The 69,298-nt window shown below is 44.2% G+C and overlaps 2 protein-coding genes across 9 annotated transcripts in view; both read right to left on the bottom strand.

The window, feature by feature from the left end:
• Positions 1-12,214: 12,214 nt before the first annotated feature.
• Positions 12,215-50,216, bottom strand: scn8aa (sodium channel, voltage gated, type VIII, alpha subunit a; the record flags this gene model as incomplete). 8 transcript variants are annotated; one of them, XM_080015700.1, is made up of 26 exons in its annotated part: positions 12,215-13,374; positions 14,032-14,302; positions 14,466-14,570; positions 14,674-14,811; positions 15,400-15,453; positions 15,892-16,176; positions 20,717-20,839; positions 25,523-25,696; positions 26,298-26,452; positions 26,810-26,927; positions 27,731-28,192; positions 28,322-28,678; positions 28,777-28,950; positions 30,337-30,575; positions 30,819-30,954; positions 32,608-32,922; positions 35,375-35,656; positions 35,886-36,092; positions 37,882-38,023; positions 38,174-38,237; positions 38,701-38,922; positions 41,800-41,891; positions 42,505-42,633; positions 42,905-42,985; positions 44,937-45,070; positions 49,938-50,216. In XM_080015700.1, the coding sequence occupies 26 exons, from the start codon at positions 50,214-50,216 to the stop codon at positions 12,215-12,217; spliced, it is 5,898 nt and encodes a 1,965-aa protein (XP_079871826.1). The 8 variants fall into 8 exon arrangements, with proteins under 8 accessions (XP_079871826.1, XP_079871830.1, XP_079871824.1 ...); XM_080015704.1 differs by having other exon boundaries at positions 32,641-32,922; XM_080015698.1 differs by lacking the exon at positions 41,800-41,891 and adding an exon at positions 41,499-41,590 and having other exon boundaries at positions 35,868-36,092.
• A 12,841-nt stretch (positions 50,217-63,057) lies between these two features.
• Positions 63,058-69,298, bottom strand: part of dip2ba (disco-interacting protein 2 homolog Ba) — a gene marked incomplete at its 5' end in the record, with an annotated part of 58,744 nt that continues 52,503 nt past the window's right edge. The window contains 9 exons of the mRNA XM_080015547.1: positions 63,058-63,498; positions 64,098-64,221; positions 65,764-65,938; positions 66,275-66,349; positions 66,462-66,519; positions 66,723-66,784; positions 67,153-67,323; positions 67,758-67,926; positions 68,192-68,322. Of these exons, the coding sequence (XP_079871673.1) occupies positions 63,246-63,498; positions 64,098-64,221; positions 65,764-65,938; positions 66,275-66,349; positions 66,462-66,519; positions 66,723-66,784; positions 67,153-67,323; positions 67,758-67,926; positions 68,192-68,322 (1,218 nt within the window). The 3' untranslated portion in view covers positions 63,058-63,245. The remainder of the gene's footprint in view (positions 63,499-64,097; positions 64,222-65,763; positions 65,939-66,274; positions 66,350-66,461; positions 66,520-66,722; positions 66,785-67,152; positions 67,324-67,757; positions 67,927-68,191; positions 68,323-69,298) is intronic.

The raw sequence follows: 69,298 nt of genomic DNA, 5'->3' as shown, positions 1-69,298 counted from the left end.
AGCCTATCATTAACAGCCTAAATAAATTGAAGGAAAAATGGCCAGCTGAACCATTGACCTCACTGGGGATGCTTATACCTGATATACATGATTGTTTTGATATTGTTTTGTCTTGCTGGTGTTTTCAAAGCACTGCTGGGCCTTGTTAGGGAAGGCAATTTTTTTTTTTAGCTGAGATAAATCCTGTGGGGCAGAACTTCAGCTGCAGACCTTCATGATATCCACTCGTATTTGACGTCCAACTGGATTACTGTCCAGTTTTGTTAAATGAAACCAGAGTGCAACGGAACATCCCTCCGGACATGCAGAATATGTATTTTCCGCCTGACCAGAGGGACGTTCTCCGATTCCTCTGAGCTGTGACTGTTTCCTAAAACATGATTTGATTTCGCCAGCCGAGGAGCGCAAATGGCTCGGTAAAGAAAAATCCACGGCACCTGTTTATAACCAAATACTGTCGGCGGTAAAGGAAGGAAAGTGATTGATGAAATATGAATGAATCAATCAGTCCCAAGTTATCATCCAGATGCAGAGATAACAGCATCCCCAGCCCTAGAAGAGAAGGCCAGGGCAGTGTGGTTCCTGGACAAACCGTCTCTTTTTCTAGTGAGAATATAAATCAAATAGACTTTCATCTGTGCCTCCACTTCATGGAGATACACCTGAGGGGAAATGCAAATATAATGTGTGTAATATGTCAGGTGGATGTGTTAGAGACACAGGGAGCAATCAGAATGTGTGGAGGCAGGAAATAAAGGAGTTGTCTGCATTGTGTGTTTGATAAAAAAAAAATACTAGGACGGTTTCCTTTCAATGACATTATACAGATGCTCAATGTCTTGGTCTAATTGATAACCCAACACTGAAATTATATATCATATATGTACAGTGTATAATAAATAAATAAACAAGTAAATGATTGAATGAATGAATTTATTTATTTATTGATTGATTATTCTTTAATTAAATAAATGAATAAATACAAATATTTATTTATTTATTAATATATATTTATATAGATATTATTATACATTATATATATTATTATTATTATTATTATATTTATATATATGTATATGTATAATATTTATTAATTGCATTTTGCTTATTTATTTACTATTTGATATATATTCACAATTTATACAGAATGTACACATATATATAAATATATATATTAATGGCATTTTGCTTATTTGCTTTTATTTTTTATTATTTACAATTTGATTGCCATCTATACTTTTAGCACATCAACAAGCAGTTTGAGTTAAATGTTGGGTATGAAAGGTGCAATACAAATAAAGGTTATTATTATTAGTAGTAGTATGATTATAATTGTTATTATTATTATTATTATTATATATTTTTTTGGTTGTATTATTATTATTACACAAGTCAAGTGAAAATAGACTTACTTATGACGATATACACCTATGATATAGTATATACTATATACTATATACGTTATTTTAAAATGATGAGTTTAACTTATTGAAGGAGGAAATAATAATAATAATATTAATAATAATAATAATAATAAGGGTTTGAATTGAGCTGTCACTACCTCCATTGAAGCGCTCCAACCGCAGGGTTCCATTGAAGACTGGTTCCAATTAAATCGTGTTCTTACCTTTCGGGCCTGAGTGCAATGCTGCCATCTAGCGGCCACGGCTCACAACGGCACGGACCTGCGGGCGAAAGTTGAAGAGCGGACTCGTGTTTGCTTTGTTTGTTTATTTCGCTCGTTGGTTCGTTGTCACATAAATCGACAATGGAACAACGTCGATCCCAGACGTACACGCCATTTCAAGATATTCACGCCGACGCAATGGAACTACCTATGTATTGTCGTGTATAAATAACATCGCGACGGGAGACTGGGAGCAGTCGGGTGTGACTCGTACTGTATTGTTGTATTCAACCATAGTGGATTATTATTATTATTATTATTATTATTATTATTATTATTATTATTATTATTATTATTTATAATAATAATAATAATAATAATAATAATAATAATAATAATAATAATAATAATATTTATTTATTCATTTATTTATTTGTTTGTTTGTTTGTTTGTTTGTTTGTTTGTTTGTTTATTTGAATCAAATCAATCGGCAGGCTTTTGACCTCTCGCCGTGTTTTTTTTTTTAATTTGTTATTTTGTTTTTTGTTGTTTTAAACACGGAGCATCATTAGCGGCGTACCTGCGTGGGCGCGCCGCGTCGTCGCGTCTCCGTGACGGACCCCAGGCGTGACCCCTGACGTCACAGGCGCACCGGGGAGGGTCACGCGCTCCGAGCCCACCGGAGCCTTTTAACGTCGTCACGCAGCACAGTCAAATAAAAGCACATCATCTTAAATATTCACTTTTTTTTTTTAATTATTATTACCCTTACCCGATGATTTTTTTTCTTTAAATATAATTGAACTAATTCAAACTAAGATTATAATTAAGATGATTTTTTTTATTTTTTATCATCATTTTAAAATAATAAAAGAAAAGAAAATATGTTTTATTTAATTGTAATATTTCAAAATTAAACTGCACAGTGCCACGCAGCGCTCCTTTGACTTCTGTTTACAGATGCCTGTTAATATCAAGGCAGAGGTCAAAGGAGCGCTGCGTAGGGTTCGATTGTTTGGTGTCGCATCCTCCACCTGTTTACATGGCGTCAAACACACGGATGTCACCCTTTCCGACTCGGAATAACAGCGTCTGAATCGTTCTGACGGGCTGCTGACTTACAATGCTGTAAATAAAAGTACTAACAAATGGTGAATATTGTTCTGGACTCGTTGGCCGCACACGCCTGCAGGGAGGACGGCTGTAGACGTATTAGATGTATTCCAATTGAAAGCCGTTGGCGCGTGGACAGATAGAGGCGCAGCATTAAACAGTCGTACGCGGGGTTCCTCCAACCTGGGTTTACAGATGTGCGCGCGTCTTTTATTTCATCTCTGTTCTCTTTTTTTAATTTCTCCTTTGTTTCACTCGCGGTATTCTTTCACGTGTCCTTCATTCTCGAGCGCTCACTCAGCTCACCTCACCCGTCTGACGTCGACGCCGGGTCGGCCTCAGCGTCTCCCGGGCACACCTGCGACTTTGCGGAAGTCGCTGCCATCGGGGGCCCTGACCTCTGACCTCCGACCCTACATCCACGTCATTCCGGCGCCGGGTAACGCCGTAGCAGTGTCCACACGGCGGTAATGAGCGACGGGATGGTGAGCCGTGGGAGGTGACCTGCCTGTCACTCGGTGGCACCTGACGGCTCCATAAAGTCGCCGCGGCGCCGGTCCAGAGCGTCTCCTTTCCCAGGCCGCGCTGCTTCCCCGCCGGACCGGACCCGCGCCGCCCGTCTTTCCACCGAGACGAGTGAGGGACGCCCGATTGGACCGGTGTGAAAACCTCTCCCCAGGTAAGTCGGGGTCAGGTGTATGCTTTTTTTTTTTTTTTTTTAATTTCAATCCAGATATGTTCTCCTCTCGTCCTCCTCTAATGGACTCGGCGGCTCAGCTGTTGTGTTGTCTGCAGCTTTCCCTGAGATGTGCGTCCCCGTGTGGTGTTTGCTCTTCCTGCTGATCTGTCCCGCCGCCATCGAGATGGTTGCGGGAAAAAGCGCACGCTGGAGGTACCTGATGTCCCACACCCCTTCTACTCATTTCGGTTTTGGTGCAATTCCAATTAGAACAACGACGAAAAACCTGTTGCTTTGTCTTTTGGCCTCAATGCTCCCATATTGGGTTTCAATTCTATTTACAATTTAGCAATTTATTGGTTAAAAAAAAAAAGAAATCTATAAATGCTTTACTCTTCATTTTTTACATTTATGATAAATAGAGATTGAAATAAGTCATTCATCTCAATTTGAGTAAAGGTTGGAATGGAAATAATTGCATTAGACCCATATTGACAGGATTTGTTTTTGGTTAAAAAATTATTTAAAACTGTAATTTTGTCAAGTGTCTATGACGCAATACATTATTGTGTGTTTATTTATCAAAAAAAAAAAAAAAATGTATTGCATGAAACAGTCAAATATGAAAGGCCCAAAATAATTTCCCCATTATTAACAATAATCCCATATTATTTCAGTCCAGTCATGGGTATTTAATGATCATAGATTTAAGAGAATGTTGAGGGTTGAAAGGTGTTTCTAGAGAATGTGTTTTACGTTCGTTTAATTTAGTTTGAAAAGCTCAGTTTCAACCAGAAGGCCTTTCAATGACTTCACTGCAGTCCCGGTCGCTCACCAGCCCTCCTCCCCTCAGGTGGCACACGCATGGAATTGAAAAAGGACAGAACATCCTCAAAAACTTCAAGCGGCACTCAGACGGGACATTTACCAGTGACTTCACCCACTACCTGGACAAGATCAAGGCGAAGGACTTTGTGGAGTGGCTGGCCAGAAACAAGCATGTTGGGTGAGTTTGAAGATGAGACCGAGAGCAAGAACAGAGGAATTCTAACCCCCAAGCCGCAGACCTGATGCTCTGCACATTTCGGAGGAAAAGCTCTGCCTTACATCAAATAATCTATAATCAATCACCCAACAGCGAGTTCAAGCTTCACATGAAATATACGGCAGGACAGATGTGGGTTATGTGTTCTGAGTAAATGAGGTAATAGATGCTTATCTCTGTTTTTTCTTACTTCTCCTAAATTGAGTTGCAGATGTGATTGAGCGAAGGCCGAATTGGGGAGGTCTAACGCCTGTTTCCAAACCTTCACATCATCCATTATAATTAAAGAAGACCCCTCCGCAGCAATGTCCCTTTAGTTTATTATTGGCACTTAATTCTCACAACCACTTCACTTTGTTCACAATAAATATATCAAGCAGCGTAAATAAAACGCCTTAAAACTCTTATTTTGACTGCTTTTCTGGAATGCCAAAAAACTTGATGAATCTTCAAATGGTGATGAAAGGTGATCGTGAATAGCCTCGTTGTGTTCATTTCATTTTGAATATATAAATGTATTTTAAGGCAAAAGAGAATGCACTTCGTAATGTGCATACTGCAGAATATTTATGTGTGTGTACCTTTTTTTTTTTTGCCTTCTCTGAACTTGACTTTTTTTTTTTCAAATGATTCCTTCGATTATTGAATTGGCAATTGGTGATTTTGTATTGTCACTTGTTTCACATTAGAGAATAAAGTACATCTATTGGGGAACATGAACATTGTGTGCAAATTTAAAATTATAAATAAATATAAAAAAATACACCAGTAGGGGGCAGTGTTGACGTGTAAATGACAATACCGGCAGTCTGCAGAAGCAGGCTGATCTAGTTAAAAAAAAAAAAAGATCATGTGTGGGTGTATATTTACATTTTGCCTCCTTCTGGAACCAAAATAGGCTGCATTCTAGCAGCATGCACTTTGTTGACACATTTCAATTATTGCACAACAAAGTTATGCAACAGACCACCCCCCCCCCCCCCCCCCCAAAAAAAACACCTAATATAAATGTGTATAATAAATATATCCTCTCAAAGGGAGGGAGGTGGTGCAGAGTGAGTGGGTGGAGAGCAGACGTGCATGTATGTGTGCTCACGACCACGCGCACGTGTGCATGTGTTGTTTTTTTTTTGTTTTTGTTTTTTTTTTGCAGCCCAATCTGTGTCTCGTTTCCCATTGAGAAATGTGAGCGGCGTGAAGGTGCAGCTGGGACCGAGGTGGTGCTGCGGGTGGGTGGGGGCTGTTGGCTACTGGCCACCGCCGTAATGGAGAGCTCCCTGTCCTCCAGTCAGGTCCTCCCTGCACAGTCTGCTCCTCTGGGGACAAATGGCCAGAGGAGAAGGGGGGGGGGCAGTGTTTAAACGATCCCTCCTGATCTATTAAACTGCACCAGACAGGAGGAAATAAAAAGCTTTCACCACTGGAAAAGCCACCAAGCCCCACTTCCAGCTGACCGACCAGCAGGACATGACAGGGAGATGCGTGGTGTAAAAGCAGGGTCTAATACAGGGATGGAGGGCGGTGTCTAACAATGGCTTTACTAACCTATTGTTGGAAACTAAAATGCTCTTTTCCCAGCACGGGCCGACGATTAAAGATTGTAAACAGTCCATTATGAAAATAAAACACACGTGAAAACAGCTCGATCAGTTGAATTACATATGTTGGGGTGTTACCTACTGGGGAAGCACATGCTCAGTGGCAACATGCATCAGGGAGGAGGAGAGAGGAGCTGGAGGGTGGGGGTGGTGGTGGTGGTGGTGGTGGTAGTCGGGGAGCAGGGGGGGGGGGGCTGGGTGGGTGGGGGGGGCTGGGTGGGTGGGTGGGTGGGTGTGGCTGTCTGCGAATTAGGTCGAGCTGTGTATCGCTCCCTCCTGCTCTCTGAATGAACATGGCTCCACGGCGTCGGGCAGCACTCAGGGACACAGTGGCCGGGTACGCGGGTTTCAGCACCACGGACAGCTCCCCGACCCCCGCTCCCCGCCCCCTGCTGCCGGCCGCCGGCTGCTGCAGCACCCTCCGCGGCAGGCAGGGTGAGGCACGTTAGGTCCACCCCCCCCATGTATTTATGTATCCATCCATGCATCCATCCATCCATCCATGCATCCATCCATGCATCCATCTTTCCATCCCTCCACGCATCTTTCCATCCATTCATCAATCCGTCCATCCATCCGTGGATCCATCTTCCTATCCATTCCTCCATCCATCATCCATCCGTCCATGCATTCATCAATCCATCCATGCATGTACCCATCCATCCATCCACACATGCATCCATCCATCCATGCATCCGTCCAACCACCACTCATTCGTGGCGTGCACGGTGGCCGCTCCTCCACCAGTGCCGTGCACGGACGCAGGCTGTCCAAGGCACTGGGCCAAACTGGGAGTGTGCTGCTGACTCAGCCTCGACTGCTGCATTAATTTATCTGCACTGCAGTGCTCCACCGCTCCCTCCCTCCCTCCTTCTCTCACTCCCCCTCCTACCCCCTCCCATTTTGTCATTCCCTCTTCCTCCCTCCACCTTCCTGCACTCTTACACAGACATCACAAGCGGGGGGGGGGGATATGGTATTATATATGGTGCAATATGTGGTAAAGACCAGGCCTCGCACATTCGATTATATGGATGAATAGGCAAGGGGGGGGGGGGGGGGGGGCAGAGAAGAGACACTATGCTAGAATCTGGAAGGGAGGGTGTGAGGTGTGCTGGGAAATGAGAGCATGTCCATGTGACTAACAGAGAGGGAAAAAAGGAAAGGGAAGAAGACAAGGGATCGGAAAAGGGAGGGGATGTATGGGAAGTGAACTATCTAACCACAGAGCAGACTTGCACTGGGTGCAGACGGTAGGAGAGGACAGCTCCACACATCAGATTCATGCTGTTTGCGTCGTTTAGTCTTGCGAAAAGGTTTTACTTCCTCCCTTCCGGCCTTTCCTTCTGGAAGCCAATGGGAAGAAGCAAACAAATCAATATGTCCCACAAGGCCAGCCACAGCTCTATTCACACGAGGTTGTGGGGTTGAAAATTGTGACATCATAACCTGGGGCTTCCTCCCCTTTTCAGCCACAGAAAAAGACATCACAGCACAGTTGGAGTGCGCAATACAATCAGGCTATGGTCAGCAGTCTGCCTGAGAGGGGGATGTTAACATGGAGCTTTTAACAAATTCAATACGTCCATTACATCTAAAAGGCTTCCTTTCAGCAGAACCATGTAACCACAGCACCACTCAGATCCATTTCATAGCACTGTCTGTAATCCACTAGTATTGCACAGACTGGATCATAAAAGTAAGATAATGCACTACAAATGGTGAAGGACCAGTATTTAATGTGGTATCAATGTTCAGTTCATTCAGGCCAGTGAAGGAAAGCATAATCCAGAGGCACTCAGATGACAATCTACATCAACTCAACTTGTAAAAAAAACATGTGATGTCAAATGTCAAAGAAACCAACACAGACAATGTAACTGGAAGGCTGCTTTATTGGTAATAAAAGGTTCGTGCTCAAATGAAGACAATCTTTCATAAGTTCTTACTAAGAGTCCAAGTGGTTGTGCAACACACCATCATATTGTACTGTATATCCTCTTTTATCACGGTGTCAAATTATAACAACAGATTGAAAAGCACTTTTTTGAAATTTTCAGCAAAAAAGAAAAAAAGAACGCCCATAATAAACCATGCTAAAAAAAACAAAAAAACATCCTATAATCAAATATTAATACAAAAATAAATTTCAGATGGTAAGAACAGAAATATAGAAGGCAAGCTGCTTTTTCACAAGCCAAGTGGGTGACACACATAGCACAAAGAACAGGACATTTTTGATTTAGCTGTTTTTCTGTTAACAACGAACACTGTTGAATATCAAGATGGAGTGGGGTGTCTGGATGAACCTCCGGCAGTATTTCCAACCCCTTGTGTCATTTAGATGTCCCTGATTAATGCTGTACTTCGAAATCTCACTGTTGAGCCCCCATTGCCCCGTCCTCCACCATATTGTAACACTTTTTTTCTTTAAGCGTGGCATTGTCGTCCAAATTTGCAGAAAAAGCAGAAAAAGGCACATGCCATTGAGTGAAAAAAACACACACACACAAAAACAAAGAAAACCCAATGAGAATGAGAAGCAAGAACATTGTCATATTTATTTTGAACGGTAACGGCACTGATGTGTGTGAGCGTGTGTGTGTGTGTGTGTGTGTACATGGTAGGCCCCGTTTTAGGGGCCCGGTTTCGGTTTGTCGAGTCAGCCACACCAACTGACTTCCTCCCAGAAGAGGACACTGGTTAGGTTGTTGGGGAGTGAGGAGAGCCGTCTGTGGGTGTGTATACTCAGTGCAGGTGAGAGATATGACAGTAAGTGAGAAATGTGCTGGTAACATAATCCTTTCAATCATGATCAGGCTACAATCCATGGCAAGCAGCTCCAGTAACATTGCACATGAGCCATTCCCCAACATAGAAGGGTGCTGGACCAACCAGTATTAGACATCCACTGAACGTGTTGCACATAAATCAAATGTGACAAACAGTGTTCTTCTGTTTAACGTATATACATATAGACATATATGTATACATGTATATATCTTTTGTATTATATAGTATCTATATTTCATTCAATTTCCGTCAACAAAGTGAAAAGTGTCTCAAAAAATCCAAAAGGTAACAAATGTGACAAAGGGCATAGCTGGAAGCCATTCTATATTATTGTTGTTATTCATTTTTTTGATTATTAGTAGTAACTTTTTAAAATTCCGTATTTACAAAAAAACACAACAAAGCATGCCGATAAAATAAAATAATATAGTACAGTATTTATAGTTTACTCTCAAAAAGTTCATTCTTTTAGCGATTGTGCCATTTACACCATAGCCTGCACTGTACATGTATTTGTTATTTTGTATTTTCTTCTGTGTGTGTGTGAATGCATTACCCTAAAATAGAACATCCAAGATGAACATGGATAAATTGGATGCTGATATCCGCGCCTCCTGTTGTCGGGAATGTATTTGGTTTCAGTGTGCAGCAGCCAAACTGATTCAGAGACCTCATATTGTAAACAGACCTCGGATATTATTACAGACAGGGGGTTCTGGTACAGGCAGTGTTAAACACACCAAATGGCATTAGTGGTGCAACTTTGGATTCTGGATCTGTGTCCAGCCATCCGTTTTGTAATAGGACCATCACTCCTGTGTAGAAAACAAAAATAACGTCAGATATACTGATGGAGGCAGTTGTGTCTCATCTACCGCTGGACAGGGCCTTGTGTTTTCATGAAAAAGAATCACAAGGCTTATTATACAATGTAGCTGCGTCAATGTGAGACTTGCTGATGCTCTATCTCCTACACCCGGAGTGTTTCCAATCTCCAACTCGGGCAGATTAGTCGGAAGCGAGTAACTGCATTTTGAAAGTCTGCGAGTATGTGAAAAAAGATGGTGCGAGCCTGGGTCCAACACCACACAGTGTTAAAGAGGTCCCACAAAAGCACAATGATACACTGACAAACATGGGACTTTCAGCGCTCCAACTCAGACCAGAGCACGACTCTCTCTCCCCCTGTCCCTCTATCGCCTTTCGGTTTGCATGGCAGTCAGTCTAAAACCCTGAAGGGAGGGGCTCTGCACTCCTATTGTTCCGGGTGTTCTTAAATATTTATCATCCGTCCACCTCCCTGAAATATAACACAAGAACCATTTTTGTTCAACTTCCGAACCAGGAGCCCTTCGTAGCCGCCGTTCTACCAAACATACTGCACGCGCTGGGCGTAACAGAGCATTTTTCCCTGCCATTTGAAAAGGTCAACACCAAATTTGTACAGACCAAAGGACACCACAGAAGACCATCATGGATTTTCCAACAGCTGGCAACTAAAAAGTGTTTCGAAAAGGCTATCCAACTTACGACCCTGACAGAGGACAAAAGAGGAACTGTTGTGAAGGAAATCCCTAAAAAAATGAATACCTATATACTGAATCTACCTAGAGGTTCATTAAACATAGCTGTTCTGATCGCAACTCCCCCACAAACGCACCCATACACACAGACGGACACATACGTACACACTGAGACCTCGCATAGACACACACACATACATGCATACACAAAAAGTACTTTCACACACACACATACGACCACAAAACCCTTCACCACCAAGCCCTCTCATCGCCACTGCAATCCGTTCCCCGTCAGCCCACCACAAGACTGGAGGGTTTATTAGCACACACGTAATGTAACGCAAACGTAAACACACCACACCCTCACTGGCGCCAAATGTGGACTGGCGTGAGACATCACCCGCTCATTGCTATAACGACAAGGTCCACAAGCAAACCACTATTGGATGCATAAAAGTCGACGAGGAGATGTGAGCCCAGGTTTCGTCCAGAGCTACTCAATGGGCCTCCCACATCTGTGCATCCTCAATGTGAAGATATTTAAGTCCCACTCACAACGTTCCCTAACATTAGTCTACGCCTAGAATTCAGAGCGGCAAAAAAAATGCCTTCTTTCTTTCTGCCTCCGGATGCTTATATCCCTCGGTCAGACGATGGGGTGGATCAAATGCTCTGCGGGTTGAAAAGCTCAACTAACGAGGGGCGGGATCACGCCTCAGTCATTGCCCAATATTCTATCTTTATATATTGATATATACTGTACTGTACGTCATACCATTTTCCATTATCGTCAGTTCCCAGTTATACTTCTCATAATATTCCCCAGTGGACAGCCTCAAACTTATCATCAAGCCACTGCAGTGGTCTGAGAATAAGTGTCATGTGGACTATGATTATTCATGCATGATTCCTGATCAAAACATGCCTTCATGCAAGTCATTTCTATGCATTGGACGAGCACAATAATTAGTATTTATCTGAAACTCGGTCTGGACAAATCCCTTTCAGCCCAAGTCAAAAAATGACTAATGACCCATACCCGGTCAGTGTGAAAGCCCATGTAGAAAATGTCTTTTTCCGATGTCAGTATAACAAAGAGGAGATGAAAAGACTGGTGACATGGGCTGAATGTAATCTTTTTTTTTGCTGCTCAAATAATGTAAAGATGCCAGTATACTTAGCACAAACAAAAAAAATCTTTTGTTAACTGCTCGGGCTCCGCCACCCCCTTCTCTAGTGGTTCATTCCCAGCTAAACTTGCTCGGTTGATTATTGTTTTTCCCTTGATAAGGATGGTAAACTCAGTGAAACAGAGCCTCCCTCAGTCTGTCAACACAGTTCTCGTGGGATCTTGGACGGTCGCGATCCCATAAATGCAGCTCTTTGCTGCTGGGGTCCACGCTCGGTGGTGGCAGGGATCTCGCAGTCATCCAATCTTCTAGCAGAGATTTCTGTCCCTTTATAGTTGGTCCCCAAAAAAATGTGTGTGTGTGTGTGTGTGTGTGTGTATGTATGTATGTATGTGTGTGTGTGTGTCTGTGTGTTATTGGCCAGCACACTTTTATTTAAGTCATTATCTCTTGTGTTTGTTCCTCGTTTCTCAGAACTTGGTCACTATGCAGCAAAGTTGCATGGTAAACTGATTGTGTTTGGTTGTCTTGACGACATAAGAAAACCACGTTGTCTCAGATGAATGTGAGTCTGTAAACTTTTTTTTTTTTTGTGTGTGTTTTTGTTGATTTTTCATTGCAAATTATCACTTTTCTGTACATTTGTTGGGGATTGGGCTCAGAGTCTCTTCTCGCAACGTGTTATCGGATGAGGACAATCGAACCCCTAACACTTGGATTCCTTTTCGTCTTTTTGGTTTCTGTTCTTCTCTTTCCTTCCGGCCTTCTCCTCGTTCTCCTCCTGCTTGTCCTTGTCGGGTTTGGTCACACTGTCGTAAGAAGGCAGAGAGGCGGTGGAGGGCGTGCTCTCCTTCTTCTCCTGGTTGGTGCTGCCGTTCTCCAGCTTGTTGTTGGTGAAAGTGTGCCTCTTGAAGATGATGCCGCGCCGGATGAGGTGGGTGCGGTAGGCGTTCTGGATGATCCTCGCAGACACGTCCTCCTGCCGGCGGCGGAGCGTGGTGGTGATGGGCTCGTAGGACACCTTGCTGGGGTTGGCCGCCACGAAGCGCTCCTCCATCTGCTGCCGCAGCATGTCCAGCTCGCCGCTGTCGCCGAGCACGCGCTTGGTGAAGGCAAATAGGATGTCGAGGCAGTGGATGCGGTCGCCGCTCACCATGGGCATGTCCATGGCGATCAGCTCGATGGTGTTGGGCTTGGGCACGCGCAGCGGGTGCTCCAGCGTGTCGGCAAAGTCAGACAGCTTGGCGAAGGTGATGAACTGAGAGGCGGTGGGGTCGAACTTCTCCCAGATCTCGTAGAAGGTCTCAAAGTCGTCCTCGCTGAGCGGGTCGGCGCTCTCCTCCGTGGCCACGCTGAAGTTCTCCAGGATGATGGCAATGTACATGTTCACCACAATGAGGAAAGATATGATGATGTACATGACGAAGAAGAAGATGCCCACAGAGGGGTTGCCGCAGTCCCCTTTCACTGACGTGCCCGGGTTCTCGTGATTGGGGTTGCAGTCGGGAGGGTAGTTGAGGATGGGCAGCAGCAGGCCGTCCCAGCCCGCTGACGTGGTGATCATGAACAGGCAGATCATGCTGTTACCAAACGTCTCAAAGTTGTACAAGTCATCTATGCCTGCTCCGTGTTTCACATAGCCAAAGTTGGACATGCCAAAGATGGAGAAGATGAACATGACCAAGAAGAGCAGCAGGCCGATATTGAACAGGGCCGGCAATGACATCATCAGGGCAAAGAGTAAAGTCCGGATCCCCTTTGCTCCTTTGATCAGACGGAGGATGCGGCCGATACGGGCCAACCTGATCACCCTGAACAGCGTCGGCGATACAAAGTATTTCTCAATGATATCGGCCAGGAACATACCTGAGGAAAATTGGGAAGACATTTAAGAAAATAGTGAAAAGGGAAAGAAGGAAGGATAAACTCAGGTGTAATGCAGTCAGAATATCTAAACTCATAATCCCCATAACCATGAATCTAAAAAGCCAGAAAATGCAAGTAATTTATGGGATAACAGCACGGAGAATTTTAAACCAATATTTTATCCTACAAACCACTCCCTTACCCCACCCACAGCCATTGCGACCATCATTTGCGCATTTTTCGGCACAGGAACCATTTCAGGAACCAGTAGCATAGTTCCCGCGACATAATCAATTAGGCCTTTTCCCACAGGAGGAACTTAGTTATGAAATGGGTTCCACTTAGTCCCAATTAACTCCCTGCGAGCGAGCACGGTAAAGTCCTCGCCACGGGAACCACTGGGTTTGGGTTTGTAGAGCTGACTGAACACTCACTGCTTGCTCGCAGCACTCCATTCCCATCGATACTCTCGTTTTCAAAACTAACACGGAAAAACCATAACCCAAAACACAGTGAGCATTGCGACCAGTGCCTATCGAATAGATGCAGGTTTCCCATCACCTCCTCCTAACCTCCATAGCCCCTGCGCGCAGAGGGAAAGCACCCAAGGTTGTGGGCCTAAATGGCGCCTCATTCAGCTGCTGTGCTATTACTCACCGACAATAGAGAGAATGACCACCACCACGTCAAAGATGTTCCAGCCATTTGTGAAGTAGTAGTGGCGCAGGGCAAACAGTTTGAGAACAAACTCAGTGGTGAAAACCACGATGAAAATGAAGTTGACCCAGTACAGGACGATTTCTGTTTCGTCCGACTGGTCGTCCGTCTCCACCATCATGGTGACCATGTTGAGGCAGATGAGGATCATGATGGAGATGTCAAACACCTGCTGTGTCACAAAGTCAAAGACCATGCCCTGGATTTTATTCTAAGGGGGGGAGAGAGAACACAATGGAGACAGTGTGAAGATAAGATCAACTATGGGCTGCAGACGCAGAGTTTGACGCATTTGGTTGTAACTAAAAATGTTGTTGCCGCTAAAAGCCAACAGTGGTTGATATCAATTACTCAAGAGACATAACGCACTGTACCTGTGGCCTAGGGATAGGTTTTTGTGGCTTTTTGGAACCTAGTTTTTTCATAGCGTTGTAATACTTCTTCTGTTCCTCCGTCATGAAGATATCCTGACCTCCAAAGTAAAGGGACACAAAACCACTTGGTTACAATGATTTTCCCGACTTTTTTAAATGGCAAAAAGTGGGAAAATTAGGAGGGAAGTGAAGGCAGAAAGTGTCTTATCTTTTTCTTCTGCTGATTGAAGTTGTCAATAATCACACCAATGAAGAGGTTGAGCGTGAAGAAGGAGCCGAAGATGATGAAGATCACAAAGTAGATGTACATGTAGAGGTTGACTTCGTAGATGGGTTGGTCTTCAACCTGCGAGAGAATCCCAGCATTAAAGGTGCTTTACATTTTGGCATGATAATTAAGTAAATGAAATTAAATAAACCTACATGGATTACAACAGTGGATCTCAATGTGTCGAGCCTCAGCATCCACATTTTGTCACGACCCAAAATCATTTGAGATTTGAACCGTTCCATTTTATTTCACAAACTGAATAGTGCAGTAATCCACAATGCTTTTGTTCAAACAGTGCACAGTTTGCTTTGATGTGGAAAGCTTGAGAGTTAGCTTGTGTAAGAGTGTTGTTTTGATTAAATCTGAGCCGATTATATCTTTTAATTAATTATTCTCTTTATTGATTCACTTGGTATTTTTTTATTAACTGTATGACGGAGTGACGCGTGGGAGGATGGCGGCTGTCACACACTGCAGTTGGATATGGTGTTTCAAAGGACAGCATCGGAAACTCGGTAAACCACTAAAAGACAGTGGAGGCTTACACCATTGTCCACTCGGAATGGACCCGTGACCCAGTTTTGGATCGGGACCCGTCCTTGAGAACCACTGAATCCCGACGTCGCAACGTTTAAATAAAACTGGACATCACAATAAATGTACCTGTCTTGAATCCACTGCGGCGTACATAATGTCCATCCAGCCTTTGAATGTGGCCTTTCAAAACAGAGAGGTTGTTAAGTACGCGGCGGAGAGCAACGGCAGTATTGCCATAATACTAAAAATACAAAACAAATACTTTAAAGAATAATCAGACTCAAACCGAAACTGGTGTGTTTCCAGTGGTGAAGCTTGTGCATGGAGAGGAACGAGGAGATGAGAAAAAAAACAAAAAAAAAAAAAGAAGTCCAGAAAAACAGAAATATAATGATAATACACAGAAGACACAAACAGCGTTTCTAAAAGCAACTGGAGGAATATGTTACAAATTTAGTGGAGCACAAAACAAACTGCACAGGAAAATGGGAAGAAAATCTGAGTTAACAAGTGAGGTGTAAAAAAAACCCAAAAACGTGTCGATTAAGAGAAAACTAAGACAAACAGAGTAAAGACAGTAGAGACGGAAAGGCGGAGGACAGAAACAAACACCCTCACCACTTGGAGCAGAGCCAGGTAGCCGGCGCCCACATTGTCAAAGTTGATCTTGACGTTTTTCCACCTGACCTCAGTGAAGTTTTGGCTCATGAGGGCCAAGCACTGTGTCTTGTTGTTGACCACGTCCACTTCGAAGTACGCCTCGGCCGTCTCGTTAAAACAGTAGTAGTACTTGCCCGCAAACATGTTGACCCCCATGATACTGAAAATCAGCCAAAAGATGAGGCAAACCAGCAACACATTCATAATGGAAGGGATGGCGCCCACCAAGGCGTTGACTACCACCTAGACGGGACCAGGGGAGAGAAGACAGGACAGTGTGAGAACCTGCGGACGGACGGCACGCTCCAGCCCCGTCCCAATAAGAGGCACACTGCATCCTGCTACGGGTCTACACTCGGCGTCGGAAGCTGGGCGTAGCGCGTTTTCACGGGCCGACAACTTAGGTAAAGCGCTGCCGTTTTCCTGCCGTCGTTCCTTGCGGCCATATTGAACGGACGAGCGGCATGCTGCGCGGCGTGGCGGCATGCGGAGGAGCGGGATCCGTCCCGTTCTAATTAGAGCAGCACTGATGTGACTCCGAGACGCTCTTTGATCGGGTGACGCATGCGGCGAGGGAGGCCTCGGGGATGCTCCGGCACACGCACGCAGACAGTCTCACTAGCACCGGCACACACGAGTCGCACAGGCATGTACACACAAACACTCGCACACACACAAACGCACACACAGGCACGCCTACACACCACACACACCAAGTAGGCACACACACACACACACACACACACACACATATCTAGTTATTTTTTGAGGCCTAATTCACGCGTAGTCCATAACAGTATGCAGTGTGCATTCTTTTAACCCAACCCCACTAAACGACAATATTAGTAGTTTTACTCGTTTTTTACTATCCCAAATCATACCACAGAGACCTATAATAGAAAAAAAAAATAAAGTTTGACTACAGCACAATCTTTAACAATACCCCAAACGAAATCAACCTTTTATCGCAACTAAATTACTATGACATAAAACTCCCAAGGGCTAATTTATGACAATAAGCTCAGCATTACGTGGACCGCTCACTATCGGTGTTAAGACAGGCCGACCAGCAGCTCTCAGGCAGACAGCTGAGCATGCATGTCCTTTGCAGACTTATTTGTGGAGCCATATTCCCTCCTCTTTATGGACAGTCAGACTGGCGGACAGGGGAGGAGCATTGGAGCAGGATTCTCTCAGCGTGCCAGTTACATATGCATGTAGTATATCTATGTTGGTACTGGACACAAAACTAACCCGCTGTGCGTGATATAATATTTAAAGACGGTGACTATTGCGTTTGTGATTGCCTTAACAATGAACGGAGATTATTGAAAAAAAAAAGAAAAAAAAACTAAGACACATCTTTTAAAGTATATTTGTGGTGGAGTATTTAAAATGCTTCAAACGTACATTATGCTGTTCCTCCGCTTTCCCCACAGTATGCCATGTGCACTTGCTGAGAGAATGCTGCTTGCTCTATTGAAGGTATAATTGGTAAATTTTCTTGGATTTAAAATAGAATTTGGCCATACCATATTATGGCAAGCATTCTGTGAGACAGGGAAAATGGCTTTTCCAAAAGTGCATAATGTGCATCGGCAATTAGATAATACATGCGTGTTACATGGCAAGAACTCAAGAACTTCTCAAAACAGTAAATAAATAGATAGAGAAATGTGTGGATAGAGAGATATTATAGATAAATGACTAAAGCACTATTTGCTTGAGGGTCCGGGAAGCCACTCCGACATTTGTGTGGGTTACATCAGTGCCATATCTGACAAATATCTACAGCAAAGTATATCTGGAGCTAAGATACATCGTATGCATCTGAGTATAGTCTGTACTATGGTGTTAGCTTGCTCCCATCCCACTGACAAGAGGCGATCAGAGGGACAAAAAGTGTCGGTTGTAAATAATATAATAAGGTATTGTTTGTTGAATCCTTTTTTTTTTTTTTAAGCTACTAAAACCTAGAGCAGAGACGAGCAATTCAGCAGGTAAAAAAGAAGTTGGAAGCGGAAGGATTGCTCCTGATTGGATCATTCCTGTGCAATGCATTTCCCCAAAAGTATCGAAGGAGATTTTGAAGCAGCGAAAGGAGAGAGAGAACAGCCCATGATCATTGCATGATAAGCAGTGCAACGGCTTGATTAAAGCACCACTGCTCGCTGGGTTCTGTTGAGTTCCATAAAACTCCAGCCAGCAGCGATTCCTCGGGGGGGAAGGCGGGTGGAATGGGGTTTCTCAACATTCTAACTCTCCAGAATCTCTTTCCTATGGTGTCATCTCTCCATTCATGTTATTTCCCTGTTTATTTATTTATTGGTTTGACCTCAAATTTACATTTTTAGTTCAAACAAAATGACAACTCAATTGATGAACATAAGACATTTAGAGTAAAACTTGGCACAGCAGGATCAAATTCCTCTTTTTGTTAAACTTGCGTGACTGGGCCACCCTCACGGCTCATACCACGTACATCCAATGAATGAGGTCATTCATAGGGATACTGGTATTTCAATAAAACGTTCTTGTAATACAAATGTTCAATGATATCCAACCTCAAAGATGACATAATCTCTTTGACCAGTCAAGTTTCTTTTCCTCAATAATCATGTATTTCTCACTGCAGAATTCTAGAATTTCTAACAAAGGAGCATCCATTTAGGCTATCCAGGGCTTCCAGCTGTTCATGTCTCCACCCCAGTGTGTGTGTGTGTGTGTGTGTGTGTGTGTGTGTGTGTGTGTGTGTTTCTATATATATATATATATATATATATATATATATATATATAGAGCGAGAGAGAATATGTTTAACATAGTATGTTCTTCACCTGCTGGTCTGTCACTTTTTGGACATAATGTAAAAGGGAGACACGTTATCTGTCTATGGTTTAGAGTGTTGTCCGAACACTGTGGTGATAGTCAAGACACAGGCCGGCGCCCACCCGGGTCCAGACCGCAAAGACAGAGCTCCACATGGCCCATTGTTGCCTCCCAGTCCTTCACTTCCTGCGGGAGTGGAAGGCAACAGGAAGCCAGGGCCTGCTGTATGCGCTGTGTGGTGCCATGACATGAGAGCAAAAATGCCTTGTGTGAAATGGCAGCCTAGTATATTTCCTAAGCTTCTTCCTCCCAGCCTTGGATCCAGGTTCTATAAAAAAAACATCAAAAACGATAGTGCTCGGACCACATGCCAAATGGCAGAATTGTAACCATGCCACATTTGTCCAAATCGTTAATACTGAATGACCTGACCTGGCTTGCCTCCAGAAAAATACTTTTCGTTCGCTAGCCAGTCGGGCGTTATGACCCATAGTGCTGAAACGGGGCAGAAGCTTAACAAATATTTTCCTCCCAAACACACAGCGATGTGAGTGTGTGGTATCTGTCTCAGTCCCTGATGCAGATAGATCCTGGACAAGCAAGAGAGAGAGAGTGTGGCGGCCCTCCAGCGCTCTGGCCCAGCAGAGTTGGGTCAAGATGGAGTGAGCGGTGAAGGGATCGGAAAGATGGGGGGGGGGGGGGGGGGGGGGGGTAAGAGCGGGGAGGAAGGGGAAGAGAGGAGGGTGGGTGGGTACTGCACAGTGCTGCAGATGTTTGGCTGGAGGCTGAAGGAGGGGGGTAAAGAGAAGCGCAAACTAGAAGACAAGGCAACCAGTCCAAGGAGATCAAGTGAGAGGGAGGAATGATCGAGAGAGAGGAGGGAGGAGGGAAAAAAGAGAAAGACAGTATGGGGGAGACAGGAGGAAAGAAAGAGACAGAGAGGGACTACAGGCGACAACAACCAGGCACAACCTATCACTGCCGCCAGTCACAGAAACAACCAATCAGATGCTCTATGTGCGTATTATTATAATTTTTTCTTTCTATGTGCGTATTAGGGAGGGGTGGCTGACGTTAACCCCAGACCCTGCCAGAGGCGATGCATGCAGGGTGAAAAAGCCAGCGAGCCGCTCCACCTCTGCTGTTCAAGACAACGACCGGCTCCTCTCAGCGGTGGTTTCTCAGCCGTCTTAGCTTAGTGTTGGCTGTGACTGGCGTGCGGACGTTTTTTGTTGCTGCGGTGTGCTGACGTTCCCTGGTACCCACTGGTTGTTCTCCGTGCCGGATGCATAGAGGGATGATGTGAGGAAATGGGGGGAATGGGGGAGCGAGGGACGTGTGGAGGGGAAGGGGAGAAGGGGGGAGGGGGGCTCTCGATAAAAAGCAGTGGTTGAGAATCAGGCCAAATGGACAGCCAATTCTTGTTTCGAATGCTCCATGAGATGACATGTAAAGTTCACTTGTTTGGCTTCACACAATTTTGCACTCACTTTACGTCTGCCAATCAAAGAAATACAGTGAAAGAATAAAAATGCAATTGGAGTAATTCGATTTTCTAGGTTTCTCTTTTATGTGATGAGGCAGCTTTCTCAAAATGTCCTTCTATTTTGCTCTTGGGTTATTTTTCTTCAGACACAAATCAATTGATTCTTCGTGTTCAATTGGAATAAACGTGATGCGTGGTAATAAAATTCAAAGCGTTACTCCCAGCTGCATCATGACTTTCTTTCAATCTGACAAAGGCATGGTACAGGATTGTGCATGGAAAGGTGACTTCTTGTCTCTAGTTTTTATTTTTTTATTTTGCTAAATCCCCCGTTACGATTTAGGTTTTTTTTGTTCTTTGTTCTTTTCTGTTGATTTCATTATCGTTTGTTGGTTTAATCAGTTCTAGCATGCTTTAGACTGTTGAATGGGCATGCGGAAGGATCAGCTGCTTAGCTTTGGATCTTACCCTCATCCCTTCAAAACGTGACAAGGCTCTGAGGGGTCTCAAGGCCCTTAGTGTCCTGAGTGATTTAATGGGCCCTAGATCGGAGTAGCCCAGCGCATTAGCTACAAGGCTGACTATAGACACCTACACAAAAACAGAGAAGCAAAAGAGGTTCCAAACTGTTAGAAGTGAGAATATTTCACTAGGGAAGAGAGACGGCCCTGGCATAGGCGGAGAATTGCTTCACATACACACATAAATCTATGCATGTATATACATGTATAATATTGCATTTATACATGTATATACATCGAGAGAGAAGGTCAGTGTTTAGTATAGGCTTAATGTGCGTAGGATTTTAGTAGCAGTAGGCCGTAGGGATTGTTTGTTATTTTGGGGCAGTTGACGAGACGTGAAAAGTCCTTTGTACCTGCAAAGAAACTTGTGGTTGAGAGAGAGAGAGAGAGAGAGAGAGAGAGAAAGAGAGAGATAGAGTGAGAGAAAGAGAGAGAGAGAAGAGAAGAGAAAAAGATAAGACACAAACAGAGGGTAAATTAGGCAGAAAAAGTTTGCTACTTGATTTAGTGAAGATACAAACGAAGGGGAACCGAGGGAGGAGGAGGAGAAGGAGGGAGAGTAGGGGAGGAAGGGGGGAGGAGAGAGGTCACCCTGTAGAAGTTGTTAAAAACCCAACAGACTTGAGAGCCTTACCCTTGCCCCTCTAATATTGTCTCTCCATGTCGCTCTCGGGCTGAGGCATTAAATCCCATATAATTTAAGACAGACAAACTAACGGAACCTAAGAGAAAGAATACAGGTAAACATGTACAAATGCGTCATTTAGACTTTTTTTTCTGAAACATACAGAATATTCACACAGCAATTATAATGAAAGAGGAGAGCCACGGTCACATAACCACTCACATTAAAAAGAAAAAAAAAATCGGACAGGGATGGAGGTTAAGGACAGATTGGCTAGTTATTAGCACTGGACGGCACTGAAAGGACAGAATTACACTCGAATACAGTCAAGTTACACACAGTACAGTAACAGTTAACGGCAACAGCACCCAACTCCAAAGAAACTGGTGCAGCTCCTATCATGTCCAGCAGCATCCACAGTGCATTACTACAGCCATGAACAGCACTTTACAGCTCAGTAAATTCATGGTCAGGGTCCATATAGCTGTTCTAGGCCACGGACTACAGTGCAGTGGTCTACGTTTAAGAAAGTCAGAAATGGACGATAGCCAAACTGGTCGATGGGCTGCACTTAAGTCCTACATGAGGGAAGTGAGTCATACGGGAACTGCTTCGCCGCGATGGAGTCGCTTAAAGTGAGCAGGGGTAGATTTTGTTGGGGCCGCCTGGAAGCGGATCAGTACACAATGGCGCTTCAGCTCAATGCAGGCAGATTTGACAGTGGGGACAGGAGGAGCACCAGGTCCTCAGTATTAAGGAACATATCAACAGTCAACACATGTAGAAGCACCTCCAACCAGCCACCGACACCAATCCCACTGGTCAAACTCACCGCAAGAAATACACAACATCCAAAGCTTACCATAGTCACAGGGGAGGATTCTAACAGGCAAAATCTTCATTTTGACTGACTACCATGATAGATAAAGACAACAAAGAAACCAACTTCCAATGGTTGAATAGCTGAATCATCGGTTTTAAGTGTAGATTTAGATTGCTGAAATTCTTTCTGCATGGATTTCTGCTTTATATTGTTCTCATCTGATTCTTGTGGCCTAAACTAGTGGCTAAGCTCGGCATTTGTTTTTTTTTAAGCCCTCATTTCACAGTGTACCTCTGTGAATCAAAGAGTCCTGACCAACTGGTCGAGCACCACGACACAGAGACAGTAAAATAAGGATTTTGCCTTGAGCTACAGTAAAGCATTTGGGGGGTAATTGTCACCTTTAGCCTGACCCTTTGGAGAGTTCCCCCCCCACATTTGGGGAGCCCGGAGCCTGGCCCCTGACCCCCTCGGGACCAACTGTGCGGTAGTGGTCTCAGAGCCTCAACGTCCCTCCCACAGAGCTCTGCAAGGCCAGTGACATCTGGGGCTGTGATCCCATGATGACGACGCCACAAAAACCCAAACAGAAACAGGACAAAACTGAAATCAAAAGATAAAAAAAACACAAAAAACAATCACAATAATCTGAGTGAAAAAGAAAGATGAATGGAGGATGGTAGTGCTCCTCACATCGCTAGTTATCGTTGATAGATAACTACAACCTAACCATTTGTGTAAAACAATGTTTATAATTCATTAATCTGCTAATTTAAGAGGCATACGCTTTCTAAGTACATAAATGATTCAAGATAAATGACATTACTGCATCGTGGCTTAACTTAAACAAGAAAACTATTTAATCTTCTTATGTAATAAAATTCTGTTTTGTTTATTTATGATGTATATGTAAACATATATGGTCAACAGTGCCATATATACTGTATATATATATATCTATCACTTAATTAAAAACACTCTTTTAAATGAGATTCAGGAATAGGCATAAAATGACAAAATAACAAGAGGTATGAGAGGGAAAACCATCACAGAAACAAACAGGGACAGATACCCACGCTCAGAATAATACAGGCCGGTCTAATGATGGTGCCCCCCTTCTGAGTCTACACATGGTTTCACCCGACAACAACACAAGGACAGTGGAGGCACGGTCAGGCCACAACACGACTGAGACTCATCCGACAAAACATTTTGGGGTGTTTTTCTTTTTCATTTTTTTTTATTTTAATTTTTTTATTTTTAGAGGGGGAGCGCTAGTGAAGACCAAACTTACCGCATGTTGCCTGTCACTCACCATCATTATATCTCAGCACAATATCACCACATTCCCGAGGTTAGACTTTCAGGAGGGAACAAGAAAGGGAACGGGCAAGGCAGGAGGGCGGTTGTCTTTCAACCACATTCACAGCTTGGGGAAACGTTGAGTGACGCAACGCGCCGTCCCAAGCGTATAGGGTCGACAACACACCTACGGCTCCCAGCGACCGGGGCGCCGGATGGAGGCTGGGGCTCGGTGTGAGACTGGGAGGGACCGGGGATTTCATTCCTGTCAGCCATTTTGGGAAATGAAGAGTGTGGTACAGTATAGTGTGGTACAATATCCCTATAATCTGCATCTACGTATATGTGGTAGTGTTTACCTTGTAAAGCCAGAAGCTACCGGCGGAATGTTGGAATGTAAACTTTGTAGTGCAAAGTGTACGTGTGCATTATTCATGAGTTGTGATGAGGTTAAAGTTGCTGTAGACTTTAACATATTGCAATGAGGGCTGATTCACAGGATCTCATCACGTATCAACATTACATCCTCAGGCAATAAGTGGGAGTCCATTAACAGGTATTGGCCCGAGGAATTGGATACTGCAGAGAGGTGGTTAGTTCAAGGACAAGGTCTGAACTCAGGGAAATTCTTCTTCTATCCCAACAGATATACTTTCTTAATTCAGGTCAATCACCCCTAAAATAGTCAAATTCAACTATCCCGAGCTTTAATCAATGGAATTCTCCTTTTTCCTTGATAGCTTTTTTGCAACTATGTACTGTGTATTCCAAACTCTTGTTAAAACCCTCCCAAATCCATATCAGTTAACTTAGATAATAATTACAATCATAAACTTAGATGATGATTTGGATGGTAAATATAAAAGAGTAGAACGTAGAATAGAATGAAAAATGTCCCTGGTTCTGTTTCTTTAACTTGTTTGACACGAGGAGCAGAGAAGTACAGACAAAGAGACAAAGGCACATCTGACAGATCTGACACAGAGGACATTGTCAGACAGGTACTCTGTGTGACACCATCTCAATGGGCCGAGCATGCCTTGAATATGTGCATAATCAATAAGCTTGGTTATTGATTGGCTGATTCTAATTTGTGTTGGCATCCATGCTTGAAAAGCAAGTGTCTTCAAATTTGAATCATTTGACTTACTTTGGTTGCAATACAACAGAATTGGTTTCTATTTGCACACAATAGGGGGACGGGCTACACAATTCCTTGCTTGTGACACACCAAAGGAAGAGCCTCCCGGTGCATGAGCAGAGAATTGTCTTTCATATTCAAGCATCTCAGGCTGGCAAGAAACAAGGGTATGGTTTAAGAGAGATTTAAGATTTAAGATTCAGTGGAAGTGTAAGAGGTGATACAGGCATGCCGACACCTGACAGGACAGGCTACCGAAGCCTTGTAAAATACTGTCCTTTTGTATTAAACATGGAAGAGATCTGTCGTTGTGAACGACATGTCTTTTCACCCATTGCATTCCAAAAGGCAGATGTATCATTTTCCTAAACTGATCTCAAAAACCTCTTTGAAAACTAAACAACAGCATATGGTACATACTATAAAGGATGCATAGGCTATACATAACATTTATACACCTATAGACTTGATACAAATAAAACAAAATATAGAATAATGATAGATAGTTAGATAGAACAATGATAGATAGATAGATAGAACAATGATAGATAGATAGAACAATGACAGACAGACAGAGAGAGACAGACAGACAGACAGACGGATAGATAGATAGATAGCTAGATAGATAGATAGATAGATAGATAGACAGACAGACAGACAGACAGACAGACAGACAGACAGACAGACAGACAGACAGACAGGCAGGCAAGCAGGCAGACAGACAGACAGACAGACAGACAGACAGATAGATAGATAGATAGATAGATAGATAGATAGATAGATAGATAGAAAGATGTGATTGACTGCCCTATCACTCTAGACTAACAGACAGACGGAAGGACAAAGGATCTGGACTTACATCCACAATGAAGAAGTCCAGCCAACACCAGGCGTTGGTGAAGTACTTTACGAAACCATAGGCCACCCACTTCAGCAACATCTCCAGGATGAAGATATAAGTAAAAACCCTATCTGCGTATTCCAGAATGATCCGGATAGTCTTCCTCTGTTCAATGTACACATCCTCAAAGGCCTGCAGAGAGAGGGAGTATGTTTGGCTGAGGTGGGTGGGTGGGGTCGTAAGAAAAATGTATACAGCAATTCGGCTCAATCAGACTGATTACTCACGGTGATTTACCACACATATATTTTAAAGTAAATTGGCCTGCTTGATATATTTCAAATAACGCCACTGATAAAGCAGCTCAGCACCACCCCGCATTCTTATTTTAGAAGTGTTTGACATGCCCAAGAACATAGCCCTCCTGGCACCAGAAATAGATCCCCTGCTTGATAAATGGTACAGTCCATTAATCACACGGTGCTGCTCAGACTCTCCTGAGCCCTCCCCCAAACAGGCAGCACAGAGAACCAGGAGCCCAATTGACTGCAGCACAAAGTGACTTGTTTCATCTCCTCCCGCAGGGGAGGCTACATTTTTTGTTGCACTATATATCTTCTTTTTTTTGGCGGGGGGGGGGTCTTTCCTTTCTCTGCCCTTCTCACCGTAATAAATAAATGGAGAAATAAAAAGCTAACAATAAATAAAAAAAATTGCCAAATGTGCTTTGCTCAAGTGAAATTTCTAATGTGCGACTAAATATGCCAACACATACTAATGCGGGTTTGCTTACCAGGGCTCCGCTGCTGAGCAGGATCATGAAGATGATGAGAGTTTCAAACCAGTTGTGCTCCACAATCAGGTAGCAGGTCTTTCTCAGGAACCACCAGGGCTTCCCCCAGCCGTGGGTGATGGGAACGTCACAGCACTTGTACTTGGCCACACAAGCTGAGGAAACGCAGCGGGGCGGATGGCATTTTAGGTGGACAGACCAACAGACAAATGAATAGAGTACGCACACACGCACGCACGCACGCACACGCACGCACACGCACGCACGCACACGCACGCAGACACGCACACACACACACACACACACACACACACACACACACACACACACACACACACACACACACACACACACACGTGTGTGAATGCATGATTGAGTGCAGCGACTGGCCCTTTGTAATGTAATTGCCTTTGACATGGTATCTCTATCATTTCCCGACCAGATACTTCCCTTGGGGAGTATCTGGTGCTGTGGAGTGAATGTAATAGCCAATATGAGGGCAATGGTCTCACCATCTGTCCAACAGGCGTCTGGGTCCAAGTATTCTTCCACTGTTTCCACCACCACTACCTCCTCCACATCTGGCTTGATGTCGATGGTGCTGCCCTCGGACGAACTGGTGTCGTCCAGCTGATTAGATGCACATGCATAAACACATACACGCGGAAGGATTAACAAATGCATGTGCACCTGCATCCGAACATGTTCAAGTTTTCATTGCAGAGATACTAAAATCTGAAAAAGAAAAACAATTTTTTTGTGTCGCATAAGATCAACAGTGCCCACTTACTTCACAGCAAGAAAATTGTCGCCACTTGTTCAACTTCAGCTCAACAATAATACCCAATGCAAATAGATCAATTTATGGAGTTAAGGTGCAGCCTCTTTGTAGAATCTTAACCAGAAAGCTTAGATGAACATCATTGCAATGCCGAACATAGAAGAAACATTGATAGGAACATTGCTAGGACTCGGTATGCAGCATCAAAAGTGTCTTAAATGCATTTTATAAAAAGACTTAGGTCAGCAGATCTGTTGCACACGCCCTCCCAGCCAGCTCTTGACAAGTATATTGAGTAATGGAGTAATGTGCCCCATTGCAGAGTAGGATAGACACACCCTTTGTTTTAATGCCCAGGGAGAAGACTCCATATGGCAGCTATGGAGTCGGGTAGTATTACAATAACAACACATTGGATTCTAGTGTGTGATGGACATTAATGGAAGAAAGTAGGGAAGCAGGAGCAGGAAGCATAAATTCTTGCTGGACAACAAAGTTTAAATTGTTAGATGAAGAATTGAATAGATTTGTTTGTTTCAATTGCACACTACTGTAAATAACAGTTCGTTATTAATGATTTGCCAGGTAAATTAAGGTTATATCAAATAAAATAACATGCCGTTTTAGTCAAAATGGAGTCTTTTTCACTGACCTCTTTGCTGTTTTCATTATCTGACTCGCTGCTGAAGTCCTCAGTGTTCAGGTTCTCGAAGTCCGACTCTCCCACCGCTATGGGCACGCAGACGGTCAGGTTGGGGTTGTGGATGAACGACATGTGGTCCTCGTCGATCATGTACTTGCCCACACTGCTACCGATGCCGCTGGTGGTGCCGTTTCCATTTTTGGCGTAGTCCAGCTCGCGGTTGATGTCCACTCCTGTGTGGTTGGCAATGCAGTTGAGCTTCTTGTCGTACATGTCGTCCAGAGGCTTCTGCTCATCCTCTTCTGGAGGCTTGGCCAAAAGCAGCCGCAGCTTGGCCTTCACCCAGGCGATGCCCTTTTTGATGCGCATGACGGAGATCTGCAGATTGTTGGGTTCACCGTCATCGTCCGTCGCCGCCAGGTTGTCGGCGCTGAATGAGCTCAGCAGCAAGGCAAGGAAAAGGTTCAACACCTTTTGGAGGCGGAAGAGAAAAACAGAAAAACGGATGTAAATGACAGTGTTTCGACTGTCTTCCATTGGTAATGGATAGAAGGGCTCTTGGGGCGACTAGTGAGTGAACATACAACACTAGACACTCACCACCAGGTTACCGATGACCATAACCATCATGAAGACGATGAGGCACATGGCCTGACCCGCCACCTCCATGCAGTCCCACATGGTCTCAATCCACTCGCCACACAGCACGCGGAACACAATCAGGAAGGAGTGGAAGAAGTCGTGCATGTGCCAACGTGGCAGCTCGCAATCAGCCGCAATCTTACACACGCAATCCTTGTAGCTCTTGCCGAACAACTGCATGCCCACCACGGCAAAGATGAAGACTATGATGGCCAACACCAGAGTCAGGTTTCCCAGGGCACCAACCGAATTACCAATGATCTTGATCAGCATGTTGAGGGTGGGCCACGACTTGGCCAGCTTGAACACTCTCAGCTGTGGATCGTATCAGAAGGGATGGCATGTGAGATAAATAAGAAGATAGACAGTGACACGGACAGACAGGGAGAGAGGATCCAAACCAGAATGTTTACCAATCGGAATGACCGCAGGACAGACAGGCCTTCTACATCAGCCAGCGCCAACTCCACCAAACTCAGTGTCACAATAAATCCGTCAAAGCAATTCCATCCCTCCTGGAAGTAGTAGTAGGGATCCATAGCCACCAGCTTCGCAAACATCTCAACAGCAAAGATCCCTGTGAACACCTGGTGGTCAGAAAATAAATGAAAACAGTAAAACAAATAGATTTGGATCCATGTCATAATTTCAACAAAACAGAATTTGAGCATACCGCATGGGAGCAATGTCAAATAAAAGTTATATCAAATCAGCTGCACGTTATTCATGAAAGATCCATCACATTATTAATTATCCTTACAATAATAGGATATTAATGGATCAGTAAAAAAGCATCTGATCCATACATCTATATATATTTGTGTGTGTGTCTATGTGTCCGTCCCTCTCACTCTGTGTGTGTGTGTGTGTGTGTGTGTGTGTGTGTGTGTGTGTGTGTGTGTGTGTGTGTGTGCATGTGTGCGTGTGTGTGTGCATAGGTGTGTGTAGGTGTGTGTAGGTCTGTGTGTATGAGCACCAGCTGTCTGGCAGATAGTGACGAGAGCATGGCACTTCTGTGGTCTCCTCACAACTATAATGAACCACTGAAGGTTATTCGTAATCAGTGATGTCACTCGATGGTGCCATAGGGACACTGGTTCGTGGTGCATGTGTCCATGTGTATCTATATTTATGTGTGTGTGTGTGTGTGTGTGTGTGTGTGTGTATGTGTGTATGTGTGTGTGCCTGCGTGTGCGTGTGTGTGTATGAAGGTCCCTGGTCTGAGACGATGACTCATTGCATCAAGGTGACCTAGAAATTTCGACCTGTAATACAAACTGGTCTGTTAGGATTAATGACCCTGAAGCAGTGGCTGTAAATAACATATTTTATAAACTATAAAATCATGTGTGAATGCAGATGTTTGCACACAAACACAGATACATACAGATACCCATGCACACAACCATACACAGGCTGGGTGATGGGTGTGAATTTACACTCTGTCTCATGATTCCTGATCGTATTCATACCTACACACTGGCTTCGGTATGGGTTGAGTTCAAATGCTATGTTAACCATTGGTAATAGCATCAGCAGGACAAAAAAATCCTTGCACGGGTCAGATTTACTCAGTTTCAGTAAAAATGCTAATGTAGAAAATGGCCAGGTTGAGTTATCTGAGCCGTGATTTAGACCCCATTTCAGAGCAGCACATCGATCAGGGGCCATGAAATATTAATACTGGTCTCCCACAGGTCAGCAATCCAGCAAAGAGGCAGCAACCAGCAGCTCCGATAAACGGAACCAGAGGAGGGACACAGACTGAGGAAGATAGACAAACAGGATGAAGTGTGTCCAGGTGGATGTGACCTGCCAGTTATGCATTCAAAAAGAAGACCTTTCAGCATAGATAATAATGATAAGAGAAGGCAATCTACTGTAAAAAAACAAAAACAAAACATACTTCTTTTTATTTTCAGACCTCTCTAAAGGGGAAGGAGGACAATGTGACAAGGTTCATCGCCACTCACCAAATTGCCGACAGACAGCACCTCCTCAAAGTGCGGGGTCATGGGATAGTGCTCCATGGCCATGAAGAGGGTGTTGAGCACAATGCAGATGGTGATGGCCAAGTCTACAAAGGGGTCCATGACGATCAGGTTGACTATCTCTTTGATCTTCAGCCACGCGGGGGAGCATTCCCAGATCAGGAATGTGTTAGAAAACTTATACCAGCACGGTGGACACTTGCGCTGTGACTCCTCCAGCTCTGAAGACATAGCGCGGATCACACGTCACAACCAAAACACTGGCGAGGCCGAGCATTACCGCATGCAATATTATATCAAAATAATAAGAGATTGAAAAAGAGACTGTGTGCATTGTATGTATCTGGTACTGTTGGATATGCAAAGCAGATAAGCAGGAAATACATGTCAATCTAATCAACCAATGAGAGGAGTCCTAGCTAAAGACGAGAGCAGGTTAAAGAGCTGGGTTAAGGTGGCAGTACCCTCCACTAGTGTGTTGGTAATGACGCTCATGACACTGTTGGCCCGCTCTTTCCGCCCAAAGGAGGTATTGAGCTGGTCCACAGACACCATCAGGGAGCCCGACAGCTTCTTCTTCACCTCAACCTCAGTAGTGGGCTGTCAGGAGGAGAGGAAGAATCAAGCACCCATGGAGAGGACATGAACACCATCCCACAGCACCACCGGTGGCCGGCGGGGGGAAGTGCACCATAGCGTCGGCAGGATAGAATAGAATAGAGGACGAGGTGTTTTGTTTTTTTTGTTTTTTTTGATAGGGGAATGACATGTTTGATTCCTCTCTATGTCAGTGCTGGTTTCAAGGAAAAAAAAATTAGTTTGCTTTAAAATCATGCAGGACTCAGCCAATGTGGGAGCAGCGGTCTCGGGATACTTTGTGACATTGTGTCTAGACCCTAAGTATAATAAATGGACCCTGTTTTGATATTCTGTGCAAGGAACACTGTTTTAGTATGAATGTGATTTCAGTCCTGTCATGCAACGATGAAGTGTTTGCTAATATTGCAATTATTTTATAAAAAGGTCTCCCAAATCTGGCCATTTTATTGAACTTGGAAATAAAAGCTAGCCTACTTTGAAATCAGGGCAATCTAAAGAAATCATATGGGGCAAGTATTTCAGATCAGTCCAGTTGTCATGCATGAGCATGCACCAAGTCAAAGAGAGGGAGAGAAAAAATTTACAGACATCGTTAGACATTATTGTACTATTAGTACTACCGTCATGCTTGGTATTCTGATCTAGGCTATAAATCTACCATGCTTGCTAGCATGAGGGCACAACTATTTCACTAAGGTTGACTTGGAAGAATTTGGGAAACAGTGGGGTACAGACAGACAAGGACAGCAGCCCTCCGTTATTTGGTAAGTCATCCCCATCAAGGCCCCATAAGGCAGCACAAGACACTGGTTTATCTTAAGCTCTGCGTGAGCACGTATTGGAGAATATTATTTATTTATTATGGAAGCAGAGAAGGATGTGTGTTGCTCTACAATGTGAAAGGCCCCTTTCCTCCGCCTCTGTACTTCTACCCACACAAGCAAGCCTAGGCCCTGGCTACCTAGAGGAGGAATACATTACAGTGTAGCAATCAAAGGGTTTTAACACTTCATTTAAGGCTTTTAGTTACAGTTAAGATAAATTAAAAATAAAACTGATTTGAATTGGTGAAGAATTAATTTATGGATTCGCGTTTACCCTTGACATGAAGTGGTCTATTAAGTGCTATTACCTATGATTCTACAATTATATTATTGTTGTTGTTGTTCCCAAAGTAATTGAACTATGTGGGAGGGAATACAATCATATTGTTTCAGTAAATGTTTTAATTTGACTATGTACATTCTGTATAATAGCACTCTGTTTTTATATATATATAGTGAGTAACCTTGAATATACTCAAAACATTCAGTTCATCAGAACAAAAAACATCCATGGCAACAATTATCAAGTGCTGTTATGAATGACGAATAGCCTGGAAGTCGCTTAAAGACCCAGTGTCAGTACATCCGGCACTAGACTTTGTCTATAACATTTGCTACCCAATTTGTTTACATCTCCATCCTTTGCCTAGTGTCGGAGGGCGGCATACACTACAGGGGCGAGGGGGAGGGAAGGCACGAGCGCGTAGCCAAGAGATACATACGGACTTGCAAAGACGACAGAATAGGAGAGAGAGAGAGAGAGACAGAAAGAAAGAGCAAACGAGGAGGGGGCCATGCCTAGACGGGGTCTACTCATTGACTTCCTTACACTGTCATCAGTGGCTGCCTTATCTATTTTCACCTCAGGCAGTAGGCGTCCGCCAGGCCCCGGGCCGATGAGCGACACCACGCCGTTGCAGTCCACCGTACTGTTCCTCTTGCCGTGGTAGCCGGTGTAGCTGCTCCGCCGGTACGGACTGAACAGGGAGCCCCGGCGCTCCTCGCACTCTTCCACGGTGCTGTGCTCATCGTCAGCAAACTCGTTCTCAGAGCCCACGTCCTTGCTGCGCCCCTTGAAGCTGAAGATGCTGCTCTTGCTGTTGTGGCGTGAGAGAAAGGGGGAGCCGGGGATACTGAGGAGCGACTGCGGGCAGGGGGTCCAGCAAAGAGAGAGGGCGGAGAGGAGGAAACAAGGAGGGGGGAAGAGGAGAGGAGGGGTCAAGGTAAAAAGAAGAACAGGAGAAGAGAGGTGAGTGTGACTGATGTCGCCCAGACTGTTCCAGAGTTGCGTTGATTGCGTAGTCGTTTCTGCGCTCTTTGTCACCAGTTCCAAAGGTCAGGGTGAAAGGCAACATCTGTGGTGGGTGTGGGAAATCCAGTGCAACACGGACATCCTTTCCCGAAGGAGTACACACTGCTGAGGTGGTCATGTGATTTAATAAATAAGGGGGAATACATAATCAGGTCAGTGATATCCTGTACCAGCAAGGTCACGAAAAGAAAGGACAGTGAGGGAGACAGCAGAGGCAACATGAAGGATAGCCTTGCTATATAAACACACACACAGACACACACAGACACAGACACACACACACACACACACACACACACACACACACACACACACACACACACACAGACACACACACGCGCGCGCGCACACACACACACACACACACACACACACACACACACACACACACACACACACATTAAGGATGTAACAAGTCACCGTTACGAATCGGAAACCGGTCAATCGTCCGATCCCAAAGTTACGAATCAGTTGACTGAAGCTTTGCTGCTAATTCTACTTTAGCATAAACGAATCTGCTGCGGCCTCACTGAACTAACGTCTGCCCTCTCTTTCTCCGACTCCATCTCACCGCACACACCCCTGCGCCAGATCGCATGCGCACACTCCCTCTTGCGAGACTTGTGGACCGCCCGCAGTAAAACACATTTTAGCTGACAATTAACAATACTCCAACGCATCCAGGGTCATTACAATAGCATTCGAATATTACAAAAAAAAACAACAACAATAAAGTTCAATATAAGTTCATGCAGTTTGTTGCACAGTGAACACACAGAGAGAAATATCCCCTGTCGCGGTGTGAGCAGTCCGAGTCGGTGGAGATGCACGACGCACCGTCGCGTTTCACCGTGTGTACAGGGGAGCGAGTGCCTTTGACCAGAATGTCCAGTAATTCCAAAGATGTGGCAATGAAAGTGGGAAATAAACCCGACCATCACCGACGGAACGTCCTCTAGTGTAGAGGTTCCCAACCACCGGCCAGTGTACAGTGAGAATGCGGGTGGGACTTTTTTCAGGAGTGATCTGCTCCACAGCAGAGCAGCAGCAGGAAAAGGACTAAATTAAATACATCTAGAGTTTTTATTTGCTTTGTTTAGAGAAAAGAAACCATGGTCCTGTTCTGACACTCACATGCCCATTGTAGACGTTTTCGGCAGTGGAAAGGGGTCAGCATGGGCACTCTGACCGGTCTGTGGCCACGCAGCCCCATACGCAGCAAGCTGTGATGTGTGATGGAGTGTGATGTGTGTTCTGACACCTTTCTATCATAACCAGCATTAACTTTTTCAGCAATTTGTGCTACAGTAGCTCTTCTGTGGGATCGGACCAGACGGGCTTCAATCACAGAAGAATATTGATTTGATTTGACTTGAGCAATTTCAAGCCTTGTAATTGTTTGAATCTGAAAATGAACATTCAAAAGACTCATTGGGGTTTAAGCTCATTACATTAAAAAAACGCGCTATTCTGGAAGAGGCTCCGCCCGGACTCTACAGGTGTTCCGGGCTCTGCCAGCAGCCACAGCGCGCATGGCGCACCGTGGCACACCACACACGTCAACTTCGAGAACTGACGTTCACTCGCATTCAATTGTTTGACGGGGCCGGATGCGGCGTGGGCCCTGCCGTTTGAGACCCCACCTCTAGGAAGCATGGAACATTTGGAAGTGTTTTGAAAGGTCCTCTATAGAAAACGAACGGCTCGCGGCTCTATCTAGCGTTTTGCTGTTAATCATGTGCAAGAGGGCTTCATAAGAACACTCAAATTTCTCAGTTCTTTTAAGGCAAACCCCAATGAGTCTTTTTACCTTGTTTGGCAAAACAGATTATGATACAGCCAAGCACAATGTCGGAGCCGGTGCAGCGAGGGTGAGGCCTAAACAAAGCTGTAGAACTGCTCCTCTGAAACATTCATGTAATCGCTGTGAATAATTCAGCACCCGGATGTGTGTTGCTGTATCTTTGGCTGCTATGAGCCGGTAGCATTTGAGCTCATGCAAAACAGTGACTTCGCTGCACTCCAAAGCTTCAACATCTGTAATCCAACTGCCCTCATAACTAAAGGTGCAAACATAACAACATCTTTTCATTTGCCCTATCATTTTTGCTTGCGTTAAAAAAAAATAAAAAATCTTGATTCCACTTCCGTGGAAATGATTTTGGTCTTGGTCCTTGGCTTTTTTTTTGACATTTGATGTATTGTAAAGGCTGACCGTTCCAAACCTTAACCAAATGATATAACTGCGATCAACAACATTGCATAGTATAAAACCTAAACTCACCTGGTTCATAATGGAAGACTTGCGACCCAGGCGGTTGTCAGGGAAACGGAAGCGGCTCCTCTTGCTGCCGTCGTCCGACTCCGACTTGACAAACTTCTCGCTGTCGCCCTTCTCCTTTTCCTGCTCTTTCTGTCGCCACTTCTTCTTGCGGTTGCGCCGCTCTTTGGCACTCTTGGAGCTGAGCTTGGACATCTCAGAGGAGCTGCAGGACAAGTGCCCCCCTCCGTCGTCCTCTACCGCGTCCTCTGACACAGTGCCGGCCGAGGTCGCCATGGCAGCAGTCTGCCAAGGAACCCAGACGGGAGCATAGAAGTGGAGTCAAAATCATGACATTACAATTATATATTAGGGAGAGCCTAGTTTTAACGAGTAAAGAGCTCAACCTTGGCCCTCAAAGTGATGTATTTAAGGGATGTATCAGAAGATTCATACTTTGTTCGTGAGACAACCAAAGAAGCAATTTGGTTGCAAATCCGAGCGGAAGTCAAACTACAGGGGGTAACATACTGACCTGGGCATCCTCCTGCTGTTTCTTAAGCTGCTCCAGCATGGCCTTGAACTCTTCTTCCTTCTGCGCCGCCTCCTCCATGGTGGCCTGGTTCTGCTCCTCATAGGCCATGGCCACCACAGCCAGGATCAGATTCACCAGGTAGAAGGAACCCACGAAGATCACCAGCACAAAGAAGATCATGTAGGTCTTCCCCGCTGCCCTCAGGGTCTGTCGGAAGAGGGGGGCAAGTAGTGACGACATGTGACATTGTGTGTGACGCCGTCAACCAAAGTGCTTACATCTTGGCCCTTTAACTTCCCAGAGATGACTCATCAAAATGAAAGTTTCCTAAGTGTGAGTATTAGGGAAAGTAGAATTGACAGGCCGGTTTGTGGGCTGCACCTGGAATCCCATTAGTACCAATCTATGTTGTGTATAGCCGTGAGAACCGATGAACTGGCAGTGTGGTAATACCTGCCTTGTTTCTGAGAGGGGAAAAAAAATATATACAGCTTCTACAAAACCCAGTACATTACAGTTCAAATCACCCACCCTGTTGCTGTTTACTTCTCTTACGGATGAACTGATATGAAACCAGCCATTTTTAGTCGGGACAAGAACATTCCATCCACCGTGATTCTTTAGGTTTCCCAGCATGGCACCAAGGTTGTATTGTTCACCAGGGGAAGCCGGATCTGCATGTTGACCTACTTTCCTATGCTTACCGTCCCAGCCGGTGCATAGCCAATCATTTTCTATGGTTTGGGATGTTATCCCCAGCAGAGAAGGGGGTGTGAGGCGAGTGAGCAGCCCGGACAAGACAGACCCAACGTTCTGGAGAAAATGCTTAAGAATATACTGTATTTCCCCAGCATTAATACACAACGACTTCATGTATGTACCATCATTTATGATATCAAAATTCAATGATAATGACAATCTAGGCGGGGCGGTGCTGCAGGATGGTGGCAACACAAATAAAGACAGACGCATGTGATTTTTCATTTTATTCAGGGCCATTTAATGGATCTTAAGCTTAACCGAGGCAGCCCAGCTTTAAATTGAACCGTTCCCCTTCAGCAGCCTCCCTTGGTCCCCTCTTCAAAACAGGGACTTGTCTGCAGGGACCAGAGCCAAGAACAGAGGGCTTCCTCGGATACAGTGGAGCAATTCCCCTCACACATCAATTATGAATGTGGTTTACATGCAGTACTGGGAAAGGGTATCTGACACAACACACTGCGACACTCCTAACAACAGGAGCAGAAATTAGCACCAAAGTCCAATATATTGTCTCCTTGTCCCAAACGCAACCAAACATCATCCGTCCCAATGAAGGCACCCCGCTGAAAACTGGCCTTTGCAAATTTATTCACCTACAGTACATTAAATGTTATATCAAGACCACGAATGCCTGAGCAGGGAATGTGGGCAGCCGGGAACCACTCACTGCAGCGCTGTGGACCAACTATTGAAATTATATGATCTCATTTGCTAATGCTCTGCCACAGCCAATTTCAGTCAGCTGGGGATGGCAAGTACTGTATATTCTGAGCATCGAACAATTACTATTCCAAAGCAAACCGAAACATGGCCGCCCGATCATATCTCTGAAGAAACTAAACAGCGTCTGGAGCTTGGACTGGGAAGCTGACTTTCTAAGATAGGACCAAAGATAGTCATAGAAGCTGAAGTCAGGTCTCATCTCTCTCGTTGGCCACTCATTTAATGCCTCCTTTCCTTTCCTATGCACTTGGCACCGGCCAGACAATTCAGATTTGAGGATCATCAATTCGTAGCAACAAGGAAGAATCTGTAGGAATACCAATTACTGTTTTCCTGGTTGCGTACTATTTGTGTAACGTGTTTTTTTTACCTGCTCGTAATTACAGACAGAATAGTTACTATTAAAAAAAAAACAAAAAAAAACCATTTAGTGATTTGATAATACACATGACACAACATGACTTGGAAAGCGGTTAATCATACAGATGTGAGAGAAGCACATCAGTCTTACCAGCATGTAGAGGTTTTCCCAGAAGTCCTGTGTCATGAGTCGGAAGAGGGCCAGGAAGGCCCAGCCAAAGCTGTCAAAGCTGGTGTAGCCATAGTTCGGATTTCTCCCCGCTTTCATGCATGTGTATCCCTCCGGGCAGCGGCTGGAGGGTGGGAGAAGAACAGGGTACCGGGCCGAATAATGACTTAGTGCAATTTACTCAAAGAAATAGTCTGGCTGGGGCAGGCTTTAAAGAATGACAGTGGGTCGTGGTGGCATCGGCAGGAGGAGCGGGGAAGGGAAGGCTACTCACCCAGAGTCAGAGCTGTTCCCACAGAGAAGAGCGTCCAAACTGCCAGGCAGGAAGTAGAAGTTGGCTGAAGGGGAGAGCAAGCACAGCCGTTATGAGTCATTTCTCTTGTGTTCTGTCGCAGCTACAGTAGCCTATTGCAAGGGCAATGGTCTGTAGCATCTATCGTACTCAATTTCTTACTTCACTTTGGCCATGTTTTTTCAAAAACTGTAGCGGTAGTTTTAGCATACATGGCCAAAATCAAATTTTTTTATACATACTTTTATCAATCCTTCTGGGGGAAATTAGTTCTCAGCAATTTACCCATCCTAGTATCGGACAGGATTGAGATCTCGACCGATGCCTTGACAGGAGTGTCTAATCCTAGCATGTGTCTTTTGGGGTGGGGGGAAATCGGAGCAAACCTACACGAACACACAGACTCCACAGAGAAAGGTCAGCCGGATTCGAACCCCGAACCTCCTCGCTGTGAGGCGACAGAGCTCACACCCGAGACGACGCAGCCCCGACAGCCCGGCTGTACTCACTATTGTTATTAATGTACTCGTTCCAGTCGAAGCTCTTGCTGCTGTTGGATAGGTCGCTTTCGGTGGAGTTGAGGGGCCAGACCACACACTTGTGTCGCAGGTTCCCCATGAAGAGCTGGAGGCCGATGAGGGCAAAGACGCTCAGGCAGAAGACGGTCAAGATCATCACATCTGACAGCTTCTTCACAGACTGGATCAAGGCGCCCACAATAGTCTTCAGGCCTTGAGGTCAGTTGCACACGCGTGCACACACACACACACACACACACACACACACACACACACACACACACACACACACACACACACACACACACACACACACACACACACACACACACACACACACACACACACACACACACACACACAGTGTAAATGATGCCACAGCTAATGATGTCCCAGGTCTGAATGTTTGGAGCTTCTCTACTACTACTACTACTAGAATTATTCCAACACTGTTGGAACACTCTGATAATCTCTATCAATCATTACAGTCATACTCTGTAAAGCTAAAAATATGGATTTGAGTTACAGTAAAAGCAAAGCTAAAATGTACACACAAAATATATACACAAAACAGAATGTTTTGATTTGGGCTAACAACTGAATTGCTTCATGGGCAGGGGTATAAGGGTATAAGCATATACAGTATAAAAAAGACTGTTAAATACTATTCTGAAAGGTCCGTCGACAGAACTGACAAACTATACATACAAAACATCATTTCTCAGAACAAAACAAAACACTAAATATTTAAGAGCCTTCCCACTCCGTTTGAACGCCTTCACAACACAGGCAGTGCCCCCGACATAGAAACCAAATGCTGAGAAACAAAAGCCCTCCAAACGAAGGCCAGAGAGAGGACGACTCGTCCGGCGAGATTTGCGGTCGGTTTGTTTGGCGATTGCCGTAATGAGGAAGAGGAGGAAGACTCTGTAGAAGTGTGAGAAAGAGAGCACAGCAGCACGAGGAGAGGCCATGACGGAGGGAGAGAGGCACATGCAGGGAGGGAGGGGGAGGGAGGGGAGGGGGGCTGGAAACCACATGCATGTCATTTAAACTCCAAGGCTGAATAGGAGCAATTCAATGCCAGCGCCAATGTGGACACTTTCTTGAACTGTCTCGTATGTGGTGTCGTTTTAACAAAGCACTGACTCCCCTTTCCCTGAGCCTGTGGTCCGGCGCGCCGACTCCTGAGCTAGAGCACAAAGCTGGTTTACCTTCTGGGAGGGCCTCGTCCGGCAGCGTGCACTGGGGTCCGGGAGAAACTCAAACTGGGAGGCGGGCCACCCTCAGCCCTGACAAAATGTTTTCTGTTTGGTCTATACAGGCACGGTCGCTTTAACCGACTGTTCCATCTTCTTATATATAGAGAGATATTATCTCAACTTAGGCTTCCATAACACTCAGACATTCCCACCAAAAATGAAAAATATCCCTCATACTGTCAATGAAGGTTGAAATAAAAAGCCGCCGACTTACTGAATTAAAACAATAGATCAAATTAAGGGTTAATTCTGGAAAATTAACAAAACATTGTAAATAAAAGGGGAAATATACTGTATATCACTTTAAGGGGCATTAAATAACATTATGTTCATCATGTCATCCCAAATATTTAGACTCTGCATTGTAAACTGGGCAAAAGTGTAAGTAATTGAAGAAAAGTACTCCCATAGTACAGTACTGTGGTGTGTACTTTCCAAGCAGGGTCTTATTTTCTTAAATTTCCAAATGAATATGCTTATTATTGTTTACAAGAATTGCTTTTAGACACTGTCTATCATTAAATAGACTGTAGATTGGAGTTGTGTTTTGGCCCAAATAGGTGAAAGATAATTCAACCATCCCATCGCCACTCCCAACCTCTAGAATATGAGGGGAAACAGTTTCTCTTTCTGCTGAATTCATTCAAGGACACTGTAAAAGAAAACTCAATAATCAAACTAAAAAAAGTAAAAAAGGGCAACTGAAACTTCCAATGCCATTTCTCAGCCAAGCTCTTAGTAGGCTAATATTGTAAAGCAAGTGACTCAAAAGCATCATGCAGCATAAGAAATATGTTCACAAATTAGGCTTGGCAGTCTTCATGCATAAATAAAGTGTACATTCTGTGGGATCTCTCTAACAGCTATGCTATTTCTCGTCTTAACATCAACATCATGTTCAAGGTTTCTTGTATTCGGATCGAAGGACGTTTCCAATTTAATCCTTGCTTGTGGAGCTACTCAAAAGCTGCTTATTGCACCCTTGTTTTCATTCCAATTACAGTTGTTTTTTATTGAGGAATATTTGGTACTCTAATTGAAATTCAATTTCCACATCTTTTATTACGGTATCACTACAACGATAGTATTCAAATGATTACAAATTGGTTAATTATTGACTGAAGTTTAATATCAGATAGAATGATGTAGATATGTTGTCTTCAAGGGACTGATACTGTTCTCAAATATATTAGTCAAGCAATTTTCTTGGCAACAGAAGCAAACGCTTGCTTATTCAAAAATCTAGTGAACGGAGCAGGTCAAAAGCTGTTTTCTTACGGGATACACGGGTCTGATGAGAGCGCTACTGGGGCAGAAGAGAGTGCAGACACTTTGGAGGGCCCTAGAGTAGACTGCAAAGCCTATCAAAAATGTATTAGTACCATTTTTGATAATTTTGGAGGAAAAATAAATCAAAAAATGGTTTTCTCCAAATTTTTTTTAGTAGCTTAAATTATAAGCATAATAATAGTGAGTAGAAAAATAAAGGGTGAGAGGATCAGCCTTAGTGTTTAAACTAAATCTCACCTGGAATGACAGAGATAGTTTTCAATGCTCGGAGAACTCTGAATGTTCTCAGCGCAGATACATTGCCCAGGTCCACAAACTCTGTTATATATCTGAAATAGGGGAAGGATCACACACAAAACAAACACCAATGACAAAACCACACACGCAAGAGCACAACACCACCGAAACCAGGAAGAATGACGCCACTCACAGAGCCTGTCCACTGAGGAGGGAGGGAAGGAGAAAAAGGAAAGAAAGACACACACACCTAACACCGACCCCCCCCCGCCCGCCCCCATCCCCCCCTATCCTGTCTTACCTGGAATAACAGAAATAGTTTTCAATGCCCTCAACACCCTGAACGTGCGCAGAGCTGAGACATTGCCTAGGTTTACAAACTCTGTTATATACCTGCAGGGTCAAACCACAGTTACAAACAGCTTGTTATTTACATGACGGACAAAAAAAAAGTAATAATAAAAATAAAAATAAAAAATGAAAGAAAACATTGACATTGCATCATGAAAATCAAACCAGCTCCACAAATAAATAACACCGAACTGTACTCATACACAATACAGTAGGTTTTGCTTTCGAACCAAAATCACTGGTCACACAGTTAAAAAAAAAAAATCACTGGAAACTTTCAACGGGTCGAGAGCCTTGAAGAGGACCTCGCGGGCTCCGGCGGATCGGAAGGGGGAGGGGGGGTAAAGAAGAGAGAATGCAAGACACATCGGATGGAGACGAAGATGAGGGTAGGGACTGAAGCGTGGGTGTTCTCGGGAAGGCTGCAGAGTGTCCGCGTTTGGGAGAACCTTCATTTCCCAGAGTGAGAACAGTCAAACCTCAGGTCAGTACAGGCAACGGATGGGTTTTAGAGAGAGAGAGAGAGAGAGAGAGAGAGAGAGAGAGAGAGAGAGAGAGAGAGAGAGAGAGAGAAAATAGATGATGATAGACTAACAACACACGCTAAAAGGAAGAAAGAAAGAAACAGACATAATAGAAACAGACATATACTTACGCCATAGAAATGACCATGAAATCCAGCCAGTTCCATGGATCTCTAAGGAATGTAAACCCGTCTATACAGAATCCTCGCGCCGTGATTTTTACAAGAGACTCAAAGGTATAAATTCCAGTGAACGTGTACCTGGAAGACAAAAAAAACATTGACAGAATCAGGCCACCGTGCCGGATCAAAGTGCCACGCTTTCATTAGCTGGAGAAATGCCCAAGAAGTGCCAAATTAAAAGAGGCGAGAGCAGGATAAATTTGGAGAGGTAAAGTGGAAGTCAGACAAAAATGTGCATCTGCTCGTTTTAAGAATAAGCCTATGCATTGTCATTTTCAAGGGTGTATTTCACGTTATAATTGAGGCATGCATTAATAGTGTTCAGTGCATCGAGCAAATCTGTACTTACTCTACTTGTTTCGACCACTCGGGAGGGTCGCTAAAAGTCATGAATATACAGTTGGTCAAAATAGTACACATAATGATCATGCTGAAAAGAGTAAGGGTTCAAGTCAAGGAAAAATGTGGACGTGGAGGAAATCTTTCAAACACAACTCAACCTAAACATGAACTCTAACATCTCATTCTTCATTCTACAATACATTTTAAAGTACGTTTAGAACAGTTTACTGTAACACATCTGAACATTGAACTCTACATCCTTCAAGTCAGAAAATAGCTGCATCACTAAAGACAGTGTGGCCGCTAGCCATATACTGTATGTAGAATGCCACAGAGGCCATTATTTTACCTATAAAATATTTAAACAGTATATATTTAGCGGAAATGCATGACTTATTTTCAATACCAATGTGACCAAAGCCATTGCACATTTTACTGGGCTCTCTATGCAGAGGCTTTAAGGCTTTACCTCAAAGTCAGATGTTTGATTTATGGCATTTTGGACGGAGGTTGGCAATGGCTGTAGCATACACTGATCAGCCACAACATTAAAACCACCTAATAATATATAAATATAAATACTAATAACCACTCATATTGTGTAGCTCCTCGTGCCGCCAAAACAGCTCTGACTCGTCGAGGCATGGACTCCACAAGACCTCTGAAGGTGGCCTGTGGTATCTGGCACCAAGACGTTAGCAGCAGATCCTTTAAGTCCTGCAAGTTGCGAGGTGGGGCCCCCATGGATCGGGCTTGTTGTTCCAGCACATCCCACAGATGTTCCATCAGATCGGAGCCTAACCCCGGCCATCCACATGATGTAGAAGAAAACGTGATTCATCAGACCAGGCCACTCTGCTGGTCTGCAGCTACACAGTCCCATACGCAGCAAGCTGTGATGCACTGTGTGTTCTGACACCTTTCTATCGTAGCAGCATTAACTTTTTCAGCAATTTGTGCTGCAGTAGCTCTTCTGCGGGATAGGACCAGACAGGCTATACACTTTGCTCCCCACACACATCAATGAGCCCATGGGCGCCCATGACGCTGTCACCGGTTCACCAGTTGTCTTTCCTTGGACCACTTTTGGTAGGTACTAACCACTGCATACCGGGAACACCCCACAAGACCTGTCGTTTTGGAGATGCTCTGACCCAGTCGTCTAGCCATCACAATTTGGGCCTTGTCAAAGTGGCTCAGATCATTACGCTTGACCATTTTTCCTGCTTCCAATACATCAACTTCAAGACCTGACTGTTCACTTGCTGCCTCATATATCCCACCCCTTGACAGGTGCCATTGGAACGAAATGAGCAATGTTATTTGCTTCACCTGTCAGTGGTTTTAATGTCGTGGCTGATCGGTGTACAGCCAACTGCACATCCTGGATATGTGGCTAATAACACTAAAATCCCCCAAATAATAATGAATTGTGATAACTCTTTGGCTTGTGACACATTACTGTAGCCCATGGAGATTCGTTGGCTTGGGTCTAACATTAAATAGTGAGCGTTTCAATGTCATATTCAGCATCCTGTAAATCAACGGACCAGGCTGACCTACTTTATTGCTCAAATGAGCCACGGTTCATTTGCATTTCTCTTCCTGATTCATTGATTGGAAGTTTTGGGTGCTCTGACTCTCTCGTAGCAGAAACAGTACAGTTTAACCCTCATCACCGAAAAGACTGTTCAGCGTCCGGGACACTCGTGATTGTACTTGTCGTTAGATAATGAGCAAATGTTGTTTCCCAATATTATTCCCTGAGGTCTGTATTCCTATACTCCTGCTTGAAGACTATGGGAAACATATGCGCTGGAGATGCTGCGGAAAAAAACTTCCCGTTTATCAACTTTCCCTTCATCCGCTGTCGTTCTGTCAGACGCAGTTTTTAGGCCCGAGCCATGCCCGTGACTTGTGCACGTTTTCCCTCGGATCGCAACAGTCACATGACACATCAACAGCAGTCTTAGCGGCGAAGGACAAGGGTAATATCATGAATAATAGACGTGGACAGGAAACACTTTCTGTTAGGGCACCGTTTGAAAGGATATGAATGTATCAAAATTTTAATAGCTATTCGCCTAACCAAATTAAAAGGACTTATGAAGTACAAGGCAGGTGTGGCACTAAAGCGGAAGATTGTTTTCCCTCTATTTAGCACTATAAATGTCTGTGGAGAGAAGAAAAAGAAAGAGGAAAGAAAAGAAAAACAGAAAGAGGGAGGGAGGGAGGGAGGGAGAGAGAGAGAGAGAGAGAGAGAGAGAGAGAGAGAGTGTGTTAAATATGTACACCGGTTTCACAATCAAGACAAAAATAGGCTTATAATCAGAAAAATTAAAACATGAAATATATCATTAGTTAGCTATAGATCTACTTTTAAGTACATACAAAGAAATTACTTTTTCCTTTTTAAAAAATGCAGATCATTCTTACAAATCATTCACATCAGAATGCATACGTTTTAAAAGCACCATAAATACATCAGTAGGATGAGATGTGCACAAGAACATGAAAATGTAAATCCACTAAAGTGAAATACATGCGTACGTTGTGTAAATGGCTGCCAACTTCGCGCTGGGTGCATTTTATTTATGTAACCTTTGTTCCACATTCACTCCCAGCAACAGTGTTTTCCCACAATTTCAAAAATGGCTAATGTGTCAAAAATGCCTGCCTGTGTTTGCGTCCAGTGGCCTGTCACGGTTTCTGGTAGTTTTGAGAGAGGGAGGTGGGCGCGAGACTGAAGGATGCTCACAGAGCCTCTTTCAGTAGATAACCTCATCATTTTTTAAATAAAACATGCCGATTTGCATGAATATTTAATGAGCCTCTGTGTGCATTTGCAAAAGTGATATGTACCCTTGTGCTTTTAACAAGGCATTCCTCCCTACATTAAGCCCTGCAGAGCTGCTCACCCAAATGGTTAAAGCTGACGCGATGGAGTCAAAGTAAAGCGGGAGAAAGAGAGAGGAAGAGGAAGGAACTTCCATTGCCAAGAGACAGGAAGAAAGAGACAGAACGAGAGAGGGAGAGAGATCGAGTTATATATATATATATTGAGAGAGATAGCGAGAGAGAGAGGGGGGGTGGTGAAGAAGAATTAAGAGGTGGAAAAAGACAGGGAGGACCAAGAAGGAGGATGAAGTGGGGAGAACAAAGCAAGGGAGAGGAGGAGAGCGAGTGCCTTGGCCTCCATGCAGGATGCCAACACAGAGGAAACACCAGGCGCTGGCAGTCGCACCATTTCACAGGCTGCAGCCTCAGTGTATACAGAGGGATCTGGGCGGTGCCACCTCATATGAGCGTTGCTGTTGGCGTTGTTTGTGCGGATGTACTACCAAACGAAACGGAGAGCCCAGACACCCAGCAGGACACACACATTCCCAGCATTCCCCCTTGACATTAATTTGAGCGAAACCTACACAGACAAGTCAGATTATGCCAGTTGAGTGACACTGAGCTGGTCATGCTTAGATAATCTCATGCAGCAAATTTTCCTTGTTTACATTATGGGTCAGAGGAGCAGGTCCCTGAGCATCACAATCATATCACACACTGTCATCGCTCCAAGTCAGCAGTACGGGCGGCCATAGTGATACACTTGGAAATGCCCCAGTTGCCATTTGGAGAAGCCAGTGAATGTCAGTATGACATTTCGGTTGAATGGAGATTTTTGTCTGCGCATGCTGTGTGCATATGCACGACCGAGGCACACAAACAAGCACATGCAGCCACGAACGCTCAAGCAGGCGCAGACCCTCATACATAATCTCCCGCTGACACAAAATGAGAGTGAACAAATTTTGATAACGTATACGAAAACATATGCTTTATTTTGGATTTCTGTCTCTCTCTTTCTCCATCACATGCACATGACTGCTATGTATGTAGGAGTACTTTTCTGTAACGCATGACTAAACTGCTGCAAAGCTACTGAAAATTTCATAATCCAGTGCCGAGAAGAGAGCAGAGCAGAGGCAGATAGAGAGAGATGGAGAGAGAGAGCGATGAGAGAGAGGCAGGCAGGCAGGCAGGCAGGCAGGCAGGCAGGCAGGCAGCAGCTCTAGCAGCAGCAGACTGAGGAGAAAGCAGGGCGGAGAGAGAGAGCAAGAAGGAGGGGGATGGGTGGGACAGAGAGAGGGAGAGCGCCACGCTGAAGCTCCAGTCATCAGGCAGAGGTTGCAGCATCTGCATCCAGAAGCACCGCAGCGGGCGCTCCAATGAGCAACCCTACGTTGAGTCTTTGCATTTCCCGAATAATCATTAACCAGCTAACGTGTCACGTCCACCCTGACGACTGTTTCCACTGCCTGCCCCCCACCCCTTCTCCAGCCATCCAGCCAGTTTTACAATTTCTCCAATTCAACCGTGTCACAGTGGACTGAGCAACGTGGGGTTAATGCGCACTGAGACGAGGTCATTCATCTCATTCTAAATTAGATGCTGGGATGTGATTGCTCTCATATACACAGTATATACATTTCTAAGGAGAGGAGACTCTAGAGAAAACTCAATAGATTTTTGGTTAAATACTGTCATCATTTTATGAGAATCCAGAAAAAAAAACATTTACTAACATAAGCTTGGCTACCTCTAATGCTTGAGAGGAGCAATTCCAGCAATCGCCCTTCACCTACCAATCCTATAACCAAGCTACCCACAGCCTTGCTTATCCCAACCCAAGCCAAGCCGAGCCAAGCCAGCCCCCACAGCAAAGTACAAATCGAACCCAGCCCCCACCCCAGCAAGATAGAGGGGGGCTTGCTGCGTCATCAACAAGGTGGCCGGCCCCTCTCCCTCAGCCCTGGCAAAATCTGAGAGAGCGCCACTACCCAAGATTTATCACCCAGAGCTGTCAGGGGACAGACCAATGATGAACAGCCTTCCGCTAAAGTCATTCTTCCAAATCTGCCTCTCCCTACCGCGCAATAAAGCAGAATGATATAACCAGAGCCTGTCTGCCGGCTCCCGGCGACAAAGACCCACAAAGCACCATCCGTCCCATCAAGGTCGCTACCTGATCTGACGTCACGGGGCATGTCGTGTTCCAAAAGCATCCACGCCACATGGCATTAGAATCAGAGTAGCTTGAAAGCCATAATTAGATCTGCTTGCTGCTGGAAGCTGGTTGGGCTGCCGATTGTTAAAGGCAGAGAGAAACTCGGAAGGAGCTCACACGGCTCACATCAAAGCGAGCTAATCATGGACGTATGTGAGCATGCGATGGAATCAACCTATTTATCACTGGATATGTTTTCCACATTTCACAGATAAAATCATGTCTCTTTTTGTGCACTAAACTGATGTGTTACATAACTGTCATCATGCACAATACAAAGCCAAGGGGGGATGAGATAGAGAGACAGGTTATGAGGGAGAAACAAAGACAAAAAAAATGTGTGCATGGACAATAAATGCACTCACACATATACGTATACTGTACATCCTCTGTGTAACAGACTTTTCCAATAAACAATTTTCTGCATATTTCCTCAATACAAAATTCAGAAAAGCACGATAACATGCCTACACAACACATCACTATTTGTAAAAACCCTGTCCACTCAAGCTCACAAGAATGTCTTATGATAACTAGCCTGCTTGGCTATCTAGGGCTATGGGTTACATTTAATTTCATGATATAGATCAGCCATATTAAAATGTAACATGCCATAAAATAATCCAAGACCATTGGTATTGTTACAATACCTCTGTGACAAAGTACATGTGATAGGAACAGGCAACTGAAAATTGTGCTTTATCAACAAAACATGCTGCTGCTTTTTGACCCAACATATGGATTTGTCAGGCTTTTTATATCACATTGGAAAGTGAGGTGGTTTCAAACACGACGGCTAAACATTGAGTTTCAACAACATAGGGGAAAACTACCGTGTTCTACGCCAGGAACATCCTCATAAAAGGCTTGGAATTGTTAGTCAACTTACAATGTCACACCTTGGTGTGTTAAATGTGCATTTGCTGACATCTGGGAAAATATTTTCTAAAGATCAATCTGAAGGTCATTCGCCAAAAACAAAAGTTGCAGACGTCAAGAGGGGGCTTCGCGGCGGATAGGACGGCGAGGGAGTCGCAGCTCCGTCAAGACAACTGCGGCAATCTCGACCTACCGCTTTGATTGTCTTTTCCCGGCAGATAAATTTTACAACAATTAGAAAAGTCTGTCATGTGGAACAACAGTGTTCCAAAAACTACCGCCCATGACCTTTACCCCAAAGCCCTGTGAGCCATCAGAGGCCTGGAACGGGCCCACTCGACGACACAAGTGCTCCGCTCTCAAGATCCCCAAAGGAGGAAAACATAATTATATTACAGAACCTAATCACCAAATTAGAAAGGGCTGCAAACAGCCTACCTGGAAGCCAACAATCACAGGCCGTGCGCGGAGCTGTGATTATCTTTGCTTTGTAAGGAGTGTTTCGTTTTTGTAATTTCCAGCCATATCATATCATTAGGATGCACAACACATTTTATCAAAGCTGTATTATACTAATATTGTCACGAAAAGGTTACCCCTGCCATCACAGGCTTGAATGAATAAGGGTGCATGTATACATGGTAATCAATTTTTTTTTTGGTCTACAAAGGATTTGGAAGAACGTTTTGTGTTTAATACGTCCAATTAAAAAAAATAAATAAATACTATGCTAATTTAAAAATAAAAACACACACATCTCTAACCTGGGAAAATCTCGTCACCACAGAGTAGATGACCTATAGATGACCTTTACAGTAGGAGTAGCAGTGCAGGGCTTAGTGATGGTAGTAGCAATACCAATAATATTATGAGCAATTTTTGAATTCTGGTCTCATCACTTATTTATTTTTGTCTATGTATGTATATGTATGTATGTATGTATGTATGTATGTATGTGTCAGTGCATGTGTGTACCTGTACTGTACAGTATGTATGCACATGTGTGTGTGTGTTTCTGTCAGGCAGGACAGTTGGCAGCGTCTCAGCAGAGGTCGGCACACACCACCATACCACCGGAGAGGGAATGCTGGGAACTCACTTTTTGAGTGTTCACGTAGAATGGGTCCAAGTCCTCCAGTGGTATCGCCACCATTCCTTTAGGGATTTCCCCGTAGATGTAGGGCAAGCTTTTCCCGGCCTCCAGGTCACTGTTGGGCTTGGGCTTGTTCTCATCGTCGTCATCGCGATAGCTGCTGTCTTGCCGAGGCGGCTTCTTGTTCTTCTCCTCAGCGATGCGCTGCTCGAGGGCCGCCAAAGATTCCAAATTAAACTTCTTGAAGCTTCCAGGTCCTGGCGTTGCAAGAAGGGGTGCAGCCATGTTTTCATCCTGTAGCTACTTGGTCCTTAGGGTTGTACCATCCGCGGCAGCCTGCTCTAAAGCGTGGTGCAGATGGGGAGAAAAGAAAAAGGTCAGGGAAAAAACAAATCTATATCTCCGTGTGGAGATACTGTACCTACTATGTATTGAACGATAAATCATCCTCAATCGTGACTTCTAAGCAGTAGTTGACTTTTAATGCGGGATAAAACAGGGTGTGAAGCAAGTTAAAGAATTACATAACGCTTTAAAATAAACAGACCAAACCTCCAGTCGGATTATAAGGCTGTGAGACTTGAATACAAACTGGCAGCTGCTACAAAAAGAAAAATATCCATGGAATGAAAACACAAAGCATGACTCAGCTCCTTCTAGAAAAAAAAGTATTGTGTTCAAATATTGCTAACCAATATTCACTAATATTCATCCTTCAACTCATTGATAAAGAATGCGTGTTACACAAGAGCCCCAATGCAACAAATCAGTCAAAATATGGAAGCTTCCTGAAGAACCTAAAATAGCTTGGCATTGTGAACCGCATATAAGCAGGATATATTCACACTCGGTTGTGGGTGTTAAAACATTGTTTGGTTTTCAATAGGCTGTAAGGATATGGAAATGCTCACTCAGAGTGAGATTTGAACAATTAACTGTTATTTTCAATAACTACATGAAGATGGCCAACCAGGAGGAGGAGCTTTGAGGACTGCAAACATGTGAAAATAAATTCCTTTGTTGATGACTGTGTCTAAATCTATCTACAAAAAATATCTTTGTTCTGACTATCAAAGGCATCACTGCATCCATCAGGTCATATTTACAGCTGACTTGTGATGAACCACCGAGAGAGTGGCTGCCAGAAACGACATATGTGATACTAGAGTGAATATTTTGAGCACAACCTGTCTCTAGATAATTTTATCCATCTCTGTAATTGTGTAGGTATGTTTGTGCATTAGTATGTGTTTTAAATGACTGGTTTCATTTAAAAAGCATTTCACTGGCTTAAATACTGTGCGCTACTAGTTATTTATGAGAGTATAAGATAATCCAGTAGAAGTATTCAATTCAGAAAGAGATATTCAATAACAATATAAATATTTTGGGGTGGTTGCATTACAAAAAGGTTTGAATATAGTCCGTTTAAAATAAGGGGAACGACTTGAATTGCAGAGGTGACAACATAAGAATTACATTATCTTTATTATGTGTTATATTAAATATTTTGTTGATTGTAGGAAATCAAACAAAACCAAAGACTGAAGAGGAGGAGACGATACAACCACGGGGACTCTTTAAATCGAGACAGTACCAGTAGAATATTCGATTTTAGTCCCAGGCTAGATCTTTGAACGCCACAGTCCAGCAAGTTAAGGTGCAGCATATGTTTAACGTCTTATAACATTTTGAACTGTTGTGAAAATGTAGCCCAAAAAAAATCCCAAAGGTATCCAATCTACGTAGACTACACGCCCGACACCACGGTGGTGAGCAAACAAACGATTAACCTACAGTGCACTTCAAATAGTCGCTAAAATATCAATGTATGGCAGGGGTTCCCATCCTATTTATTATCACAGACCGGACCACAGCGCACAAAATGTTCACGGACAGTGGGGTGGGGGTTGGGAGTGACTCCAAGAGAGTGACTGAGAAAATCTCCCTGTTACGCTCTTTTTGTTTCCGACTGTTTTTTTTTTCCAACCGGCACCGGTCCGATGGTTGGGAACCTCTGGTGTACAGTACTGCTCGCTGAAGATCAGAGCGCTTGCTTAAATCAGCTGCAATACAGTTATAGATGGTTATTTAATTTTACTTGAATGAGCTTGATGCTTTGAGTATAAAGCTCATTAAAAGGCTGCAACCACACTGAAAGGAATTTTTTTTTTTTTTGCACATTATGATATTATTTCACAAGTTTGCATGAAATTATTGGCTGTTTTTCTTTGCACCTCAGAGTAGCTTGGGTGGATGATTACAAGGAATGAGGCTTGGAGGACATTTCAATCAGCAGCTGTAATGGCACATGGACTATACCAGAATAGTAACAAAACAGGACATTCCTTGGGCTCAGTATGCCTCGCTTCAAACTGGCAGCCATCACCCATCAGCCCTAAGTCTTGTCGAAAGGTAACCGAGGAAGGGAGTCTCTAATTTCCCCTGTTCTTTGGACGGGAGCGAATATGTCACGGATCATAATGCATGTTGTGAAACGGCCTCCGAAAACCCGTTGCATTCACTGGGAAAGTGTCTCTTGCTCCTGACGGGCGCTGTCCATCTCAGCACCACAAGCAACTTGGAGCCAATATGGAGGCAGCGCCAGAGTCGGGCGTCAGACTACACGAACACCCCCCCCAACACCCCCCCCCACACACACACACACAAAACACACACACACATAAAGACACTCTGTAAAAATAATAAATAAATAATAGTAATAGCACTAGTAACGTCCATGCAGGCCCTGAGCTCAACATCTGCAGTGGGTAATGGTGTGAGATACAGCAGCAGGGCCTCTCTGGTCGGCGAGGCCTCGGTCCCCCCCTGTCATCAGGGGGTTAGGGCGCCCAATGTCAATTCGTGGGGAAAACGCTCTCCCTAACGCTTACACCCTCCTCACCCCCAGAGTCCTGGCGCACCGACAAGCAGGCCCCGACGTCCGCGTTTCACACATGACAACGTTTTTGCGGTCTATTCTAATAGACGCAGTGAGGGGGGAAAAAAAAAAAAAAATCACGTCACGCCGTTCCTCCGATCTCACGCTTGTGGGGTTAAACCGAGACACATTTCGACGCATTTTTAACGAGCAGCCCCCCACGGCAGCCTGCGTGCACACGTGAAGAACACGGGGGGGGGGGGTTGCGTTGCGCACCTCCCCACCCCCCCACCCCCCAGCGCCGAATTGGACATAGCAAGTGCTGCAGTGGGCTGTTTCCACGTCGGGGGATGTCACGCCGCGATTTGCCGCCCGCGGGTCCCATCAAAGCCGCACGTTTTAAACGTCGACCACACCACGGCGTCGGCGCGCGAACGGCACCGTGGAAAATAGCCGGACTGCAGCATTTCCCACGGTGCTGTCCGCGCTCCACGCCGGGGACGCACCACACCCGGCGGCCGCGTCGACCGGCGGATCGACGAGCGGGGAACGTACGCGCGCGGCCCGGGCGATCAAACGCACCGTTCGATATTAAGGGACGAGCAGGACCGAGGAGACCGGCCGCCATTCACTACGGCGGAGGGGGGGGGGGGGGGGGAGGTAGAAATCTTAATAAATAAAATATTAAAAAAAAAAAAAAGAAACAAAGCAAACAGCTGAGGATATCGATCGAGAAACGAAACCGCCTGCTCGCGTCCTCAGCCGCACACACCGGATCCGAACGCCCCTGCGGAGGCGGATTTGTTGAAACGAGACGATATATAGGCGGCGGGGGGGGGACAACAACACTAAATCAACAATTGTAATTCTTACCTTTTTTTGGGACTGAATCGCTCGAACAGAACCCCACCACCACCACCACCACCGCCGCCGCCGCCGCCGTCCCCCTCCTCCCCAACCTCTACGTACAAAAGAAACGTCTCCCCCGCCCAAGAGCGAATTACTCCCTAAATCAATCTAAAAGCAGCGTAATCCGCGATAAATCCAGGTTATTATTCGCTGCCCTGGCCCGGAAGACACGGCCGGCATCCTAGACGGCTCCCCCTGGAAGAAGAAGAAGACGGGCGGCAGCTCTGCGACATTCATCCAGGGCAGGCATGTCGGTGCGGCGGGCGGCGGGGGGCGGGGGTGCGGGGTGGGTGGGTGGTGGTGGTGGTGGTGGTGGGGAGGGGGAGGAGGAGGGGAGGGGAGGGGAGCCCTTCTCCGCACAAACATGGCTCCGGCAGCGAAAAGGAGAAGGCGCCACTTACTTTGAGACCGTTACAGGGAATCCGGAGAGGCGTCGCTCGACTGCGGGTGCGGGAAAGATCGCGGAGAAACTGCGCTTGTCGCCATTATTGCCGCTGCTCTCCGTCCCCCTCGGCGGCCGGCAGGCTGAGCGGGCTGAGCGGGCTGAGCGGGCTGAATAATCGATGACTCCCCAGCGGAAAGTTAGGGAGCGTCGACAAGTGCGTTTCACGAAAATAAAAAAACAAAAAATAATAATAAAAACAATCGCACCCCGGCTCTCACAGGATGAGCCCTAAACCGTTTCTAATTTGGAGTCTGATGTGAGGATTTTTTTTGGCGATTCAGGACTATATGAGGGCTATTTGAGATTTATTTGGTAATAACTTGGAGACAATTTGAGGATTACTTGAGGGATTATTCAATGATTGTTTGAGAATTATTTTAACATTATTTACAGGACATTTTAACATTATTTCAGGGCTATATATCAATTGTTGGAGGATATTTCAGCATGATTTGGCATTTCTTTGACACTCATTTGACACTATTTTAGGTGTGTTTGGGAATTATTACTATTTATTTTAGGATTATTTGAGAATTGCTTGGAGTAATACTTAAAAAAAAGAATGACAGGCAGAACATGAATGTCTGTTAGAAAGTTGTAAGTATTACATGCTTGTTACACTTACAGATTGGCATTTTTGGTGGACAGGGGTCAGCATGGGCACTCTGCTGGTCTGCGGCTACGCATCCCCATACGCAGCAAGCTGTGATGCACTGTGCGTTCTGACACCTTTCTTTCATAGCAGCATTAACTGTTTCAGCAATTTGTGCTGCAGTAGCTCTTCTGTGGGATGGGAGCAGACCCACTAGACGCACATCAATTAGCACCTGTGTGCCCATGACCCTGTCACCGGTTCACCGGTTGTCCTTGCTTGGACCACTTTTGGTAGGTACTAACCACTGCATACCGGGAACACCCCACAAGACCTGTCGTTTTGGAGACGCTCTGACCCAGTCGTCTAGCCATCACAATTTGGTCCTTGTCAAAGTGGCTCAGGTCCTTACGCTTGACCATTTTTCCTGCTTCCAACACATCAACTTCAACAACTGACTGTTCACTTGCTCCTAATACATCCCACCCCTTGACAGGTGCCATTGGAACGAGATGAGTATTGTTATTCACTTCACCTCTCAGTGGTTTCAATGTTGTGGCTGATCGGTGTATAATATAAACTATGTTAATAAATTCATATTTTCATATAACACATAGACAACCACTAGGTGACAAAACATTCCCTATTTTTTAAATATCTAAGAATATTAATAATAAGCTTTTGTTTAGTTCCTTATTTATAATTTGCTGAGACATGATTGTAGTCGTTCATTGTCTAAATTGATGACGCAAAACAGAAATCGAGTATAATATTTACCTATTTTTTGAAAAAGTATTTTATGTTGTTTGCTTTTTTATTATTACGTTTTGATTGCCTTCTATTCATGTAAAGCACTTTGAGTTGCATGTCGTGTATAAAAGGTGCACTGCAAAAAAAGTGTATTATTATTATTATTATAATTATCATTTTAATTATTATTATTAACTGACGTATAAAGGAAGGCTGTCAAATGAACATGGACAAAATGCCTGGGATCTACTGTATTTATCTTGACTGCTCAATTTAGCAGGGACTTTTGTAGTTGCTTATTCATTAATGTATTGGTGCCAGGCTATTAGGATAGAGTCCATTACATTTTTAAATAAGGGTATTTAAGGAGTGAAACAAAAACAAAACTGCTGTAGACAGAGATTGGGGGGAGTTTATTGGCTAAAATGTTATTGTAATTCGTATATTAGTTCACCTCTCGAGATTTTGCTAATATCATATTCATAGTCCCTTTTAGTAGCGTTAAAAAATGCTTATCTTTCGGATTCTATGCATAAAATAATTACATCATAACACGAACGCATGTACCCTGTTAAGTTGCACACTTGATCTGTGCATGCCAGCAATTGACAGATTTTTAAATTATGGGTTTAATTGCACTTCTATTGCTGTAAGCAGAATTATGGACATTAGTACCCCATAAAGCAGCGATTGTCAAACCTTTCCATATTAGCGACCCTCAATTTTATACGCATTAAGCCACAGACCACATTTGATAAGATTCTGTCTGTGGGACCCCAATCTGTGAATAGCTTTTATTGTTAGATATGATGTACTCCAAAATCCCATACCTGTCTTTACCGTAGTTAGGGAGATAAGTGAATCTCTAATCAAAACATGTCATTATTGTACATTCTCTCATGGTGCTCACATCTTGTAAAGGAAATTATGGTGAAGTTTAACGATCAATCATTTTTCTCAGAGCCCCTTGCAACCTCTTGGCTGGACCTCTGGGGGCACAGCACCCCACGTTGAGAACCACCGCCCTAAAGCACTTTAAATACGCCTTTTCAACGGCCTTTGGGTTATCACTGCAAAACAAGAGCCAAGTCTCGTGACGTATCCCACCCGGTGCACACATTCCTTTCCAGGGCCTAACACATGTCAGTTGTGTGTGTAACGACCAGCACTGCGACGTCCATCCATCTGTCTCTCCATTCTTTTGTCCCCGCCTTTCTTCTCCTCCTTATCGCTCTCCGCAGCTGCGGCCTTCCACAAGAGTCCTCTTTTCTATTTGAAATCGTAAGCGTGCACACTCAAAGCACACTCAAACACGTTCAGGGCGCTGTGTTATTTTCGGAGGGTGTCAGTGTCAGAAACCCTGTCCTGTGACAGTGGGAAGCGCCATCGACAGAATCCACCGTCGTACATAAACAAAAAAAACAAAACACCGTTTACCCTCTCATCTTATTTCCGCTTTTCCGATTCATTTCCAGCTTGACCCGCCTTGAATGCCCTCATGCGGTGACACCAGGAGCTCCGTTCCTGCGTAGATATGGATTCCGCAGCACTTTTATGAAGTGTGTTATTATAATTTATACAGCAGCACAATGATTAAGTGTATTATTAATATTCATATACAGTTATTGGGAAACTTTAACCAACATCCTGGCTCCCAAGGGGCCCTTGGTAACCACAGCATCCTTAAAAGCTCCAGGGGGGCTGTAGGCCTATCATATTACTGTGTTATCGTGAGGAGCAGTAGCCAGCGTTGACAGATTACAGGACGCTCAATTAGAGATTATTGACAAACACATTGAAAGTATCCTCGTGTACAGTATCCGCTCTTATTAAAGGTGCAGTCAGTAAAATTTACGGCACGGACTTGGCAGAAATGGAATACAATATAATATTCACGACTATTTTTTAATTAGCGTACAACCCGTTACCTGAGGGAGCGGGTACGCTTCACGGGGGCCGCCGGTTTGCGAGTTTCTTCTACGGTGGCCCAGAAGGGACAAACGGAACACCGCCTCTAGAGCGGGCCTGTCGCGTCTTTGGCCGGTTTCGCGGCCACCGTCTCTCCGGCGGAGGCCGCCACACTGCGCCGCCATGGGGGGTCCCGTTGGTTGCGATGTGCAACCTCACCGCTCGATGCCGCCACATTGTACAAACTGCACCTTTAAGTCTTAATACTACAACATGACAAATATCTCCTTATTGTACTTTACTCCAAAAATAATAGTTCTAATAATAATTTAAAAAAAAATATATATATATATATATGTATATACAAATAAAAAATTTGACTTTGCGTCCTTGCATTTTATATGATGGGAAATCTTTTAAAATGTGTTCGATGTCCACACCAAAAATATTTGAATAAAGTAAATAACAATAAGACCTTTTTAAATAATCAAAATCAAATATGGAAGGAACTTTAGCGAGAAAAAATACTTTGATGATGTAATGTGAATTGAACATAATTTAAATTGCGTTCATAGTTTTTTATATATATATATATATATATATATATATATATACACACATCTATATATATAATTATTATTATTTATTTTTTTCCCCTGAATTTGTAATGAAGCAGTACTGTATTTGAAGGCAAGATGCAGAGACATGGGCCGTGACGTCATCATGGAGGCAGCACTGTGCACTTGAACAAACGCGAAAGTGTGTTGAGCGACACCCAGTGGGCGGAGAACGCCATGCGCTTTAATATACGTCAGCCTCCACCCACAGGACAGTCCTGGTAAACAGAGAACTGAGTCTGCACAGTGGCTCAAATATTACATATAATAGTGCATCTAATATTTTTCAGAATCATCAATGAATATTATACCATTCATCTCGACGATGTGGTGATTGAATGGGATGGGAAGGATTCGGCGAGGACATGCAAGGCCACACCTGCAGCAGCTCCGCTCGAGTGCAGCAACTCGGAGGCCTGCGGGAACGCAGCCGAAGCTCTCCCTTCACCTGCCGGAGAGCGGACGTCGAAAGCGCTTCGGGCCTCCCGAGGCCTCTTCTTGCGAGGCCTCGGGATTAAAGACACCCGGCACGAGGGAGCCGGGCGACAGCCGCCCCGAGGCTGGGAGGCGTGGTAGCTGTAGGAGAGGGTGGCTGAGGTTTTGTTGGCCGATGGAGGGGAAGAGGAGGAGGAGGAGAGCCACCAGCGCCACCTCGAAGCGGCAGAGAGCCTCGGGAGGGGGTATGGATGAAGACGGGAGGGTCACTGGGTTCCCGGTGCTGCCCGGGCACAAGCTTGAGGCTTGATCGACGAGGGCGTGTGTCTGGCGAAAGAGCTGAATACACCGGAACACCACTGATACGTCGGGCGCGTCCGAACCAGATCATCCATCTGGCGACAGTCACGGCCAGGAACAGACGGGTTGAGAAACAACAGTAGCTCGGCGATGGCTGGAGGGACAGATTGCAGCTCGGAAAGGCTGCAACCGCGGCAGGAACGACTGGGGGGGGGGAACCCAAACCGTGACCTCCAGGAAGAAGATAACCGGACAGTACGCTCCAGAGCCAGAGGGGGGGGCGCCTCAGTGGCAAAACAAGAAAATGTTCAAGCGACGAGTGGGGCGTGTGCACTGTACGCGGCTAAATCTGCAAGGACGCAAGGGGTCCAGAAATCCGCCAGTGGAAGATCAACACCCCAGTCTTGGCAGCAGCGCGACCAACAGGCAGGCAAGGAGCCAGAACTGGGCCAAATACCAGAACCTCCACCAAATACCATACGCAGAGATTAGACGGATCAAGTGGTCACACCCCATAGTGCATCAATTCTCTTGTCCGAGTGCCTTTGAATTCCTCTTCCTTAGAGGTGACTTAAAGATAAAGGTACTTTATTAAGGGAAATCCCAATTCCAGCAATGACGTACATGAATAATACAACACGTTTTTGAAATTGCGCACTCACACTAACTAAATAAATAAAAAAATCTAAATAATACAAATAAATAGAATAACATAGAATTTAACTTGGTGAAAGGTAAAGCTTAAACTTCGGACTTGTTCTGTCCATAGAGAGCACTGCTGTTGAACACCTTTCTAGCATTTCATTCTTTTCCCTCTAGATCCAACATAGCCAATACTTCATAATGGGTGTGTTTCAATTTTCATATTAACAATAAGCTGTGGTGGAGAAATCATGAAAATTGCATATTGACTCAGGACACCTGCATTCACAAAAAGAAAAAGCCCAAAAATATGTCAACAAAGCCTTCTTTTATTTGACATGAAACATCAATTGACAGCATGACAGAGTTTGACATGGAGGCATTTTCTGAGTTAGACGTTATCGCACCATTGGTTATTTTAGAACATCTTCGACGCACCTTGCCAATGCATAGTGACCAGGCTGAGCTGAGGTATACATTTTGGGCCCTTGAGATTTGTGAAGATCCTAATTGAATTATCTCACAGGTAGAAGACAGACTGAAGTTGTGCTTACAATATTTACTTTGATGGCTAATAATATCTCCACTTCTATACAACACCTACAACTTTAAATTTGGCATAAATAAATAAAAAGTTTTCAAATGCTCATAAACATGTTAAGTTGCCTATGAAGAGATTTTTCTACAGAAATCTGAGAAATAAGCATTTGTCAGAAAAATGCCAGAAAATAGTGATAAAATAGCAAGTTAAAGTAAGAAAAAGGGTGGCAAAGCAATAGTATGCACAGGGCTCCAAAACCCCCCAAAGATCTTCAACTTTACTTTAATGAAACAGAGGTAAAAACAAAAAAAGGGACAGCATCCTGATATAAATACTCCAGTTGAGCATCTATAGCAGAGATACTAAAAAAGAAATCAACGTTTGTCAGTTTCATGTTGCCGAATCTAAAGGGAAACCTTTCCCTTGTCGTGAGCACCATTGTCCATTAAAAAGGCTTGAAGGCCGCCATGAAATTATAAAACTTTATTAAAATGTGATGAAAGTGAAGCAGTAGCAAGAGCAACCTGTAGTCCTAAAAATGTTTTATTACAGTTATTCATGAATGATTCGACCTTGTTCAAAACGGTTGGCTTACAGACATTTCGATGCCCGTCGATGACGTAGTCAAACTACGACACCAAACCAATCTTTTGCAAATTGTTGTGCAGTTTCTTAGCAGAGAAAACAAGAATAATCTATGAAACTCGCATAGAATATATTATAGGTTCCAATTTAGATGGAAAGAATAAAAAAAATACAGTGGAGACGACATAGAAATGCAGATGACAAAAGAAAAAAAAAAAAGAAAAAAAAAACAACCCCTTGCATTTGGAATTTAAAAAAAGAAAAGGGATTCAACAGTTTTGGTGTTTTCCCATTTTTAAAAGATGAATTTTGCTGCACCTCAAAAGGTGGATGTTTTTCTTTTTTCCATCTAAACAGCACAAGCAGACTCACACGTGGAAAATGAATTTTTTGGGAAAGTGCATATCTTTACTGATTACCAAAATAATTTGAGTGACTTCTTCTCTTGCAATGCGACGCTGTCAAACGGAAGATGCGGAAAGGATGCCGTCAAGTATGAGAGATCAGTCAAGTTTTATCAACAACGTTCAACGCGCACATTAAAACCAGCCACTCAGTATTTCACCCCTAAAATACAGTAAACAGACAACATTCTCACCCTCCATAATTTATAACCTCCCTTTTCTACTAAAGGAGGACTTCTATCATTGTAACACACGGACATTTTTCTGACAGTTACCTTGATTGCTGCTGATTCCTATTCAGAGGATTTTCTTCAGTGTTCAGTGACATTCATAAACAATGGAGTTAAATGGCAATGGTGAAATTAGAAGAACATTTCTTTCAACACAAAAGAACAGGATAAAGCCCCCCCCCCCCCAAAAAATAAAAATAAAATGGAAGAAAAACAAAAGAAAGACATGTTGCTTCCACAAGCCAAGATCGGAAAACTACTTTAATGCATCCGTGAGTGAAGCCTTCGACAAAAATAAGTATTTAAGTTCCACAGGTTTGATAAGGCAAGGTTAAGTCCCTCGTTCTTGTGTTGTTGTTTTTGTTGTTGTTGTTTTGTTAACACTTTAGAGACACACTGGTATGCAGTAGCAAATGTCCTGCTTTCAAGATGGTGCAGCGGAAAGGCACGGACTTGCCTCCGGAAAAAAAAAAATAAAAAAATAAAAAACTACCCAACTGTGATGCTTATGGTATTAACCACAAGATGCTCTGGTTTACCATGCAAAATAACACAAGTACACATCGTTAGTTAGCAGGGCGTCTCAGGGCGTTGTCCAGTGAAAACCCTGCAGTGAAGTTCCCGCCTGAATTGCGGGTGGAGAGCTTTTCTTTTAACCACCTCACGGTGACTGCGTGGCTCGCTCAAATTCCTTACTGTATGCAAAGGTACAGTAAAAAAAAAAACCTACTAATTACCATTCATACCTAGTTCCACACTAGTACGGTGGTGTAGCATCATTTTCAATCCTGTTTACAGCAGCAGCTATGGTTATTTTTTAATTCGTTATTAGTACTATGACAATCATTAGACCTATCTAATGGAAAAACTCCTACGTTTACATCATCACCAGGGCTCGCGTTTCTCTACGTCCAAGAAAAAAAAACAACTGCTTAAATCTATCCGGGTTGAATACTCACGGCGCGAGTGTTTCTTTCTTCGGCGTTACGAAGCCGGGAACGGCAACGGGTTTAAGTCGTGAAGGGAAGTGAACACTACTCTGACCGAGGCCAAAAAGGCTTTGCACGAGTGAACTGCACTTGCTGGTGGCACCGTAACACTAGAGTTCCGTCGACTTCCGGTTTGGCTGGTCGGGTCCGGTCCGGCGCACGAGCCCGAACCGGGTTTCATGCAAACCGACTGCACCGGCATCTGCCGTTATGAAACGCTCTGGCAAACGAAAAAGTAGCCTACATCGGCAACCTGTGCCGACAGCGTCACGGAGCTAAATCCAACTTGTTTCGCATTAGTAATTAGTAATATGACAACGTGGTTAACATATTAATATGTTTGTTTATAAACGGAATAACAGAGCCACTGGTGGCTGACAGGCCGCCCGCCACCAACTCAGGAGCGGCTGCTGAGTCGTGCGACACCTAGTGGTAAAATTGGGTACACCGGTCTGGCCCGGTGTTTGGCTTCAACATCGAACCGGTTTGGAAATATTTACACCGGCCCAACCCTACGTAATACTGATGTGGATTTGATCTTGTGGCCCAACAAAGGTGTGTGTGTGTGTGTTTGCAGAGGTGAGGGGGTTTCTCCTCGGAGACGGGAAACGGAGTCTGAGGTGCAAGAACTTAAAGTGCATGGGGAAGGGTCCAGCTCTTCTGATTGGTTGGATCTCATTGAGCCTCTGGGAAGAGCAGCGCAGCACGCAGGGATGCAGAGCACAGGCTCGGCCGTACACCCAGGAATGGACAAAAAAAGCGTTCAAACTGTGGTAAAACCATGTAAAATAACATCTGACACAAAAAAGAAAAAAAAACAAACAAAAAAAAAAAAAAACCTCAAATCACTGAGCGGTGAATGTGGAAGAGTGAAATGAAGGCCTACGCCCCCAAGCTTGAGGGATATGTGTCTTATCAAAAGAAAAGTACAATCCTCTTAACTCTAAGGAGAAGTCACCAGACATGGACTGAAATTGTCTCACTCAGGCCGGTTTTTAGAGCCTGGCTCAGTTTTCTGTTTGTCTTTCGTTGTTGTTTTTTTTTTTTGTTTTTTTTTTTCAAATTGAAGGAGTCTGTGCGCAGCGCTCACATGTTGTAGGCCACGTAGATGGGGTCCAGCTGGTCCGCCAAGAAGGAGTCTCGCAAGTGCATCCTCTGCTTCTCCCCTCTGGAGTTGATGGGGATGACCCCTGGGTCCACGATGACCACCACGCCCACAATCAGGTGGTGCTCCTCCAGCACCACGTTGGTGACCAGCGGCACCAGGTCCAAGGCCTCCTGCTCCGAGCCGCTCAGCTCGGCGACCACCACGAGGAGGTTGGTCCATGTAAACACAGCACTGTGGAGCAAGAGCGTCGGTCAGAGCCCTGACCCACATCGAGGAGTCCCAGCATAACAGACATGAGGCCACAGACTCTGCTTCGTAACAAATGATACAATCAGTAGTGAACACAAATTTTGATGAAAAACACTCGTCTTAAGATTAAAGTGCACTTTCAATTTTTTTAAATGTCCAAATAAAGAAGGCCTTGCATGCAACCCCGGTAAAACGTTGTGCCCCCTGATGGAGGTAGGGCAGAGGTAGTAAGTAGAGGTTAGAAATAGGACAGCTTATGAACTTACATGATTCTACGGCTGTTGTAATGACCGTTTAGGTGAGATAGCAAGGTAAGTGATTACGTACTGGAATAAATCCAACCATTGCATTTTTGCAAAGAACTCCAGACAGGTGAGCACAAGGATTTTCTTCCATATCTCTCGAGAGGTGAGTATGAAGGTAACTATAAAGTTATTGGGGTTCATCTAGAACAGACCAAGCAGCAGGGAAGCAGGTAAGTATTAGGATAAGAATGAGGCAGTTGTGGAAAACAGGGCTGACGGAGCAACTAACCAACACATTAATTACTGATCATGCACATAAACCGGCGACAGTGTCACCTCTCTGCGATGCTGCGGTGGGATCGGGACACAGAGGTCTCAATATCGATGGGATGGTAACGCAGGCCTCTCAACTCCAGCGTCTCATCCAAGGAACCCACAACGAACAGGGCGTCATGACGATCTGGAAGGAAGGCGGTAAGAGGAAAATGTGAATTCTCGGAATTCAGAAAAGCTCAAGTGGTTTTCGCCCGTCTGCAACTACCTTGTTGAAAGAGTTATCTTTCCTCAAGATGTTTTACAACAGTAGCCTATCAAATTGTAGTTGTTGTGGGATCACTCCCATTCCCATTTTTTATTAATCGTGACTTGCCCTCTGCTGTGAAAGCTGCAGGTATAACAATGTAGGCTGACGACTCTACCGTATATTATGCAGCGAATGATTGGATCAAAACAAATAAATTAGCCTTAAATATATCTAAAACTAAGGGTATTGTCATTGGGTCACAACACAAATTGGTTTCCAAGCCTAAATTGGAGAGCTAGCCATATCTGATGAACCCATACAACAGATGGACGAAGCTAAATCGCTGGGCCTCGTCCTTGACACTCACCTATCATGGACTGAGCACAATAATACAGTTGTTAGAAAAATGGGCCGAGGCATTGCAGTGGCAAGAAAGTGTTGTCCTTATGTACGATCGCACATGCTGTGCTAAGTTTCTAAATTGTTCATTTTGTGCCAAGTCACACGAAACAGGGCTGCTAGACTTGTTCTGGGCTGCTCTATTTCGAACTAGCACCGAAAAGTTGCACTCCAGCCTCTCATGGCTCACCATTGAGCAAAGGATTTCATCAGGCATGGCCACATGGCTCAAAAGAACCCAACATTTTTATTCAGCCAAATAGTTTACCGCAATAACACACAACACCAGATATGCTGGCAACACTCATATTGTGGTACCCTGCCTGAGGACTAATTAATACTAAAAACTGTCACTTACAGAGCCATAACAAACTGGAATAATTTACCCCTTAATATCCGCCTTATAAAAAAATAAAATAAAATCATTCTTTAAAAAAAGGATATGCAGAGGCATCTATTGGCCTTCAGATGACAGTAGTAATAGGAGTTATAACTTTGTGCTAATTTTAATATTCTGGTTCCGCTTCATGAGTTGACAAGTTGTAATTCAAATTTTTAAATATCATCTATATATTAAATTTGATTTCGTTTTTCTATCTAAATGTATGTTCAATGTTGCTGGCCTTGAAGTGTGTATGGATGTCTTTTTTTTTTTTTTTAATTTCATATCAATGTAAGCGTTGCATTTGTTTTATTTTTATATTGATGTAAATTGATGTAATTTAATGTATATTCATGTAATTTGAATGTTTATCATGTAATGTGTTTTGTACATTATGTCAGGTGTGAACCCCAGGAAGACTATCCGATTGCCATACCATCTAGCTAAAGGGGATCCTTTAAATAAACAAACAAAAATCCAATCAACTCCATAAATGGCAGAGATGCTCCCATAAACTTCTAGAGGTAGAAAGCCTGACTTTGGAGCCATATTACAATGCACAGGTTTATCAGATTTTCACCAGTTCGCTATCCAAATCTCTCACTCACACACACACACACGCACACGCATGCGCACACACACACACACACACACACACACACACACACACACACACACACGCGCACACACACACGCACCCCCAGTGGCGTCCAGCAGCTCGGTTCTCTTGACGAAGCCCAGGTAGCCGGTCCGGGCCCACATGGTCTGCGGCTCCCCGAAGCTCAGCCGGGTGTTGAAGTGGTCCGCCTGCAGGCTCTCCTCCCCGTAGATGGTGTAGTAGCCACTGGCACTGTGAGGACTGTTCACCCAGATCTGGGGCACAGACAAAGGTAATAAGGAAATATGGGTTTAGACTCTCTGAAATTGAAAATCTTTGCGTGATGTGCTAGCGGGGAAGTGTTTTTCAATTTAAAATACCGCTGAAAATGACTTGATAAATTAGACACACATACACATAGAATACAAGAGTAAGGACGAAAAAAGATTGCATTACATTATGTACAAACAACATTTTTAGTGTACAGCGTTAGTACAGTTAATCTTCAACGCGCACTAGGTTCCATGAGTATGAGGCATGTTCATCCAAACCATAACATATATTTCCATCAAAAACAGAGAAAAAGAAGGAATCTCAAAGTGCCCACTCACCTCCCCGAGATGGGAATCTCCGAGGGGCCCCCTGGTCTCTGGGTTTACGATGATCACCCGCACCCCTGGTAAGATCTGAAGGGAGAGCATGGGTGTGAGAGCTAAATCTCAACCACCTCCACAACCCTTAATAATATACGGGGAGTTGACAGTTGAATTTTGGTTCCAGAGAAGAACCAATACTTACGGTTCCTGACTCCATAAGGGAGAGACTCTGTGGTGCTCCCCGCTCCACCAGCCTCACCCTGAAACACAGGCAGGGCGACAATGAGTTGACCCGGCGCCCGTTCTGTAAGCGTTTTTAATCACTGTATACAGCTTCAATGGCGGTTAGAAGTATTATAACTGAAGAGATTTGTCCAGGAGCAGTGATTTTTAAAAACATAAAAAAAAAAAAAAAAAAAAATCTATTTTAGAGACATGGTCCACAGGAATCATGTTCGCATACCTGTCGTGGCGTAGAGATTTCATGTCCACATAGACAGTGGAAGGGTCTGGACCAGCGGTGCCCTGGTGATGGTATCACACGCAGAGGAACAATAACAGTCAAGATTATAGCAAGGAAATTAGTGTGTGAATGACTGGACGTACAGACTCAAAACCAGTACAGTGGACTGAATAAATAAAAAATTTAATTAACAAAGTTCCCAAAAGAAAAAAAAAAAAAAGCAACACATTGAATAAATAAATAAAAGTTAAAAAAAAAGTTGAATCTCATCCAAATTTAAATTAAATAAACAGATGCAACTGATGCAGATAAAGGCACAACACAAGTAAGTGACGGAGAGAGAGTGAGAGAGAGAGAGAGAGAGAGAGAGAGAGAGAGAGAGAGTCAGTGTGCATATCCTGGAGTATGAACACACGACAAGAGCACCAACCTGCAGGCAGATGGCCAGGTTGACTCTGGAGCCAAAGGCGGTGCTGACGGCTCGTGGCGACAGACCCAGATCTTTAAAAAGCTTGGAGAATGACTGGGTGAGGGCCAAGCGAGGTCGCTCCTCCGCTATCACCACACAGCTCCGCACACAGGACAGATTCAGACCTCGAGCCTGGAAATATATTGATACAAAAATAGATTGTTATTTTCATGGGAAATTGGATTTCAATCCAGCCCGGCCTGATGAGATAAAATGCTGAAATGCACGCGCGGCATTTGGGAACAAACATAATTTACTACAGAGATGAGAGGAATACAATAAGTCAAATAAAACAAGCCAAGCCAAACAATAGTGGTGTATATGTATTGGCAATTAAATATGTGTGATGCTATGAAGCAACAATGCCTCTCTGATTTTGATTCCATTTTTGAGTTTTGTAACATGTTCCTAGATTTCATACCCTTCCTGCCTTATTTATGTAGAACCCATCGCTCGGAAGAGAGACTGCAAAGCATCTACCAATCAGACGCTGATCGGTCTGGGCTCACAGCAGCATTTGCAGGTCTGTGCGTGTGTGTGGGCATGCGTGCATGCATCACCCTCACCTTGAGTATCTCCGTCTGGGTTCCCAGGCCCTTGGTGCAGAGCTCCATGACAGAATAGGAGCAGAACGTGTCTCTGATCTTGTACTGATTGAGTGTGCTCAGCCACAGCGGCAGAGAGCTCTCCAGCTCCAGCGGAGGAATAAGGATGGACTGGTGACCTGAGTAGACGCTGCACCGCAAACAAGCTCGTTACGACAACGGCAACATCAAAATTGGTAAAAAAATCGAAACCTGAAATTGAGGTTTCACTTTGTGTGCGTTCGGGCTATACTGTAGGCAGCTGGAGATGCATCACAGGACAAAATGAAATGTTTGAAATTAACAGCACAATTCCAGGCAAAGGGCCATTACCGGTTTGTGTATGCACTGTTAGACTGTGTGTGTGTGTGTGGTGTGTGTGTGTGTGTGTGTGTGTGTGTGTGTGTGTGTGTTACCTGGAAAGGCACCACAGTACAAAGCCCAAGCCACAGTACGGGTCCAGGCAGATGGCTATTTGGCGAGAGGAGTACAGCTCACACTGGAGCTTAATGGAGCGACACAGTGTGCTGATTGCCACATGGGACATCTGAGGGAAAACAAAACAAAAATATATATATACATTTCATATTCATATTTCATACACTAATGCTACTATCCATCCAACTTACTTTGTTAGCGCCACTCCCATGTTTTAGCCTTGTACTCACAATGTAAAAATGCCTTGCAGAGATCTACATTACTACATGCCATTTCTGACTCATTGACAACTAAAATTGGGTAAAAACAATTACTCTTTACCATGTGTGGCTTGAAATAAAAACGACCAAAAAAAATATACATATCACAAAGGTAATTTCTTTGACTATGATCCATGTCCAATTGTTATTCTATGTTATCATTATTCTGCTTTACCCTGATATGTGTGCCACGACTTGCTAGCAAGAGAAATACCACAACACCACTGCAGACCTGCCAACCTTGGGAAAATACTTTGAGTAGCACAACAGTGGAACAGGGAGCCTCCGTGGCGTTTGAGTTACTGCAGCTTAATGACTCCATCAGTTATTCACACTGTGGTCGTCTCCTAACAAGGCTAATCACATCATATGCAAGCTACTATAGCTAACTATATAGTATATACTAATTAATTTCATTAGGGTATACCACTTGAAATGCATCATCTCAAAGTAACTGAACATGTTTACCAACTAGAGATGGAACGATTGCAATTTTCTTGGCCGATTCTGATTTCTGTGTTTCTGTTCTGAAGTCTGACCTGCTGATTCAAAAATTTTGGCAGATTCAGATTTTCCTTCAATTGTATGTTCCTAATAAACCATTGACTGTTAGATAACTTTAACATTGTCCTCCATTCTTTTTGAGTTTATATCCGTGATCGGAGAAATCAAATTTTCTTATCATTTGGTCTTATTGGGTATATCTGCTGTACGTCAATGACAAATACATCACATGATCTGGTCATGCTCACGTGATAGGACAGCTGCACATACGGACTGCTGCTGCAATTTTCAGTTACCACAATAGTGAGATTGCTGATTTTG

Source organism: Zeus faber, assembly GCF_960531495.2.
Source record: "Zeus faber genome assembly, chromosome: 15".
Lineage (NCBI taxonomy): Eukaryota > Metazoa > Chordata > Actinopteri > Zeiformes > Zeidae > Zeus > Zeus faber.
The sequence above is the reverse complement of the archived record's forward strand: the minus strand, read 5'-3'. Positions and strand labels throughout refer to the sequence as shown.